The sequence below is a fragment of the Gossypium hirsutum genome, chromosome A13 (assembly GCF_007990345.1).
Source record: "Gossypium hirsutum isolate 1008001.06 chromosome A13, Gossypium_hirsutum_v2.1, whole genome shotgun sequence".
NCBI lineage: Eukaryota > Viridiplantae > Streptophyta > Magnoliopsida > Malvales > Malvaceae > Gossypium > Gossypium hirsutum.
In genome coordinates, this window is record NC_053436.1 from 104,939,389 (window position 1) to 105,004,029 (window position 64,641).

General features: G+C 32.0%; 5 protein-coding genes and 1 long non-coding RNA gene across 15 annotated transcripts; 3 read left to right on the top strand and 3 right to left on the bottom strand.

Moving 5' to 3' along the window:
• The first annotated feature begins 5,208 nt into the window (after positions 1–5,208).
• LOC107893298 (uncharacterized) lies at positions 5,209–8,603 on the top strand. 3 transcript variants are annotated; one of them, XR_001682788.2, is made up of 6 exons: positions 5,209–5,876; positions 5,951–6,087; positions 6,187–6,306; positions 6,489–6,516; positions 7,178–7,435; positions 8,414–8,603. It is a non-coding gene; the product is annotated as an uncharacterized lncRNA (long non-coding RNA). The 3 variants fall into 3 exon arrangements; XR_001682789.2 differs by lacking the exon at positions 6,489–6,516; XR_001682786.2 differs by having other exon boundaries at positions 6,187–7,435.
• Positions 8,604–10,566: 1,963 nt separating this feature from the next.
• Positions 10,567–12,087, top strand: LOC107893297 (psbP domain-containing protein 1, chloroplastic). Its single transcript, XM_016818248.2, has 3 exons — positions 10,567–10,909; positions 11,244–11,681; positions 11,770–12,087. Exons 1-3 carry the CDS (start codon positions 10,796–10,798, stop codon positions 11,989–11,991), a joined length of 774 nt encoding a protein of 257 aa, XP_016673737.1. The 5' UTR covers positions 10,567–10,795; the 3' UTR covers positions 11,992–12,087.
• A 68-nt stretch (positions 12,088–12,155) lies between these two features.
• Positions 12,156–15,016, bottom strand: LOC107893296 (AP-3 complex subunit mu). Its single transcript, XM_016818247.2, has 8 exons — positions 14,743–15,016; positions 14,514–14,613; positions 14,098–14,208; positions 13,920–14,009; positions 13,431–13,678; positions 13,101–13,310; positions 12,812–13,019; positions 12,156–12,675 (listed from the first exon to the last, which is right to left on the bottom strand). Exons 1-8 carry the CDS (start codon positions 14,775–14,777, stop codon positions 12,430–12,432), a joined length of 1,248 nt encoding a protein of 415 aa, XP_016673736.1. The 5' UTR covers positions 14,778–15,016; the 3' UTR covers positions 12,156–12,429.
• A 3,856-nt stretch (positions 15,017–18,872) lies between these two features.
• On the top strand, positions 18,873–20,392 carry LOC107893295 (galactinol synthase 2). Its single transcript, XM_016818244.2, has 3 exons — positions 18,873–19,414; positions 19,503–19,823; positions 19,913–20,392. The coding sequence occupies exons 1-3, from the start codon at positions 19,070–19,072 to the stop codon at positions 20,276–20,278; spliced, it is 1,032 nt and encodes a 343-aa protein (XP_016673733.1). The 5' UTR covers positions 18,873–19,069; the 3' UTR covers positions 20,279–20,392.
• A 726-nt stretch (positions 20,393–21,118) lies between these two features.
• LOC107893294 (ADP-ribosylation factor 2-B) lies at positions 21,119–25,058 on the bottom strand. Of its 8 annotated transcripts, none has more exons than XM_016818243.2 (7): positions 24,906–25,058; positions 24,226–24,383; positions 24,065–24,135; positions 21,899–22,018; positions 21,602–21,720; positions 21,408–21,489; positions 21,119–21,320 (listed from the first exon to the last, which is right to left on the bottom strand). In XM_016818243.2, the coding sequence occupies exons 2-7, from the start codon at positions 24,371–24,373 to the stop codon at positions 21,315–21,317; spliced, it is 546 nt and encodes a 181-aa protein (XP_016673732.1). In that variant the 5' UTR covers positions 24,374–24,383; positions 24,906–25,058; the 3' UTR covers positions 21,119–21,314. The 8 variants fall into 8 exon arrangements, with proteins under 8 accessions (XP_016673732.1, XP_040941500.1, XP_016673730.1 ...); XM_041085566.1 differs by having other exon boundaries at positions 24,226–24,388; positions 24,906–25,031; XM_016818241.2 differs by having other exon boundaries at positions 24,226–24,388; positions 24,824–25,020.
• Positions 25,059–25,335: 277 nt separating this feature from the next.
• LOC107893293 (WAT1-related protein At1g09380-like) lies at positions 25,336–27,808 on the bottom strand. Its single transcript, NM_001326807.2, has 6 exons — positions 27,561–27,808; positions 26,831–26,893; positions 26,569–26,685; positions 26,065–26,476; positions 25,827–25,978; positions 25,336–25,709 (listed from the first exon to the last, which is right to left on the bottom strand). The coding sequence occupies exons 1-6, from the start codon at positions 27,734–27,736 to the stop codon at positions 25,505–25,507; spliced, it is 1,125 nt and encodes a 374-aa protein (NP_001313736.2). The 5' UTR covers positions 27,737–27,808; the 3' UTR covers positions 25,336–25,504.
• Positions 27,809–64,641: the final 36,833 nt, after the last annotated feature.

Consider the following 64,641-nt stretch of genomic DNA (forward strand, 5'->3'; position numbering starts at 1 on the left):
GTCGTGCCGATAATCATGGCAATAGACGTGTCCACAACTCCAAATGACCTGTTGAAAAATAAATAAATTAGGGGAGTTTCAAAATGACTAGAAATTAAATAAATGAAATAGCATAAATAAACAATTAAATAAATCGAAATAAAATTAAATTGGGAAATAAATTCATATTTTGTAAATAGAGTTATAAAGTCTTAGCCCTAGACTTGGTGGATTCTGGTTTTTAAATCGATCCTCGAAAATTCGTTTTCTCCTCCAAACAATAAGTTGGTTATAGTGGCTAAGAACGTCTTAACGGCCAATTCTTCCACTCATAGTTGATCTTGATACCCTGCAAACCAACCCTTACCAATTGTGACAGCCCTAAATTGACCCTAGTCGGAAAGTGGTTTCGGGACCACGAAACCGAGTCATAAAAATAATTAACAGTCATATTTGATGCTTATTATATATGAATATGCATGTGTGAAAAAATTCATGCTTAAATTTTGTATATAGTATGTGAAATTTATTAAATAGGACTTGTATGAGAAAATTTAGAAATGTGCTAGGCAAATGCTAAAGTGGCCTATTAATATATGTTAGAAAGTGCTTGTACTTGCATGTCAAATTAGCCAAACTATAGATAGTGGCCGGCTATGCTACAAATTATATAATAAAATATGAATTTTCTATTAACTTTAATTAGCTAAATGGCATAATATCATGAATTAATGAAAAGAAAATATAGAAAGTGGGTGAAAACAACAAAGTGTTCACCTTGTTCATTCCAAAAGGCCGAAAGTGAAGGGGAGTTGGGAGGAAAGGAGCCATTCGGCCATTTCAAGTCTTCATTAAGGTATGAAATTCATGTTAATTCTTGAAATTTTAGATAAAATTGAACTAGTTACCAAGTTCTTTAGGTAACCCATGTTAGGAATTTTGATTTTGGGAAGACTAGAACTTTCGGCCATAGTAGCTATTGAGGATTTAGGTTTTTGTTTCATGTTAAATTGGATGAATCTTGGTGTATGGGTGTTTGAACTAAACTAATGATCAAATAGGTGCATAGATACAAAGTGGGAAGAATCGGCTACTAAGTTTGATACTATTGCCGAATATGAAAATGTTATGCTTGAGTAATGCATGTGGTTAGAGTTGGTAAAATGAAAAGAATGCTTAGAGGTGTTATAATTGATTAGGTGTTAAATTAAAAGCTGCTAAAATTTTCATTGTTTTAGCCGAATATGTGTTTGTTCAAAGAAGGAATTATTGAAGAATGTATATGAACTTGGCAAGTGAATTCGGCTTAGTACATAAATGATGTGAAAATTTTGGAATTTATTTTTGATTATGTGTATGTATGACCAAGTATAATCGGCCACATGAGTAAAATGAGTTTGATATGTGATTGCCGAATGTGACTAACAAGTAAACATTATTGGTAAAAATATTGAATACTTCTACTTGTATTCATTAAGCTCAAGAGCAAGGGGGATCAAAGTTAGATCGGGGAAAGGAGAAAGCAATAGAGTAATCAATCCACAACCGTTTCAATATACCGAGGTAAGTTTTTAAGTAGGCTCTTCTAGTATACATAATTAAAGATGCCTATAAGAATATGGTTAATGAATCGAAATTTTTGGTTGGCACTTGAATAAAATTGTTCATTAATTAATGTGGGTATGCGATTCATAGTGAGGACCATTTGGAGTTAAGCTGTAATGGTGTTATGAACATGTGAATTTGAGTATAACTTTGGAGTTGAAATGTGAATGATGATATGTATATTGATAGAATTTATCCGGACTAAAGGTCCGCAGGCTATGAGCTGGAAAAAAAAATATAACCGGGTTAAGTCCCGAAGGCATTCGTGCGGGTTACTATAACCGGGTTAAGTCCCGAAGGCATTCGTGCGGGTTACTATAACCGGGTTAAGTCCCGAAGGCATTCGTGCGGGTTATTATAACCGGGTTAAGTCCCGAAGGTATTCGTGTGGGTTATTATAATCGGGTTAAGTCCCGAAGGCATTTGTGCTGGTTGTTACATCCGAGCCAAATTCCGAAGGTATTTATGTTTGGAAAGGTGCGACTCTGCCGTAATAATTCCGATTAATGTGCTCATAATCCCTAATATGACCATGTATGGATCGTATATACATTGGAAAATTTTGGTACAATGTCAGTTGTGATTACATAATCGAATAATGCTCTTCCGACCATTTCTTAGGATTATATGAAGTCTATAGCTCACTCGAGCTACATGAAATTGAATCAAATGAAATTTAGTTAAGTTTGACTTCGAATGTATAAACCTATTGATAGAAGTGTAAATTAAAACGAATACGTGATCTTGTGCATAGGCATTTATTTATCCTTATGAATGCTATTTCTTTTGTGTTTTTGTTTCAAATGAGTTCCTTACTTATAAACTTACTAAGCATCGAAACGCTTACTCTGTTGCTTAAATTCTCTGTATTATAGATTTTGTTCGTTAGCTATCGGACTCGGAGGTGTCAAAGTCGAAGTCATCCACACTATCTAAGCCACTTTTTGGTACTCTTCAGTTGAACTTGATAAATGGCATGTATAGGGCTGACCCTTGTTGTTAATTAAGTATCTTTTGGTAATGTATATTCGTATAGCCATGCGAAAATGGCTTGTATATTTTGAGTATAACATTATGATCATTTTGTATATATGGTCTTATGATATGGTTATTAAGTGGTGTGGAAATGTTTGGTAATGATTGGCCATTGGAATGGCCAATCATGGTCCTATTGGTGCTACGTATGTCATGGCTAATCGTGATTATACTTGGAAATAATGTATGTCAAATTACTAGTTGATTCATGGAAAACTATGAAATAGATAAAATTTACCTTAAAATAGATGCTGACAGCAGCAGTGATGTGAATTTGACAAATCACTAAAAATAGTAGAAATGGAATTAAATAATGAATAAATTATGTAATCGAATCTTGATGAGTCTATTTTCATATGAAAGAAACGAAATGACAATATGAGCCGTATTTTATGAGATGTTTAAGTTTTCGTGAAATAGGGCCAGAGCGATTTCTGGGTCCCCTGTTCTGACTTTGGAAATTCACCATAAATTAACCAGAGATAATTAGAAGTTATGCTTTATATGTAAAAATTCCTTTTTGAGTCTAGTTTCATTAGAAACAAATGGCATAAGTATTGAAGCCCTGTACAGGGAGATATCTAAGTCGTAATGCATGAAGGTCAGAGTAGTCGAACCCTGAAACAGGGGAGACTTTAACTAATAAACTGTACTAATTGGCTCAACCAAAAATTATAGAAAAAAATTAGTAAATATATGTATGAGTCTAGTTTCAGGAAAAATTTACGGAATTGTATTTCAAGTTTTGGAACTCGAGATATGATTTTTAGAGTGACTGTGATGCAGTTAGCCAGCTCGTCTAGAAATTTTAAAAATGAATTGTATGAGCTGTTTGAGTAAGGAATTAAGTCCGTTAGCACCTCGTGCTCGACTCCGGCAACGGTCTCGGGTACATGGTGTTACACCAATTGTCTAACCGAGATACATGCGTTTGCAATTCAAAACCCTGATAGCCTTGAGTTCTAAAGAACCCAACTTGGATTAATTACCTCAATCGCGCGGGACATTTAAATTCAATCATAATCTCCCTTAAGTTGTTCGTAGAAATCCAAATACAGCACAACCGACTCGTCTTCACTATACGCCAAAACAACTCCAACCCAACACGCTTTTTGAATTGAAATTGAGTTAAATTTAAGGGATAAATTTGTCAATCCCGATATTCTGAAGAGATGGTGAATACCGATTTGAAGAATTTTTAATGCAGATACAATTTCTCACTATTCTTAACCAGAAAAAAATATCGGCCTAAAACTAATTTGAATTTAGTAAAGCATACAATTTATCATGCTTTGTTGGTTATGAAGGTGGATTTAATGGTTATAGAGAAAGAAAGGGGAAGGGACTTGGAAATAATTAAACAAATTTGCTAAGAAAAAAAATGAAATGAAAGTGGCAGTATGTCTACTGACGCAGTAAATGGAAAGAATAAAAAACAATTTCAATTCAATTCCGACAAATTAAGGTGTGTTTTTTCAAGTGTACCATACCACTTATATATACATAAACCATATACTAAAATTGGGCTTGTTCCACCTACCCACTAATTACATGAAATAATATTATATTTTATTTTCTAAATTTGGCTTTTACAATGTCAAAAATCTGGCCAACCCCTCAAATGTCCCAAATTTACGATTCAACCTTTCTTTTATTTCACATGCTTCAATTTAATCCTCTTTTTGTTTGTCTTTAACTTACATCCGAATTTCGTTCCTAACAATATTCAAACAAAAAATTCACCAATTAGCAAGAATTAATTCAAGAACAATTCGAGTTGAGCACGTAAAATATGTAAAATAGATAAGCTATCAATACATATTTCATAATTGTTAGATAAGTATAGTAACAGGAAATGCAAACTTGTAACACAATGGGGTAATTGTTCCAATCTTATCAAGATAGTGCTGAGGGGACAAAATATAGAAATAAAAGTAAAAATGCTTGATATAACATTTGGTGCTTGAACTTGACAGTTTTTTCTAATTTGGTACCTATACTTTTTTTTGGCCCAATTTAGTACATGAACTTGGCATTTTTTCCTAAGTTGACACCTAAATTTATTAAATGTTATACAAAGTACGCAAAATATTAACGGTGTTTTTTTTGTGCTACAAAAATATTGTCAATATTAAAGGAAATTCATGTTTCATGTTAAAAAAATAAGTACTGAGCTATGCTTAACTAATTAATATTAAATAAAAAAAATTTTAAAACCCCAAATTAAAATAAATTCATTATTTTCAATTAATAAAATAATTAAATAAATAAAACTAAAAGTAATTGAACATATAAAATATAAAAAAAATATTATATCATCTGTCACATGTCAATCATACATTGATAAATAACATTGTTAGTAAATTGGAGTAATTTGTAAAATTTTTGACAAGTACCAAATCGAACAAAAAAAGATTAGATACCAAAATAGTAAAAAGAGAAAGTTTAGGTACCAATTTGACCCAAAAAATTTTAAGTACTAACTTAAAAAAAGTGTCAAATTTAGGTATTAAATTAGAAGAAAAAAATGTCAAGTTCAGACAATAGTCATTAGAAAAGAAGGTTGTTAAGGACCAAATCAATCTCGTAAAAAGAAAGAGAAGCTAAATGTTGCAATCAAGCCCCTTTGCAAGTGAGGGCAACAGCGTCGGTGTCATCCCAATCATAGCTTGGCATCACCGACAACTACCAAAACCACAACATGAGGCCTTATTATTTTGAGAGAGCTTAGGTGAAGGCAGGAATGAGGAAGGAAGGGGAAGAAAGATGGAAAGGAAAAAAAAAGTGAGGTTACCAGCTAGTCCTTAGTAACCAAGCAATCGACCATAAAGCAAACTCTTAATAACTAAACGGTAGTGATAAACAGTCATTCATTAGTTTGGTTCACTGATCCTTCCTTCAACAAAATCCCATTCACCCCCCATTCCATCTTCTCCCGTAATAGCCATTTCCCACCAGAACCAAAGAATAGTAATGCAGAGCCTCCACCGAATAAAGAAAAAAACATAACCTCCCATTCTTGCCCTTCACCACTCTCCCTCAGCAAACACCTCAAGCCACCACACCCCCATCCCTGTCTCCTCGTTTCCGTTCGATTATTTTCATCCCACGATAGAGTTTTTGATTTTGAGCTTTGAATCAGTTACAGAGTTTTTGAGCAAGAAAAAGAAAAAGAAAACAGAGATAGGGGAGATGAGGAAATCGTTCAAGGATTCTCATAAAGTTCTTGAAGCTAACATTCATTTCACCAATTCCCTGTAATTTCTTCTTTCTTTTTCTCTTCCTTGATTTTTTGTAGATGAACATCATGATTTTTTTTTTCTTTTTGTAGATAGCAAGGGATTTCAATTTCAGGTTGGGATTGTATCTACAAAGACTACAATATCTTTCTATTCGCTAATTACTCTATCAGTGCATCAGTGATTTCTCTTTGGGATTTTCTCTTGATTTGGGGTTTCTTTTGTTTTGGTAAGTTTAAATTTTCATTTTATCTTTTTTTGGGGGGTTTGTGCGTTTATGGCAATTTGTTAGAGCTTTGTTGCTAATTAATTTCCTTTTTCCTTGCAGGTGTTCTTATTTCAAAAAGCTGCCCTCTACAAGTGTAATATTGTTGGAAAGCCTGCAGTGGTCACTGGTGGATTGTACCCTGTTGAAACCATTTCTACTGTTGGCAAAATTTGTGCAGAGGTAAATTTTGTTTCAATGTGCATAGTTGAATCTTTTGACATATGCAGCTCCAAATTAGATACCTATGGCATTGATGCCCTTTGAGTGACTATGATATCATCCTTTTGCTTTACCTGTGGAGTTCATTTTTGAATATCTGACAACACCCTCAACAACTGACCAGTCTTACATTGTTATTTTAGAGCATACAATTGCAGAGAGGGAACGCAGGTAATTTATTTGCATAGTGTACTTATATACCATAATGTATTTTAGAGAGAGATGGGTTTATGAGCTTGTTTGGGTGCTAAATAGATTGGAGTTATGGATTTTAAGTGATTGTGAGGTAATGCCTATTTCTGATGAATGATAGTGTGATGTTAAATTTGTTGCACCAGTTGTTGATGTTTTGAAAGCTTAGAATGCTTCATCCATACGAAACAGTGTATTGACACCATATTTATGCAATGGAATAGTCTTGTGTAACTTATTTTAGAAACACCCATAATTTGTGTTTTAATGTCTAGAAATTTCATAGAGACGATAGCAGAAGTATATTAAATTATTAAACACTTGAATGGAATATGATATTGCAAAGAAAAAAATAATGCATGGTTTTTATAAATAATAATTATTGTCAGGTGTATAATTATTTTACAGTTAATTATCGATTTGCCTATTGTTGCATGTCACCTTTTACTGAAAGGTAATTGATTTTGCAATTTGCATATGCTTATTAAGTGTTCAAATAGTTCATATTGGCTTTATTACTTCTTCCCTTATAGGTATTCTAAGTCTCTAGTATGTTCTGGCTATTAATACTGTTCTTCTATGTGTTCCATTACTTCTAAAACAAATTTAACATTTGAAATGTTCTATATTCAACAAACAGTGACCACTCTGCATATGTGCAAGACATGAGTGCACATAATTTCTTAGAGGTAGGAGCAGCTACTTTACTTGTTGGAGATATGGAAGCAAAAATGACCGGCCAGCCCTGGAAATATTTTGACACTGTTGATATGCCTTATCTTGATCAACTCTTATAGCCTTCACCAGTCACAACAATTTCCAATTCTGCTTCTACTCGCTCCCATTTGAGAGCAATTACAGCATTGAAACGCAGTAAATGAGGACCTCATCAAATTTGGTATGTTTTTCACTTACTCTCAGATTATTGCTTTGATGACTTTATGTTTAATATCACTTACCATTATATTATTTGCACGATTCCTAAGGATCTGTTGTGCTGTGATAGACTTGTATCGTTGTGCTGTCAGCCTGATCTTTGCGATTTGATGGGTGGGAAAGGTCATAGACTGTTAGCTTTTAAGGCAATAATTTCAAGCTTCTTTCCTGGTTAAATGTTTGGAGTCTTGTGGCTTAAGGTTCAATTTTCTACAAACCTTTTTCTGTATCAAATTGTATTATGACCCATTTTATGGAGTTTGCAAATTTGATTAAGTTGGAAGGCCTGGGACATTGAAACAGTAGATGAACTCTGCATGTTTTGGTTTGTTGGTGCCATATTACATACAGCCAATCTGATGTTTACTGTATTCTGGATTCAAAAGAATTTAACCAATTGTGTTAGAAAGATATGTGTGTGTAACTTTTGTTTCATTCTAAAATTCTTTGTTGCTTTCATTTGGTTATGACTTCTTAGTGGTATACCATGTATGACAAATCTGATGTTAGCCATAATCTGGATTTAAGTGAATTTAGCCAATCTTGTTAGAAAGATATATATTTCAGTTTAAGAGAAAATTAACATGATTTTCTGGATGCTCTGAAAATTAAGCTTCTTTAAATGGTAGTATAAGTAGCAAGGTAGAGCTGTTTGAGTTTAAGAGAAGATTAACTATGCATAGTTTTAAACCTAAATTTTGAATGAAGTTGTATGGTTACAGTTTGGGTTATTGGGTATATTTGTGTAGGGCTGATTCTTCTGCAAGCACATTCAGCATTGAAGGAATTGTTCCATTTTCATCTTTTGTTTTCTTAGTTTTCCTTTTTATCTTGAAATATCTACATAAATCTTGATGGTCTACTGGTACAATCGTTGCTAATAGTGCTTGGTAATTTTCCTCAAATAAAATAACTCCCTCTACAATTGTTGTAATTTCAGTGCGCTACATGGATGACTATAGTTGCTCCGACCAGTATGACAGCATATCTTTATCTCTACTCTAATGGAGAAGAATCATTGGCTGCTACCCAACTAGTGTAATAGATGTAATTTTACCATATATTAAATTTTAAGATCAAAATGTAATTTTATCGTATATTAATTTATAATTCTATCTTTTTTAAAGGTACTAAACATATTTTTTTAATATTTTGGGGGCTAAAGTGCAATTTTACCATAGATCAATTTATAATTTTATTCTTTCTAAAGGGACTGAATTGAAAATATTTTATTTCAAAGGCTATGAGTTTTGATTTTTTATTTCACATATGAAAAGAACTAATGTTACTAAAATTTAGTAATTTTTATGTAAAATTTAAAGGTTTTTATTTCACCAAAAGATTGCTATAAATTATTCATTTATTAAAGAGTATACCTTATAATTAATTGTTGTTATCATGTTATTATAATGGATAAAATAAAATATAAAAATATGTTTTCTATTAAAATAAAATGTTATTAGAGGATTAGTATATCGTCTGTTAAACTCATTTTAATATTGGCGATTATGACCTAAGAGAACATATGTGAGAGGCTAGGCAAATATATTAGGTATTGAAATATTCTTAATAATAATTTTATATTAAAAATGCTATTAAATTATAAATTATTTTATTAAATTGTATTTAATAATAATTATGTTAAAATATGATTAAATTATTCCTCACATTTCTCTAACATGTTTAACTTGCTACCATTTCTCTGCGCCAACTCTGTTTAAGAAGGGTGTTCATTGACTTCTCTTATTCCTCTTTTCTCCTTTTATCAGTTTGTATTTTCTTAAATTTGTCTTCTATCATTTAAATCTGGTCTTAAAAGGCTATAAAAGAATAAATGTTTGATGAATAGTTAGATTTATGTTCATTTATCAAATTAAATAAATAAATATGAACAAGATTTCAAGGCTCGTTTATTAAACGAATTGATACGAACAAAACTTATTCAATTTATTTATGCTAATTTAAAACTCATTTAATAAATTATTTAAAGTTTATTATTCGATTATTAAATTATTATTGTTTGTGTACTTATTTTTTTTATAATATACTTTTTTAATACTTATATTTGATTATTTTATATCTAAAAATAATATATATGTTTGTTTATTTATTTATTGTTAATTATCCATGAACATTATTTGTGAATATATTCAATTATGTGTTCATGAATATGTTCGTTCAACTTAAACGAATGAACATGATATATATATACATATAATTTTAAACAAACGAACATGAATAGAAATTTGAAATTCTTAACAAGCATGAATCAAATATAAATACATTTTAAAGAATAAACAAATGACTATAATTAGAAGTTATTCATTTAAACTCAATGAGTTATATGTTTTTGCCAATTAATTGCAATTTTCAATTAAAAAGTTCCTTGGTATGATGTAAAATTATTTTACGAAGGCTAAATTGATTGTTAATTTTTGATTAACTACTTAATTAATTGTAATTTTTAATTAAAAATTAATTATTTTTAGTTATTTTACAAAAGTTTCGTTTTATCATTTAAGCTTTCCTTTTGGGTTTAATATATAATTTGGTACTCTAATTTGACATTTTTTTCTAATGCAATACTTGTATTTTTCTTTGCCTAATATGGTACCTATATTTTACAAAAGTTATACATTTTGGTACTTGAAGGTAACAATGTTAATTTTTTTAGCGTCTCATTCGTATTTTAAAATTAATTTGATGAAAATTATTAACAAATAATATTATAAATTAACTTTTATCGAATCAATCTTAAAATCTAAAATAAATCATATTTATAAGCTTTTGTTTGATAAATTAAATGCAAAACTAAATAAATTCACAATCAAAACTAAATTTATTTTATTAACAAAATCATGAAAAATTCAAATTTAATAGTATTAATAATTAACTTTTATCAAATCAATACTAAAATCCGAATTAAACATTAAAAATTTAACACCATTATCATTAAATATCAAAATATATAATTTTTATCAAATGCATACATTAAATTAGATAATAATAAAAAAAAAGAAGAAGAAGAAGAACTCAAATTCCCCATTAAAAAAATAAAAAATGATATGTTAAGCGTCATTTTACTACGCATTATTTCTTTGGCAAATCAACAATATGTTAACATAGCTGAAAATCAAGATAAATTGAGCTGTTTTCGACCGTTGGATCAGCCACAACACAATTAAGATAACCAATCAGAAACTGCCACGCATGCATCGCATCACACAATTTGATCCAACCCAAAACTCTATCCTTTTGCTGCTGCCCTCTCTTGTCCTCGCCTGCTGCCACTGCCACTGGCACTAATGCGAGCTATCGGAAAATGGCTATCATACTTGACTCGCTCCTGCCCCTAAGTCGACCCACCCTTCCAGCTCGCCTTTCGACGCCATTCCCTCCTTCTGCTTCTTGTCTTTGCACTCGCAGAAACCAATCGGTAAACCATTTTCACACTCCTTACTTCCCCACCATTGTCATTTATGTTTCTTTCATTTCGTAGCGGTAATTATCATTCCATGCATTCCTTTATGTGAACTTTGCATTTCTAGTTAGCGATTTCATGTTGAAAATAAATGAAAAAGAGTGAAAAGAAAGCATCTTTGAGCTGTTTCTGTAAGTGGGTCTGTCATTGTAGAAAAACATGATCTCAGTCCCAGATAATTCAATGAAAAGAACTTTCAGTAGTCATATGATAGCAGATTTGTTTAATTGAATTGTTTTTTGCAAGTTGGTTTACATGACATATGTTTGCTTCCCTATTATATAATCAGTTTCAAGCTTCTTCAATCCCAAGGAGGAATGCAATGGCCTTGATCTTATCAACATACATCTTCTCAGAAGTTGGATTACATGATAATATTGCATTTGCTGAACCATCTGTTGGGTTCAGAGAGTACATAGATACATTTGATGGGTATTCATTGAAGTACCCTCAGAACTGGATTCAAGTTCGAGGTGCTGGAGCTGATATATTCTTCAGGGACCCTTATGTTCTTGATGAAAATCTCTCAGTGGAGTTATCCTCTCCATCATCTTCCAGGTATAAGACTGTTGAAGATTTAGGTCCTCCAGAAGAAGCTGGGAAGAAAGTACTTAAGCAGTACCTGACAGAGTTCATGTCGACAAGGCTTGGTGTGAGACGTGAATCAAATATCCTTTCAACATCCTCAAGAGTTGCAGATGATGGGAAGCTATATTATCAAGTTGAGGTGAGTCAGATTTTGTGTTATTACCATCTTTTATAACACATGGTTGATGTTTGATTATACATGTGATGATTGTGTTGTTTTGCTTTAGGTGAATATAAAATCATATGCAAACACCAATGAACTTGCTGTGATGCCACAAGACAGAGTACCTAGATTGGAATGGAACCGGCGGTACCTTTCTGTTCTTGGTGTTGAAAACAACCGGTTATATGAGCTGAGATTACAAACACCCGAAAGTGTATTTGTAGAAGAAGAAAATGATCTGAGGCAAGTCATGGATTCTTTTAGGGTGAACAAGGTGGCTGGCTGATCAGTTTTTATCTTGAGACCATTTTTCCATTGGATGAGATTTTTATTCTTTTTTTGTAAGTCATTTTAGTTGCAAAGAAGTGATGCTTATTTTCAACTTTTGGTTATCATGCAAGACTACCCATATTGAATATTATGAATATGACCGTCAAAAGATCCTCCAAATACATGGAAATATAACAAAATTAAATAAGCTTGTCTTAAATACAAGGGATGAAGTAGTCCAGCTAAAGATGGTAACAAGAAAGTTGGTGAACGGCATTGATTTAAACTTGTATGACTCAAGAAATATAGTTTTTGTCAAAAGGTACTCAAATTCCAGAAGCACCAAATACATCAGTTTCTGAATCAGCAAAGCAATGTAACTCAAAAAATGGAGCAGCATCAAAATACTGATAAGCATGTCCCTCACCAACTCAACTTGATGCAAACATTCAAATTATGACCTCACTTCAAATTCCCCTGCTCGTGTCAGAGCTCGAAAACCTTTGTACAGACGACTCGGTGCAGTCTTCAGATCGAGTTTATCTATTTGCAAGCCGGAGAGCGCAACACCCATAATCCTAAAACCCACTCGAAACGTGGGAAAAACATGAAGACGCTCTAGCTCTGTCTCAAGCAATAATGTGCCAGACAACGATGGGGTTTTATCCTTAGGAATCCGACCAATTGTCCAAGAGCATATCTGCAAAGGCATGTCATAAACATGTAATCAAATACAGCAGTAGATTATAAACTATTAGCATCTACCAACTATACTGATCACTATCATACTCTAAATCAAGGTATAAGTTCTGTATCAAGTTCAGAAAGCAGTTTACCTTGTTGCCGAGGATGTTTACAGTTCCATGATTTGAATTCAAATCAGCTGATAAAATACAAGGAGGTAGTTGAAACTCCAAAGTTATTGAGTCAATTGTTTTTCCAGGATCATTTCTTATACCAACCAACACATTAACACGGCATTTTCCAGCATCTGAAGTTAGCTGTGGCTTCACATATAAGGGAGTACTCTTCAACTTTTTAATTCTGCATGGAAATCAAGACACTTTAAATAAAATATATACAGCGGCATCAGCTTAAACTTAGCAGAAGGTAAAATGAGAGAACCTGTAACTCATAAGCTTAAACTCTCCATCAGGAGGTACAAATGACAAAACTTGATGGGATTCCCAGGGACGAAAGCGAACGCAGGGATGGAATCTGACATCATCTAGAATTGATGGGTTCGCAAAAGAAAGTGTCAAATCTGGAAGACCTGAAAGATGGGAATTTACTCGAACTTCACCATAAACTTCACATTTGACCAACGCCCCATCCCTAAACAGCACATACAAAAGAAAGAGGATCAGGACTTTGAATGTAAAACAATGCATACAAACAAGTTAGACATTCCACTATTGCACAATAGGAAACTTCTAGCCACATCAGAGAATTCACCTGTTTATAACTGCATCCATTTCTTCGACAAGATCAACATAAACTTCATTGTTTGCATATTTTGGTTCTGCTGCTCTCCATGGTATGCAAGACCTTGTAGCCCCAGGAAGGGTATCACTTACATTGGAACTATTACCAGTCACCACACTCAGAACTTTGCTGACAATATTTGGTGGAGCAATCATCTCTCTTAGAATGTTTGCTTCTGTTGTGAGAGGGAAACCATTGTCTATCATTTCGTCCAGAAGCTGCAACAAACATGCTAGTTCAGCTCGATTTGGGCAGCACATATTAGTTCATGGAACACACACATATCACCCAGTGATAAACAGGCACATCATGTAAAATGACACAATCTGCTTAGGCACATAAGCGAGTGATACAATTAACTTTTACACTCATTCATCTTAGCATACACAAAAGACCAAGCCACTTTGGTTGCCTTCCCCACGAAATTCTGATAAGCACATAACATATAGTAAGAAATACCTCATAAACAATTACAAAGTTATCCTTTATCACATCTTCATTCAGCCCACCAAGATAATCCGAGAGGACATCCGAAACTCTGCAGAGGAACTGGAATTCAAACAGTTAAAGCCCGAGAACTTCAATTGGTTCAATCATACATAAGCATAACAAAGGATTATAATGTTAACTTACTTACCTCGATGCCCATTAAAGGAGGCATTTCAACTTGGGTGCAAGCTAAAAATGTAATCCCCTCTCGAACTACTTGGAAAAGATAATGAGTAGGTGAAGCAATCACTGGCTGTGACTGTACAAACAAGCAACAATAAAATAATAAAATTTTTGAGAAGAAAATGATTAAAAAAAAAAGGGAAAACAACTAAACCAACTGGAATGATTTACAAAAACGATAAAGAGAAGAACAAAGTAATTAATCTAGGAAGAAACTGGGAAATGGAATAAATCTAGAAATCAGAATTGGATAAACAAGCAAAAGAACCTGAATTGGCTGTAAAATTGGGAATATAAAGATGAGTGAGAGATTGAACAAAAAAAATTGGGGGTATAAAGATAGTAGAGGGAAGATTAAAGGGAAATAGGGAAATGGGGTACCTTGAAGGAATCGCCTTGAGAAATAACATGATCCCAAAACCAATCACATATTGATCTGTCAACGCGATGCCCAGTTAGCTGTTTCTCTAGCATCACCTCTCTGTCAATTACAAAGATCCATATATTCAAATTCGCTTTTTTAGTTTTAATTTAATCGTAATCGAAATGAAATTAAAGTTGAAAAGACTGTAAAAAGGAAGAAGGATTGAATTGAAAAGAAACGACTTACCCAGAATCAGATAGAAGAAATATACACTGCAACATGTCTGATTTCTTCTCTGCCTCTTTCACCCTTTCTAGCCAACAACAATTCAGCAATTGCAATTCGTATTATCCCAAGCTGAATCTGGGATTAACCAAGCAGGTTTAATCAACAATACGATACTTTTTTTCTTTTAAAATTCTTAAGTTAATGAAAGAGAGCTTTTTATATATATTTTTTTTTGCAAAATTGAAAAAAACAACATAATCAATATGTGTATGCAGGTGATCATGGACAAGTTGGTTTAAGCGTAATATTAATATATTTTATATTTATTTAAATTTATTCAACTTTAAATATTATATTATATTATTTTAATATTTAATAATTTTATTTTTTTATTTATTAAAATTTTTATATAATTATCTTAATATTATTTTAATATTTATATTAGAGTGATATTATATATTTAGTATAAATTTATTTTTTAATATATTTTAAATTGCATAATAGATAAAAATATCATAATATAAAATATTATAAACTTAAAAATGGTCAAGCTAGACCAGGCTTAGACTTTGGATGTTTAACCCTAAGTCAAACTCATATTTTAAACGAGCCTAATTTTTTGTCTAAACTTATTTTTTGAGCTTAATATTTTTGTGCAAACTCTTCCAAATTTCAGACGAGCTATCGGGCTTGAGCAAGTCATCCAATCCATGAACAGGTCTACATGCATCGTATCCAACTGTTTCGCTGTAAAATATTAAGATTTTGTATCAATCGGTATATGTACATGTCAGTATAAGTTGATATTTGTCAAAACGAGTGGAAATATATAGGAACAATTGTAACGCATTGAATTCTTGATTAGAGTGGAACCAAATATTATTAGTACGGATTAAGGATCTAAATGTGATGTACTGATTTGAACGATTAGGGGAGAGCAATTAGTTTAATTGATCAATTTTTTCTTGAATTGATTTTAACATAAGAAAATCAACCCAACCGACTTTAATTAAGAAAACTGGCCAAACCGAACTGACATTGATTCAATCGATTTGATTGGTTTTTTCAATTAATTGATCCAAATTTTTTGGGTTGGGTTTAAGGTTATTGATGTGAGTTTATATGTAAATATATTTATTATATATCATAATAAATAAATAAATTTTAAATAATTAAAAGATGATATAAAATAAATTAGTTTTTCCTGCCAGTTATATTCTAAAATTTAAAATATATTGATCGAGAAAATCAATTAAACCGAGATCAAAATTGACCAACCTATTTCACCGGATTAAAACCGAGTATTACTGTCTCCTGAGTAGGAAGTGGTTTTTGTCATCTTTGGCCAAGTTATTTGTTTCAATTTTTTGACTTACATTCCCTTGAAGACAAGGCTCGTTTTGAGCAGTTAAATTGAGATAGAATTTAAAGGTAAGTTTAGATGGGCGGTGCGTTTAGCTACAGCTAGTATAAAAACAACAATAACAGTAAGATTAAATACTGTAACGTGAGTTAAGAAGTAAGGTAAATACACCACACTTAATTGTCTATCCAAATTCATTCTAAATCTAAGTCTGAATTTATAAATATTTAATCTGTTTATTATCTTCTTAATAAATGAATATTATAAGTCATTAGATTTTGAGAAAGCATAGAAAACCTTGGAGTAGTAACCAACCTAGTTCACAAAAATCAACAATTTTAGTTTATACTAATATATCTTAATTCGTTAGAAAATCTTTTTTATATTCATTTTATAGTTCATAATCAAAATTTATAATTGTTCCTTTTGATAATATTATTTTCAAAATTTAAATCTACATCTTTTCTTAAAAATATAATATATTTTATCTTTATACTCAATTATATCTAAAATTTAATTATCACAAAATTTTTCATAAATTGACTATATGTATGATTTGAATGAAAATAGAGTAAATTGGTATGACATGTGATGTTTGAGTGAAAGTCGACTATAATTGCTTCAACCTTAAAACGCTGAAGCTGTTGCTGAGTTTGAGGCAGTATGGAATGGTATGGGCCTAAGCGGCTAAATCCAGTTACGAAAATACTTAAAAATTAATAGAGCCAATAAGCAACAGCAGTCGACCTGACACAGTGACATCCCACACCAGCAAGCTAACTAGGAACCCAACCAACCAACATTTAGCCCACCCAATAGAGCAACCATTAACCCACTCTATAATCGATGCCAGTGTGGTGACTAATTAGTGGCTCAATTTAAAAAGCAAAATCAACCCCCAACCTTCTATGGGCTAATTTGATTTTTTAGAGAAAAGTTGAAGGTGAAAAAGGCCATTATGCCTTATTAAAAGAATCATACAGTACATTCCCAACTGTTGAAAACTCAAAATTTGGACGTAAAACAAAGGGGTGGGCGTTAAGTGTAAAGTGAAAAAGAATTTTCTTAAAATTAAGGGCTAATTTGATTTTTTAGAGAAAGATTGAGGATGAAAAATGTCATTATGCCTTATTAAAAGAATCTTGTAGTATATTCCATTCCCATTCCACCTGTTGAAAACTCAAATTTTGGACGTAGAACAAAGGGATGAGAGTTAAGTGTAAAGTGAAAAAGATTTTTCTTAAAACATTATCCAAAAAATCTGGTCGGTTAGTCCCCAACATCACTTTCATTATCTTGATGCAATTGTTGGTTTAATTGTGTTTCAGTCCTTATACTCTTTGAAATTTAGTTTCTCTACATGTTTGATTTAAAGATTAAAATTCAATTAATAAAACTATTAATTAACTTATTTTAAATATGAATATGTGGTTATCATTTGAAGTTTAACTTTTAAATTAGGTCTTTGGATATTGAAATGTCACATTCAAATTTAACCAAAAAAATTTATCATTTGGACTTTAATTTTTAAATTAGAAAAGCATAAAGACTAAATTCTTGGAAATAAAAGCAGTGGGACTAAATTTTAAAATTTTAAAGAATACAAGGACTGGGAGAAGAATTAAACGTGCAATTGTATGTTTTGGGTTAGGGTTAACTAACTTAACTAGAAACAAGAATTGCAAAATTTAACGAAAGGCAAGGCAACGGCTGTGATTGGACCGTTTGATTCAAACAGGCACACGCATTTTACCACGTGGCAACTCGCCGACCTTTCAATTTCATGGCGGCACGTGGCATCCGATTAATGCCCCTCCCCCAGCACCATGACACGAAAACAGGTGTAGTGGACCCTACGTCACCTTCTTGCCACTTGCCCCTAGAGTTACAAAATATACAGAACATATAAATGACCGACCCCTATGAGGGTGCCACCTTGATTCGGGTTGATTACGTGGCGATATACGGTGGACCCCATGCTACGTGGTCCACCAGAAATTTCCCACGTTGACACGTGTGTTTGGGAAATCCACGTGTGCTATTTGTATGGGGCTTTTAATTTCTTGTAGGGCTGTGGTCGGTGGATCTCTCCCCCTATTTCTCGGTGATGTTGCCTACTGGTGTGGGGTTTGGGTTGGGTTAGGGTAGTTTAATCTGCACTTTAGTATAAAATCTTAATGGGTTTAATTCTGATTTTAGTCCCTCTATAATGTTGAAATTTGAGAAAATTTTATTTTAATTTAATATAATTTAGTTTTTTTTTCCCTATAATATTATTAATAGATTCAGATTGATGATACTATTAATTATTGTGAGAGATGTTTGTGTACCAAATCAAACCATATGACCTAATTTAAAAAAAAAATTCAAGTTGAAGCTTGAGCTTAACCATGCTAGACCTACTCAAATAAATTTTTTTACTATTTAAAAATTAAAAATTAAAAATTAAAAATATATTTTTATATTAATATTTATATATTTATACTGAAATTTTAATATTTTAACAAATTATTTAATATGAATTCAAGCAGAGTAGCTGCTATTAATGTGATTGAGTTAAGAATGATGCCTTAATTGTATGATTGAATAACAACAAAAGAATAAAGTCAAAATAAAATAGAGGACTAAATCCTGAGTTTCAACACAATAGAGGGACTAAAAGCAGAATTATATAGAATTAATGCAACGTTGGATTGGATTCTTTAATTATTTTGTAATTCTCATTATTAAAAAAGAAAAGAAAAAGGATCAATCCAATTCCTATATAAACGTCCACTTGCTCCCCCCAAGAACCTCACTCAAGGCAATCAAAGTTTCTCTTGCAATATACATACCAAACACTTTTCTCTCAAAGTTTACAAGACAGTCATCATTTTCCTTCCAACCAAACACTCTTCAACACCTTAAACATTGTCATACGGCCCATTTGATCCTATCAAAACATAACATCTTTTTCTCTCACCTTTGTTCCAAATTTCAAACATGGCACCTAATATTACCAGCAACAGAGCTGCCACTGTCACCGCCAGGGTCCCGGCTCTGACCAAGGCTCCCATCCCTCCCGAAAGGGCTTACGTTACTTTCTTGGCAGGTAACGGTGACTACGTCAAGGGTGTAGTGGGGCTAGCCAAGGGCCTAAGGAAAGTCAAGAGCAAGTACCCACTCGTGGTGGCGGTCTTGCCGGACGTGCCAGAGGATCACAGAAAGATTCTGGTGGCTCAAGGGTGCATAGTCAAGCAGATCGAACCCGTCCTCCCACCTGAGAATCAGACCCAGTTTGCCATGGCCTACTACGTCATCAACTATTCCAAGCTACGTATATGGAAGGTATGTTGTTGTTGTTGTTTGTTTTTTTTTTTTTGCATGTGGCTAAAAACGTAACGTAACCTTACACATAATGCTTTAAAATTTGCAGTTTGTGGAGTATTCCAAGATGATATACTTGGATGGAGACATTCAAGTGTTTGACAACATAGATCACTTGTTTGACGTGGAAGATGGTTACTTTTATGCTGTGATGGATTGTTTCTGTGAGAAAACATGGAGCCACACCCCACAGTACAAGATAGGTTACTGTCAGCAGTGTCCTGACAAGGTGGAGTGGCCTGCTCACTTGGGTCCTAAACCCCCTCTTTACTTCAACGCTGGAATGTTTGTATATGAACCCAACCTTTCTACTTATTATCAACTCTTGGCCACTTTCAAAGTTACCCCTCCTACACCTTTTGCTGAACAGGTAACAATTATATTCGACCTTTCTTTTTTATTTAACTTCCTATATCAAGCGTCTTGAATTTTAATGTACTTTTGTTATGTTTGATGCAGGATTATCTGAACATGTTCTTTAGGGACATATACAGGCCCATCCCACCAATTTACAACCTGGTGATGGCCATGCTATGGCGTCACCCGGAAAACGTTGATGCAGAAAAAGCCAAGGTGGTTCACTACTGTGCAGCTGGGTCCAAGCCATGGAGATTTACTGGGAAAGAAGAGAACATGGATAGGGAAGATATTAAGAAGCTGGTGACCAAATGGTGGGACATTTACAATGATGCGTCGCTCGACTACAGTATTGGTGAAGCAGAAGAAGCAGAGGAGGAGGATGAACAAAGAGGGATTGAACAATTTTTGGCAGCGCTGTTGGAAGCTGGCGTTGTTCACTATATCAGCGCCCCATCCGCTGCATGAAGTTTGTGGCCAACGGTGGCGATATATATGATCATGTATAAAATATATCTTAAGTTTAAAACAAGAGTCTGCATTGTAAATGTGTTTTATGTAAGGGTTTTTTTTTTCGGCTTACTAGTTGCTTTCTTCTCTCCTCGGGGAGTTTTAATTTTTTTAAAATTTTAACCTGGTAACTCTTAAAATTATAAAAATTTAATTTAATATTTTAAAATTATGAAAATATAAATTATTAAAATAATGAAATAACATTTTGAGAATATTTTAGTTTCATAAAATTATAAAAATTTAATTTAATATTTTAAAATTATGAAAATATAAATTATTAAAATAATGAAATAACATTTTGAGAATATTTTAGTTTCATAAAATATAAATTATAAAATGAGAGAAATTATATTTTGACAATATTTTAGTGTCGTCCCTGTCTGTCCTTCCTTTTTTGTGATGTTCAGATAACTTATACTAACAAATATAGTGAGTTAATAATGAGAAGCTCCCACCAAGCAATAAAGTTTTGTGGGAATTGAATCTTAACAGTGATTGCTTGAGTTAAGGTTTGAAAAATTGTTTAAAACTTAGATTAATTAATAAAGAGAATGGATACAGGTGCTGGGGAAGATAAGTGATTTAACCAGGGTAGTAAATAATTTGCATTACATTGCTTTTAATATAGGTCTGGATTTCCGTCAACAATTTTCATCTCTGATAATATCAAAATTGTACAGTGTACATTAGTGTGCTTTCTGGAATTAGAGTTCAGGTGATCATATAGAAAAAAGTTTCATATTAAATCATTCACTCATTCCTTTGGGCAAAAAAACGTAAGATGAGATTTAGACGTCAACTAAGTATTTGATAAGAATATTATTTGAGAAATCAATCTACAAAGAAGGCCAAAGGCCTCTAATTTCAGTAGTACGGCGAATATATATTAATTATATAACACAATCTGATACATTTCCTGTAAAACTTAAAAAAGGAACCAGAAAATAATAAGGATAGCTGCCTGAAGATATGACTGGAATTCAACCAACCCTCAACCCTATGGAAACAAAACAAGCAACGCAATAAGTTACAACTGAACAATATCCACAAAATGGATGCACGTGAGTTGTGAGTCTCATCCTACCTTGTTAGCAATGTTGTTGGAAAGCCAGTCCAGTCCCTCATACAGCCCTTCGCCAGAGGTGGCACAAGTACTCTGGATATACCTGTGAGAGACGCACAAGAATATGAATACAAGCGATTACATTTTGCAAATGCAAACAAACAAATACCCTAATAAGTAGTAAGCAAACAGGGAAACAGTTAATAACATAATACCAGTGGCGCTGACGAAGGGAGTGAAGGCCAAGCTTATCAGTAATCTCAGCAGCATTCATAGCATTCGGCAGATCTTGCTTGTTTGCAAACACAAGAAGCACAGCATCCCTCAGCTCGTCCTACACATATCACAAGTAACATAATGATTGGAAAAGGTTATTACATGTGTATGATAATAATCAACTAATTTACACAGCCTCGTAATTTCTACACATATGACAAGTATATCACAGTTTCAAACAATGTACTTCCAAGTCCCAAAGACCACTCGGCAACATGCCTAAAGCAAATTAGTACCTCATTTAGCATACGATGAAGCTCATCCCTGGCCTCAACCACACGGTCACGGTCATTGCTATCAACAACAAAGATTAGACCCTGAGTGTTTTGGAAGTAGTGCCTCCACAAAGGTCGAATCTGAAAGTGTCCATAAAAGCTTTCAGAACATTACATGCTACCAAACTCCACATGTTTAAATCTTATTCAAATAAAAGTATTGGTAAATAAAACCAAAAATATCAACCAACAAAAAAAATTTACTAAAACTGTTGCAAGTTCTTACAAGTTAAGAATGACGAGAAACAATTATCATGCATGCAGACACAAACAAAAATGTATGCATGCCACAATGCTGATAGCATTCCTCCAACATAGCTGAAGGAAGCATTTGAAAGACAAGGCAGCCTTATTAAATATAGCTTATGATTATGTTATGTGCTAAAGGGGAACATCTAATTAGCACAAGACCGTCAATAAGCACTCAAACTTATGAATTGCAACTATAATGAACTTAACCCTAAAACCATTAATATTTATTAAGAGGTTAATCTTCAGCTAAAAGTTGTCCTATGACATTGATTTGAAGGAGGAAACCCTAAGAGGCCACTTACTTATAAATATGAGGGGGAAAAGAGAACCCAAAGCATTACTCTGTATGCTTAACAAATCGGGATTTAATAAGGGTCAGTTATGAGATGATATGGTAATATTCACTCAGAAAGGGCATTAGTAAAAGCTGAAAAATGGAAACTAAATAGAAGTGCTATGAATATATAGAAATACAAGGATAAATAGTTATGTGATGTTTGCCACAGAATGATTAGCATTCCTCATTAAGAGGAAAACAAAAAACATAAGGTGGCAGTACATGTAGCTTATGAATATGTTATGTGCTGACGGATAATAATCTAATCAGCACAGGACCGTCCATAAGCACAATTAATACCAAGAAAACTACAAGAAAGAAGAAGATAGTATTTATGTTTTCAGCCACAGCACGGATAACCTTTCCTTGTATAATTCAAAGGAAAAACTTGAAAATTCAAAGGAAACTTTGAAAGAGAAGGTGGCATAAGTAGATGTAACTTATGATTATGGTTGTACGTTTCTTATGGAATAAAAATCAGCGTAAGACAGTCCATAAACACATCCAACAGTTTTAATATCAACTTCAATTGAACAATGAAACAAAATAACAAATTATAATGTTTCAGCAGCAACTATAATGTAATTCGTAATCATAAAACCGTTAATATTTATAAAAGGTAAAGACTTCAGCTAACAGCTGCCCTGCACTATTGATTAAAAGGAAAAACCAGAGAAACATTGCCCTACACAACCAATAAATCAAAATAAAATATGGTTCAATTACATATTGATACAAGAAAATCCAATCAGAGAAAGAGCTTATGAATAGGCAAGTGATGTTTGCCACAAAATGAATAGTCTTCCTCATTTAGTGAAGAGGACAACAGAAAACATAAGGTGGCCGTACATGTAGCTTATGAATATGTTGTGTGCTGATGGAGAACAATCTAATCAGCACAGGACCGTCCATAAGCACATCAATAGCAACGAAAATACAAGATGAAGAGGACAGTTTTTATGTAACAACCACAAAGCAGATAGCCTTCCCTCATACAATCAAAGGAAAACCTCAAAAGACAAGGTGCCAGTAGGAGATGTAACTTATGAGTAGTCTATGCTAATGATGAAATGGAATCAGCTTAAGATAGTCCATAAGCACATCCAAGTGGCATTAGTAGATGTGACTTATGATTATGTCCTATGCTGACAATGAAATTGAACTGGCATAAGATAGTCCATAAGCCCATCCAACAGTTCCAATAGCAAGGAATATGCAAGATGAAGAGGGCAGTTTTTATGTGTCAGCCACAGCAAGGATAGCCTTTCCTCATACAATCAAAGGAAAACCTCGAAAGACAAGGTGGCATTAGTAGATGTAGCTTATGATTATGTCCTATGCTGACGATGAAATTGAATCAGCATAAGATAGTCCATAAGCACATCTATCAGTTCTACAGTAACTTCAATTGCAGAAGAAAATAACATGGCGAAAGATGACGTTAACATGAAACAGTAGGCCCAGAAAAACAGTATAACGCTAAAAGTCAGAATATTTAAGGTTTTGTTCCACAAATCTTAAAGCAAATGTTGTATTACCTTGTCCTGACCACCAACATCCCAAACAGTGAAGCTAATGTTCTTATATTCTACGGTCTCCACGTTAAAGCCTGCATTAGGTTGTCATAAGCATCACTATTAAGGATCAAATCATTAAGATATATAAAAAAAGGAAAAATCTAATAATGAATGGGGCATACCAATGGTGGGAATGGTAGTGACAATCTCACCGAGCTTGAGCTTATACAAAATGGTAGTCTTACCAGCAGCATCAAGACCCACCATAAGAATTCGCATCTCTTTCTTGGCAAACAGCCGACTAAACAGCTTAGCAAAAGACAGCCCCATCCTTTTTTATCTACGCTGACACCAAAAATACAAGATATGGTCAATCCTAACTTATTCTTCCAATTGATACCATATAAAAAAGGAACAAAAACCATAGGACCCTATTATATACACATAATAAATACAGTAAAGCCCCCATTTTTCATTTTAAAAACGCATTACATTGCCAAAATAAAGAGTTGAACAACATTAAAAACAATTTCATTTGAGAAAATCTTGCAAAGCAATACAAATCTAAACAAACAGATCTACATAAGCAACAATATCATATCATATAGAATGAAACGAGCAGATCAAAGCAGAACAAAGAAAACCCAGATCCAGATCTAGATCTGGAATCAATTAGAGAAAGGCCCATACACAAATCAAAGCAAGGAAGGACTTCTATTTAGACAGAGAAATCTAAACAAATGCAAACATGCAGAAGCAACACAGAGTTAAGATTAATACATTACTCAGAAACCGAGAGGCTGCCGAAGAAGCAACAAGGAATAGAGAAAGAAATGAAAGGCAAACAATGTTTAACACTTACAAATATCAAATTCGATGGGGGAAGGGGTTGGGCTTTGGGGCTATTTATTACGCAATTGGAGGAGCTGGAGGCGGGGGTGAGTGATTTCAGATTAGGTTTTCTTAAAACGTCGCGATGCCCTTTGATTAGATCCAAACGCTGCCGTTTTGCAAATCCCAATCACCTTGGTCTTTTTCACATATTTTTTTATTCATTAAATTAATCAATTTTGGTCAAAGTAAGTACGGATACTAATTTTTTTTAACATATGTTGGTGCAAACACTGTGGGGCTTAATTTAATTTCAGCTTAAATGGAGGGTATTTATATAAATTATTTTAAGATGGTTTAATATATAATCACATTGGATATGTCCAAATTGAAAGTACAATCATTTTAAAATATGGTTTAAGGAACATCAAATTTGGAGGTAGCTTTGCCTTGTGTAATGAGGAAAGAAAGATTATTATTAATAATAGCTAAACATACTAAAAACTCTTTAACAGCTGCATCCAAGAACAAAATAAAACCCACTAAAACACTCTGCTGGGGTGTCACAGCAGGGTTCTATTTTCATACATATATGTTAACATTCCTTTTTTTGGATTCCGTACGCCCTAGTTAACCACAGGCGGCGCCGCCTTGCTGCAACTGCATCTCCAAGTCATGATCTCTGTCACCAGCTTTGGTGACTTCCACTGCCCCTTCTTCTACTACTACTTGCTCTTCTCCTCCTTTTTCATTGCCTTTCATCTGTTTCATCTCTTTATCTTTTCCCCACAGGACAGCATACAGCCCACCAACTATCAGCAGTGACCCTACAACACTGACTCATCATTGCAATTTAATCAATACCCAATAAACAATTAATTAATAATAAGGAGTTTTAACTTTTGGTGATAGGGGTGGGGGGGGGGTTAGCATAATGTGTGTACGAACGTACGTTCCCACATATAGTTTCTCACGAAGCAGGGCCCAACTTAGAATAGCCACAATGACAAGCAGCAAAGGGCTGAACACTGACACATAGAGAGGACCTCTTTTCTGGATGCACCATGACATTACGCAAAATGCTACTGCATTACATATAATTCCCTGAAAGATACATCATACATAAACCATTACAAAACAGATAATATAATATATATATAGATATAGTTATAGATATATGTAATGCTTACCGCATAAAGAGCTGCAATAAGCCTCATGCTGGAGCTCAATGACCAAGCTGATGGCTTGGGGTCTGAAAATATGCCGATTATTGTACACTCAATGCTGGCCATGAAGCACATTAGAGTAGTGCTTGTGTAAGGAGCTGGGAAGCTCTTGCTTGTTTGTCCCTGGATTATGAACCATAGTGCCCAAGCAACAGCACTGGCCATTACAAGGAAAGGACCAAGGAAGAAGTTTGAACCACTAGGGCTGGGACTTGAATTTGCCATTTTATTGGCATAGTTCCAGTGAATGCTGGATTCACCTATGCCGATGATGTGTCCATGGTAAAATGACAGCAACATAGCTCCACCAACACATACCAAAGTACCTATTACCTTAGCCTGCCCTGATGCTTTCTTTATCCCCACAGCTTCTTGCCTATATATCGAACATCAAATTCGAGAATTTATCAGATGAAACCCGAGATTTTTTTTTTGTAGAATTTAAGTACCAAAATATGACATTGGGACCTGCAAATGGCTGCGAGGAGAAATGTGGCTGCTGGCAGTACATTGTTCAATGCACATGCAATCGTTGCAGTAGTATTTTGCAGCCCTACAAAATAAAAAACCTGGTTTGCTGTTGCCCTGCATTCATCAATGGTCATTTTGATGTTAGCCATAGGCGTTTGATGATAAGGAAGAAAAGGAACCGTAATCAAATTGAACATGCAAAAGGCCACCTAGGTAGCTTGGATAATGAGGATCAATTCAACACTAACAATAGGCTTACCCTGTCAGTGAACATAAGAAAATCTGGAAAAGAATTGGCATGGTGAGCTTAGGCCTTGTTTTCCTGCATAAAAAAAGAGTGAAAATTTAAGGTTTTCACAACAAACACACATACACACACAAATACTAAACTGCAAATCAACATGCATGGTTGTTGCTGCCAGTACGTTACATTAAAGAAAAAGGCAATAGACAAAATGACTTGGCAGCCATGCATGAAGTTAAATCTACTTTTTTTTAAGCAGTTGAAAAATCAAATAATCTAACTCCCTTTAATCTATCGATTAACAGAGCTCTCTGTCTTACTTAGGCAACACGGCTTCATACGTAGAGCCTTTTTGTTTTTGTTTTTTGTTTTTTTTTTTTTTACCCAGAACAGATACTGTATTATATTGTATATATGTTGTTCCCTTTGATACTAACATAATCCTTTAATTTATTCTTTTTTTTTCCTGTTGTTTCTCAGAAACCAACCAAACGAACAATACTACTGTCCTTCTTGATGTTCCAAGAAAGCTATTAACACAGAAAATTGAAATCGAACCCTTCTTCATCCATTGATAAAAACATCCGCATGAAAAAAGAAGGAAAAAAGATGGACCCCTAGCATGCAGTATGCAATGTGCAAGAAAGAACAGATCAAGTCAGAATTGAGAAACAAAGGGATGGAAATGGCTCCAAAAGGAAAAAAGAAAAAAAGGATTCTTGATGAATAAATCAGAAAGCATTACCGCTCTAAGAAAAAGGCAAAAGGAGCAATGGCGAGGGTGGCAAAGATTTGACGGTAAGCAACAAGAATAAGAGGTTTCATTCCAGATTCCAGGGCCAGCTTTGATGTAATGTTCATGCCTGCATAGCCTACTTGCAGCAGAACATTGGCCAAGAATGGCATGAAATCAGCCAACATTGTTTCTTTAATTCTTTAGAGCCGATATTTCCACCACTACGTATATAGTCAAGCCCCTTAGAGAAACAAAGCTAGCCTTGGAAAAGAAAGCAAAGCAAAGGAAAAGAAAAGACACTTATGAAATGAAGCAATGGTGAACCCCATGTATATATAAGGGGGAAAGAGTTAGAAGAAAGATCCATCTCCCCTTTGCATGAAAGAGGGTGAAATCGTTGAGGATTTCTTGCAACACCTGGTCTCTGCATGGGACAAATGCTTGTCAGTGTCACCACTTGAAAAAAGAGAGAGAAAAAAAAAGAAAAAATAAATAAAGTTGCTTTCAGTTTTGTAATTTTGTCTTGGGCTTGGCAAAATACGTTTTGAAAACAAAACTTGAAGCAACGAAATTTGCCTAATGCCCCATCAGCAAACAACCCACAGCTAGGGGACCCTACTATCCCCTTTACTAGGGGTCCCTACACCTGTTGTTTGTCACAACTCATCAATCTGCATGGCTTCCATTCAAGCACACCCACACCCCCTTTCAAAAGTCAATTCCTTGAACAAGGATCTGTCTGCAGTAATGCTCCATTAAATTCTCAAACAGGTTGAAGTAGGTAAACCAGTGGCCATTCATTAATTCAAAGATAATAATATCTAATACCCCAAATGTATAATTTAGAAAAAAGGGGTTGGTTTAAGTTAGGGATATCCATCCATAATGCAATAATCTCCCTAAATTAATGTTATCAGATCTTTAGCTCAAAGTTCAGACTCCTTCCCCATACAAAGCCAATTAAAATTTATTGTGTCTCTCCTTTTCATGGATCATATGAGCTGATTCCTCTGGATTCTTTTCACTTTTTCCATGCTCGTAAATAAATAATAAAATAAAGATGGGATAATCATGCTTTTTCCATTTTTTTTAACAAGTTGGTGTTATATTATGGGAATTTACATCAGCATGTATCAGTATATCACTATATAATATTTATATTCATAATCTGCATATATAAATGGAAAAAGGGTTGATTATGGGATCCTTGTTTGAACCCACTATGATCTTAGTTGTCAACTTTTTGTCCATGTTTCTCAGCTCAATCTTTGCCACGTTTATGTACTTTACGTATATGTGCATAACATTTCTATGGTTAGGGATTGGAGATGTTAATATTTGTTTATTCATATGGATCAACTTGATATTTGCATATTTCTACATATATATGGTAAGCTTAAAAGAAAGCCTTACATGACAAAATCCCAAAAGATTTAACTTAAGATAATGTAGATTAATTATATTTATTAAATGTTTGAATAAAGTGTTTTAAACTTATAATTAACATTAATTAATGAAAATGATGGAACATATGAAGAATGAATGTCAGCATTAACTATGGAAATGCAATGATTAATTCGTCTCTTATGAGATTGCAATAAAGCTTAGCTATGGGAGGATTCTGTTTTGGGCAAACATTTCAGAGTATCCCATGCATGAAGAAATGTACGACACGAAATATGGTGGCTATATAAGTTCATTAATATTTACAAGAAAAAGATACGTGCAGAAGATCATATATGTGTCACATGATGCATGTATGTATATGTTGCATAATAAATGAATAATCATCATGTATTGGGATGACATCCAATCATTGTTGATTAAAATATTTCAATAATTGAATCATGGTTGAGTCTTAAAAGTTAGCTTAACTCATCACTACAACAAGTTTGCAGCATTTAAAATAATATCACTCAAATTTGATGTTTACGCCACCATTTGTTTTTAGTAACGGAACACCACATCTGTCACTTTAGCTCTATAGATAATGGTACATTTTACCTTATATGGTAATGTGTATTCTCACCCTTTAATTAGTATTTAGTGACAACTATTTTTTTTATCACCAAGTTATATATAAGTTCATTGTTAACTGGTTAAATTGTTATCTATAATGAAATAACATTCAACATATAGATGACGAAAGAAACACCGTCACATTTTTAATAACGTAATATGTCATCACATTTATGAATTACAAATGAAAAAGTGACAGCATGGATAACGTCACAATATAATTGTAATTATGGTATAGCCAATGATGTTAAAATTGAATCAAATCGACTCGTTGAATAAAAAATAATGGTCTAATAAATTGAATTGATGATATATAATCAAATAAAAATTAAACTATTGTGGGCCGATAAAAAAGAAACCAAGACAAAAAAGCTAATAGTTCAATTGACTTATTTGATTTAGTAGTTTTTTTTTCTTTTTATAGTTTAAATTATTGTTGAACCAATGATTCAATTGATTAAAGTTAGAATCGATGGCTTGGGCGATTTTACCAATGGTCTAGTTTTTACAACATTGTCCATAACTTATCTTTATCACCTAATTACAAATAATTCTATCATTGGTTTTCCAAATTGTCACTAATAATAAAATTCACGATACTAGTGACGGATGTGTAATTTTCGACACTAGTATGGTAGACTAATATCATGAAATAATTTATTTTAAACTTTTTTTCCTGCAATAAATATCCTTTTTTCTTTAGAGTATAGAAATTTTTTTATTTAGTGACATTACCACTTGTGTCTTATATTTGTCTCAAATAAACATAGATTGTTCATGAATTATAGGCAAATTTAATGGTATTTTTGAACAAAAAATAACATTTTATAGTTATAAAAAAAAGATTATGATGCCATTTATAATGTCGCATCAAATCATACATTTTGGCAATAGTGTTTTATTGTTTAAAAAACTTTTAGGGACATATGTGTATGTCATTGATTTGCTTTATAAAATATATTACAATATATTACGAGTGATAAAAAAATCTTTCATAAAACAAAACATTTGAAAGTTTGTTCTAATTAATAAAATTTTTAATTAAGGACAAAAACAAAATGTCACATAAAAATCAGAACATCACAAAAATTTTCAACAATTTTAATCTCAACACTAAACATTTAGTGGCATAATTTTATGTCATTTCTTCAAATGCCACAGAAAATATAGCTATAATAACAAAGAGTGACGAGCCATCAAACTTGTCATTAATAATACATTCAAAATATTACTTACAAAAGTGGCATTACCTTGTCGTGAATGATATCGTTTAACACCTAATATAAAACACTAATGTTAGATAATCATTTCTATATTGATTATGACATGCAATCTTTCTTAAATTCTTTTCAAAATATTATAAAACCTATATTCTTGCAAAAATAGTTAAATACAATCCAAAATGTTGTCTTAAAATTTTTGATAATGTATCTACAGTTACACAATAATAATAAGTTTTAAATATAAAAAAAGTGGTTTGTATATAGTTAGTACAATAGCTCGTTTGAAGCTCTTAAACCAAATATTGTGTAGATGGTGAGTTTATAGCACCAACTGAAGTTGTAATAAATAAAATAATAATATTAATCGTTGATGCATCTCTCGTGAGATGACAAAAATGATATAAATTAGACAAGTAGATAACTGTTGCAATATTCATTAAACTATAAATTAAATTATAATCTATTATGTAATATAAGATAAAAGAAAACAAAAAATTACTCTTGTCCCTACTATCTAAATTTTTTTGTTTAAATAAAAAAGAATAAATGTTTTCTCTTTAGTACACATTTTTTAGTGACGTTACTTACTCACACCAATTTTGTATTATATTCGTCACAAATAAACATGATTGTTCATGGAGTTCATACAATTTTTTTCTCGTATAACCACATATGCCCTCATTTATTTGACAGTATGAGCCTAGTCTGGTTCAAGCTGGGGGTGGTATTCAAGTAAAACTCTCCCAACAATGTTGATTGCATATGTCCAAATACTGAGGGAAGAAGTTAACTTTCGTTACTTCCATCCACTTCTTAGTTTCATTCAAATTAGATAGACAATTGATGAATAAATAATGTTGTACATTATATAAAAAGATTATAATGTTACTAATAATGTCAAATAAAATCAAACATTTAGGTGACAAAATTTCGTTGTCACTAGTAATAAACTTTCAGTGACATAGGTTCATGCTACTAATTTCTTTATAGAAATGACAAACCAAATGTGTTACTTAAAAAATATATTTATGATAATGACTTGAGATACAAATTTATTCATAAAACAAAATATTTAAAAAACTTTAAATAATAAGTTTTTTAATTAAAACAAAATATCACATAAAAATTAGAACATTGCAAAAAAATTCACACCATTTTTTCAATGGAAAATCGTGGCACCAAACATTCAGTGACATAATTCTATGTTGTTTCTTAAAACTGTCACGTAAAATATAACTATAATAACAAAAGGTGACGAATATTATACCTAACACATTAAATTATATTTTTTGTGACGAAAGTTAATTTGTCACTTAAAAGTTTCAAAACTAATTGATACATTACTTGTAATGCATGAGTCATAAATCCAAATAATGAATAATCCTTCAAAAGTCAAGAGATAAGACAATGGAATTATAGTGAAGTAGGCCTTCGTTTAGTTAAATAATAGGATTTAATTAAATTTTAGTTCGCTAGTTTATGTTAACCTTATTTGAGTGCAAATTGAATTAGATCTGAATAAAAATTTTATCAAGTTAACTCGATTCAATCTAAATTATTATTCATTCAATAAAAAATTGTATTTAATTATAAATATAAATAAAATATTTAATATCGTAAAATAGATTTAAGAGTTAACTTGAGTCGAGTTTAGAAAGAAAAAAAAAAGAAAAAGAAAAAAGAAGCTTCTAATTGGTACTCAAGGACAAATTTAGTTGTGTGTAGAGCCTACAATGAAGATGATTAATGAATGAAAATGCAAATGCAAATGCTTTCTAATGTGGAAATTAGTTGGCATCCCATTGAAAAGAAATTATTACACCACAATTCTAAGATTAGAACACCACCTCATTTTGAAGTCGTCAATCAACAAAAACTTATGCTCATTTATTAAAAAAGTCCTTAGATGGGGGAATATTCTAAACTAGATATTGCATAAATGGACAATAAAAACAAAGGCATCATTGTTGACAAATTAAGAAATGTGTTGAACAATTGAATCCATGATGAAGATAATGATAAAGCAAAGCCACCCTTGTATCCAAGTCTAAGTTCGCAAGCTAATTAGATGAATAGTACACAATACTAAGGTGAGTAATTGGTAAAGTTAGGGGTTTAATGTTAATGAAATTTGGTTTGTTATAAATAATAGATTTAACCAATCAATTTCTAATTATAATCAAATCTATCGATTAATATAAGCTTAAGCAACGACTTAACATCGGTTAGTTGGATCGGCTAAGTCAATTAATCAACTTCTTTTCTTATAATATTTTTGGTTAAAATATATTATATGTCCTTGTATTGTTTATAAATTTGTAATTTAGTTGTTTTTCTTTTATTTCAAGGAATTTAGTTATTCTACTTCTTGAATATAAAAATGCAAGTTCAAATTGTTAATTTTTTTGAAATTCATTTATTAAATTAAGGTTCGTTGACACAATTTTCTTTGTTACATGACAATCTAGAGATTTCTTTTTTCTTTGTCATACCAATGAATTTAATAGTATAAGCATTTTGAAAATATTAATAATTAGATCTGAATTTTAAAAATTTAAATTAAAGAGATAAAATTCTAAATATAAAAAAAATACAAGAACTTGGAAAATATTTTAACTTTTTTGGGGTTTAGTATAAAATTTGGATTAGGTTGGGTAGTTGGAGTGGGTTTAATTTAAAATGTAAATTACAAAATCAAATCATCAATTACATTATTAATGTAATTTTAACCGACATTACATAAAACTAATAAATTAACGCATGTTAAATTAATTTCATGTTGAGGTGTTAAAACTTCGTTTAAAATTGAATTACTCGATCGAATTGATCTAACCGATTAATCGATCTAGTTCAGTTAGAAAGGTTTTTTGAAATTTTAGTTAACAATTAACTGGGTTCGAAATCGGGTAATTAACCGAATTAATCAAACTTAATAAATAATATTATATATTATATGTATTAGACTATCATTAGTTCGGTTTATTTAGTCAAATGAACATTATAAATTTATTTATTTTATAATTATTTTATATTTGTTTTAACAATATATATATAAATTTTAGTTAATATGGTTAACCGACCAAATTAACTGAAATATTTTAGTTTAATTAATTTTTGTTTTTTAAATTTCAAATTAATTAACAGTTAAAAAATTAAAAAATTCTATTAATATTAGTTTAATTTAGTTAACCATTTGAACAACCTTCGTGTATGTGTTACTGCATTATATTGAGGTTGAAGTAATGTGCTAGCCAGTAAAAAGGTACTTTTGCAAATTGGCATTGTGCTACCATGTGATTCATTGTTTAAAACACAAATACCACTGTTTGCCTAAAGTAGGTATCGTTTCAATCACAAACTCATTCTGAAAAACCTAGTCTATGTTACATAGCATACCTAAGCTAGTCATTGATTTAATTTATTTTCCTTTTAATTTTATGATATCTGTTATACATAATCACTTCATTTAGGTACTTAGTTAAGCCAACACTTTGATGTAAGAGGGACTCCTCCAAGTAAAGGCTCCCGCATGCTAATTAACCACATGTATCGCCACCTTTTATTACATTTTGCAATAAAGTCTTCCTTAATTCTATTATCAACTCTCCAAGGTACGATCAAATAACATCTTAGTACAATATTTTATGACCTTATAATTAACACTACTTGGTGAAACATCTTTTTAGAGGGACTTGCAGTAAGCTCATCTTCTATATAAACTCTTTTCAGCACTAAGAAGGTTCCAAGATATTATCCTATTACCTATACATTGCCAAAAACAAATCCCAACTCTTCAAATTAATGCTTCTAAAAAACCACGAGTAGCTCTTGGTACACCATGTGAACTGCCTTAACCTTTAACACCTCATTTTGTATCAATAATTAGCACCGTTTATGAGAACTAGACTAAAAAAATATCTTGTCTCACCTAATAATTACAACCCTACCATGCAAAACCAAGACATTTCAACTGATTCCTACTATCACTACAACCTAGCTATTTCTTTTTTTCTCCTTCAACACCAATAACCAACAACAACAAATAGGAAAAGGGTTACAACAACATTTATTATTTTGGTCACTATCAATATATTGGAAAAATTAGACTGTTATTTTAATTATAGAGGAAGTTTAAAAATTTTCTTTGAAATCGAGTCGTTGTGTTATTTATAACAATAAATTTAACTGAAATATGCATATGCTTTGTACAAAACAGTCTAAAGTCGATCTCGACTTTCTATCAAATGACCTTCTCCTCTATTCCTGAGCCACGAATTACCTCGAATATGGGTTCGAATAACACGAACCAAATCACAGAATGAAAACTTTAACTTAACTTTTAGTAGGAAAGATAATTCTCTCTATAATTGGAATTATGTATTTTTTTTCCAGAAAATAAAATTTCTTCTGTAAAATAAATATCCACTATTTCTGATAGAATAACGACATATGAGAAGTGTTGTAATAATTTCTATTTATAGAGAATCAATACAAGATTTTTATTCGAATATAACTTAATTAAATAATAATATTTAATAGAAAACACAATTTTTACTCCAATTAGGAGCATAGGGTACAACGACATGCCCTAGTAAATACTAAGGTTTGCCACCCCTTATACTAGTCGAGCCTATTTTGGGCCTCTCATGTATTGGGTCAATTATATATGTTATCTGGGATTTTTATTCAACATTTATAATTTATTTAACCCAATATTTATTTTCTATTTTTCAAAAAATTATTTAATCAAATAATTTAATTAATTAATTAACTAAATTAATTTCTCAATTAAATTATTTTCTCAACCCAATTCTAATTCTATTAAAGTTATAACAATTGTAACGTAATAGAATCTATAAGGAAATATATTTAATTTCCTTATTCAACAAATCTATAATGACGAATTAATTTATTTTTTCTTCAAATTTCAATTATTTAATTACAATCAATTAAAAAGTAATTCAAATAACTTAAACTAATTTTCAAGTCATCTTTTATGCTTAGTGAGAAAGCATATTCACTGTGGATGGTGATACATACAATTTATTTCTCTTACTTCACCGTTTTCATTCATTTCATATTATTGCTTCTACGTACAATTTGTTTTTGGTTATCTCGAGCTAGCGGAGGGACCGATTGTACATATATAATTTGGGCTCAAATAATTTGTAATTGAATTTCGACTTTACGTTTATTCATTACAACATTATTTAGTCACGAAGTCATTCCACTAAAGTATCGTAACTGAGCTCTCCCTTATTATATACCATTACAAAAGTTATTCAATAAGTGTTTGTCCAATGACCTTGTCATAAGTGTGCTACCCTCATAGGAAATCTTTAATCTCTTTAGGATAAATCCATTCTCCTAATATGATCCTATTTCATCTCATGATAACCATTATATCTTCATTCATGAATAGTTAATTATTTTCGAATAGTAATTAAATCATTTATCACAAAGACAAATGACCCATGATCATGTTTACTTTTCATCTATAATGTAATGTCAATGAGAGGATATCATTTACCCTTTATTGGGCTATGAATTCCACTATTGTGGAATGATGCTACATACTGTAGAAGTTGTATACCTAATGTACTAGCTTTCAATTCTTGATTTATCTGAACTCAAACTTTTATTTACATAAAAATATATGAGTCATAAATACATAGTCTATCATCCACTTTGGATTAAGGTATGACACAATATGAACGTTACAAGTCAATAAATCCATAAACGAATTTAGGATCTATAATCCATAAACTTGGGTCTTATCCGATTTACTGTCAGTCCAGCTAGTAACATTTATGTTTCTATAATCTGGGAGTTATCCGCTACAATACCCAAGACAAGGTATCTCTCCAATTAGACTTAATAGACGACATATTAGTCTATCAATTGATTTGTTCAATTTCGATTAGACTAAAGAGGTGTTTAAATTATCTACTAATATAAGTTGTCTATTCGTAATACAGCTTAGTATTAGTTAAACATTAGATAATCAATGAGTCGATATTTGCTTTCATTTTTCTTTGCATGTAAACATCGTTGAGGACAATATACGCGTATAGTAACGAAACTATGAATATTTTATTAAACCAATTTGTTCGAAAAACATAAGTACATAGATACAAAATTACCACACTAAAGGCACTAGACCCCCACAAAATATCATTAACAAAACCACATTTACCTTTGAAGCTGATGAATGACTATGGAATTCTTTTGATTTTTTCGATAAAGATGAGAATCACTTTCCCATAGTTCGTTTACCAATGTCACGAGCTTCAGAATCTGCCTTTCTTTTCGTTGCTAAGTTCCTCTTATTTATGTGCTCTATCAACCAAAACCATGAATTCTTTCAACTCAAGAATCCCGACTAACAACTTAGTATCTTTATTTAGACCATCCTCAAATCGGGTACACATAACATCCTCTGATGGTATACACTCTCGAGTATATTTTCTGAGTCGCACAAATTCTCCCTCGCACTCGGCTACAGTCAAACAACCCTATTTCAATTCTAGAAACTCTATGTTTCTTATCGAGAAATCGCTAGCTAACATATTTCTTTCTAAACTCTGTCTAAAAGAATTTCCAATTCATACGGTTTTTAGGTACTACTGCAATCAATGTGTTTCACCACTGATATGCTGAGTCTTTCAACATAGAAACAACATATTTTAAGCATTCAACCGGTGTACAAGATAATTAATCAAAAACTCTCATTGTGTTTCCCAACCAGAACTCGGCTCTTTCTAGATTGTCTTCGGCTATATAACGGAACTCTTCAACCTCATGTTTTCGAATTTTATCAACTGGAGGCTTGCTTGCTCGAACTTATTTCAAACCTTGAGGAATAATAGGGATAGGTTGGGGTACAGGAGAGGCTGAAGCTCGTTGAGCCATTGGGTTCATTCTCATAAACTTTATGATCCATTTAGACATCATCGGGAAGAAGGCTTCTTTAGCCTCACCTCCTCATCCCTCAGCTACGGACCTACTACCACCACTAGTTGCTCCGTGTACAGAGGCTTGCGCATTACTTTCTACTTCATTAGAATTGGTTCGACTAGATGGCATCTTATCTATATGAAAACATAGTCCAATTTGAGGACTCTGATACCATTAAACGTAACACCTTTAACCCATTTTTGTTGCCAGATTAGAGTTATAGAACATTATTGTATAATGAAAAATATTTAAACACTTTAACATTCAATAATTTAAATATATCATAAACCATTCAATCACATACATTTCGTCCCTAAATCAATCCCTCGAAGCCCGAAAAATAGCTTTGAAGTAGTTCGAGACTAAATTGAAGCAAAACGAAAAGTTTAGGAAAAAGTAGTAAAAATTGGAAACAAGGTCACACGAGTATGTGGCCAGGCTATGTGACATAACCCCAAGTCGTGTAACTTTCGAACAAGGGGCACACGGCCATGTTCCAACCCGTGTCCTCACCCAAGTAACTCTCTGAGTTACCTCATACGCCCGTATGTCAAGTTGTGTGCTAAGCTGTGTAACTCACTGGCTTGAACCCTAAGAAATTCTCAGATAACACACAATCGTGTGTCTCACACGGCCATGTGACAGCCCGTGTCCCAGGCCACGTGAACCCAAATTTTACCTAAAATCAAGCAATTTCAAAACCATTTCATGCATAACTATTTAAACCATTTGTGCACACATTCAAGGGGTTAAAAAACCATTCAAACTTGCATAAACATACCATTTCAAGCATCCTAAATTACCTAACCAATATGCAATTCAAGGACACCACAAATATACCAAAACATAACATGCTAACATAAGTCAACACTACCTTATTTCAAGCATTATAACTTAGCTCAATTACTTACCAAAACATACCACAAATTTTCCATTATCAAACCATTTTAAACATACCATAAAGAGCTTAGAAACATACACAATAAGGTAACCAAAATGACATAATTTGATAAGGTATCAAATTGTACCAAACCAACATAACTTTCAAAATTTATACATGCCAAAACACCATTAGCACATTCACCAAAATACCATTACAAAACACCCTATACATGCTATTATAAACCTTGACCAAAACATTCAAAAACTACCGAGTCAACTGTTGGATAGTATGAGAGGTCTCTGACGAGCTTCCAACCAAATTGAGCTTCCGACGATCTATAAAACAAAGGAAAACAATTACGTAAGCAACAACTGCTTAGTAAGCTTGTATAAACCTTAAACATAATTTACCATTTCTATAAAAAATTCCTAGAATAAGTATAAACCAAAACCAATGCCATAAGCTTAGTATGAGCGTATACAACATAATTAAACTCACAAATTAGTATACTTGTTCATGATATGTATGGACTTAACCATAAGATATGTGGTTTACCATGTATAACATAACATTTTACACAATCAATGTTACCATAATATACATTGCATTTTCATATATATACATTGCATTTGCATACTTACCATTTCCTTTTCCTTTTCTTACTCGTTAAGCCATCTAGAATTACATCAGATACTGGAAAAACTCACACGAAGTGTGCCTTTACATATAACCGTAACATTTTCTTTACATCAATGCTCACATAAGCTATGGAGAATTCGCAACAAATGCAGGATGTCAACCATCGGTGGAAAATTCATGACTAGCACTCGAAATATGAAATCCTTAATGACATGTCATTTGTATCCTAAGAATTTCTAAGGTTCAACCGGGACTCGATATCCGTCAATTCATTATAGCATTGATACATTGGTATATATATCCATTGATAAAAAAAAACTAGTAAACGTTCAGTTTAACTATCATTAAAATGATGACAGTTAATACGAACTTACCTCGATAATTAGAGGCATAGAAGTAAGACCGTACTAATCTAAAGCTTTAGCTTTACCTCGATCTAAGTCCAAACGTGATTTATCTTGTTCTAAATAGATAATTTCAATCAATTAAATACTTCTAGTATTCAATTTAATCCATATTTCTTATTTATGCAAAATTACAATTTGCCCCTAATATTTTAACTTATTACAATTTATTCCTTAAGCTTATAACTTAAAATCAACCATTTTAACCTAAATCCATGTTAACCATAGATGTAAGGGACTTTGAAACAACCAATATATATTGTCATTTCACAATAAAACCCTAGAATTTATACCCTTAATAAATTAATCCCCATTTCCAAAATTCATCAAAATCACTTAACAAAACTTGTTCATTTTTCAACAAGGATTCATAATCTATCAACTAACATCAAAACTCATTCAAAAAAATTCATGGTAATTCCCTCAACCTTTAGCAGTTTTACAAATTAACCCCCAGGCTAGCTAGATTGAGCTAAAACAAACATAAAAAAATTATTAAAATTGAGGCTCAAAATCATACCATGCAAGGAAAAATTCAAAACAAAGCTCTGTCCCCCCTTCAATGGTGTATTCGAGCAAGCAAGAAGAAGAATGGAAAGATGATATCCTTTTTCTTTGTTTATTTTAGTTTTATTTACTATTTTAATATTTTACCCTTATTGATAATCAAAATTTTCAATAAATCTTATCCATATTTATCTTATAACACTTAATTGGTTCCATTTAATTTAAAATTTGATAGCCATTTGACCCTTTTAACTAATAGAACTCAACTTTTCACCTTTTATGATTTAGTCCTTTTCACTTAATTAACTATGCGAACATCAAAATTTCTTAATGAAATTTTAATATGACCTTAATATTATCCCATAAACATTAAAATAAAAGTAAAATAATAACTCGCTTGTCAAAATTGTGGTCCCAAAATCACTGTTTTTGACATTACTGAAAACGGTTTATTACAAGTCCCATTATGTAAGAGGGACAAATCCTACCTTGATCATTCACATCCCACTACACATATTGTGGCACATCAATCTTTATAGTACAACCTTTTATGGAAGATGTTTGACTGTGTCAAAGCATACGACTCACGATATTGGAATAATAATGATCTTAAGTTTAAGGATTATACATACAATTATCACTATGAGAAATGTTGTGGCTATTACAGAATAATCCTAGAAACATTCTTATGGCGAGTTAGTCCAATACATTGTTCTCTAACATGTACTTATGCATTGAACTTTGACATCCATATGTCAATGACAGCACATTGTCATCAATTTATTACATAGTAACCTCAATGCATTATTGTTGTCCAAACTCACAATAATACTTGACTAAGGGCATTTAAGAATAATCATATTATTCTTAGGATTTTATCATTAAACAAATTATTTTATTAATAAAATAGGTCAACAAGTATACGGTTAAAATAATCTTATAATTGGTATTTGGACATACTCCAACAGTCAGGTCATAATTAAGGTTCATTATAACGCCATTTTCTTTATTACATGACAATTCAATGAGTATTTTTTAATTTCAAAATATCATACTAAAGAATTTAGTAGAAGCATTGCAACGATATCAACAATAAAATTTTAATTTTGGAATCTAAAGAGTAGGGAGACTAAATTCTTGAAAATAAAATTAAATGAGCTAAATTCTAAATGTATAAATAATATAAGGACTTAGAGTATATTTTAACTTTTATTTTTAGATTTAATATAAAATTTGGATTAGGTTAGCTAGTTGAAGTAGGTTTAATTTAAATTATAAATTATAAATTTAAAACAAATAAATAATATATATTAAATCTTTTAAATTGATGAATTTGATAGTGAAACCTAATAATTTATATTTGATTAACTTAATTATTTTAATCAAAACATAAATATAATTAACAAAATAATCCACTTAACTGAAACTAACAAAATTGAATGTCTCATTTAAATTGATTAATTTAATTTTAAACCATACATAAAACAAACAAATTAATGCATGCTAAAATCAATTTCCTACATGTGTTATTACATTTATCAAGGTCCAAGTAGTGTGTTAGCTAGTAAAAAAGTACTTTGCAAATTGACATTGTGCTACCATGTGATTCATTGTTTATAACACAAATACAACTGTTTGCCTAAAGTAGGCATCAATTCAATCACAAACTCTTAACTCTAAAAAGGAAACTGAAACCTTTATTATTTATGACTCATTAAGTCTACCTTACATAGCTTACCTAAGTTAGTCATTGATTTAACTTCTTTTCCATTTTAGTTTTATGATTTTTTTTACATAGTAACTCTTTTTAAATATTTAATTGATTGAGCCTTAGTTTAGTTGGTATCAACGTTGTTGCAACTGCAAAAGGATATGGGTTCGAGTGTGATGAAGCGCATTATCCTCTTATTTAAGAGTTGTGAAAGGGGTATGAGTAGTTATAGGCATTGTATTAAAAAATAAATACTAGGAATCATGATGCTACATTCATATAAAAAAGTAAATAAAAAGTGTATTTAGCTAAGTCAATCACTTTAATAAAAAAACATATTTATTCAAGTAAATGCTCATGTATGCTTACCACGCGAACCACTTCTAGATCGTCCTAAAATCTATTTGAAGATTTCTTTTACCACATTTAAATCCACTTGCAATAAAGTCCCCCTTAATATAAGCTCATCTTCTACATAAACTCCCTCTTTTACTAAGAAGAATCTAAGATATTATTGTTAGGATCTATTGTCTTAAGTGTAGTATATTTATCATTTTATACTTGTAATTTTTCAAACAAATTGGTTTAAATAAAACTCCATTATGCAAAGTAAAATGTAAGCAAATATTAGTTCATTGATTATCTAATATTTAACTAAAATTAAGTCGCATTATGTGTTTAGATCATTATGCAATGAGTTAACTTATATTAGTAGATAATCTATGTAACGCCCCAAAAAATTGAATACTTGAGGGTGTTGGATTTTGTCGTAATTAAATCTCTGTACCTGTAGTTCTGTGTTCTACTTATGTGATTGAGATCAGGAGTTCCAGTCGCATCTTTAGAATTTTGCTATTTTATTCTAAGCAACCACAATCCTGGAATTGCATACTTAAGTTTAATTCAGTGTAAACCTATGTCAAGAATGAGCCTGTTAGTTCACTGGTTAAGCTTTTGTATTCTGTTTGGTCCTATGTTTGAATCTCAGGGAATACGATAGGGAACATTTTTGCTAAGTGCTAGATATCTGATTGGAAGTTATTAGGATTTAAAATTAGTCATCTTCGTCTATTTCGTTTCTTTCTTTTTATCGTTATTCTTTTTTCCTTTTCTTTTCTCTTTTTCGATTCTTTTTTCTTCATTTTGATTACTGTCGTAAGTAAATACGGGACTAGTCAAAGTTATACGCTGTTAATTGTATCGATTAAAATGTTACTAAGTAAGTTTCACTATCAATTCGTTAAATTTTACAGTTTCCTTTTTATTTTTCGTAGAATGTTATGAATTGGGCATTTCGAGCATATAGTGTAATTTTTTATAATTAGTTGTTTGGTTTCCTCTTAGGCGGGGATATCAGGGGTAGCAAATCTCAAGTCGAGAATTCGAGTTATCGTTTTTGAACTTCTGGTAAGCTTGATTTCGTTGAAGGTTTCATGTCAAAAATTTCAGCATAAAGTATTCTGCGAATAAATATGCATTATTTTTGATAAGTTGGTTGATTGAGTTTTTGGATGGTTGTTCTTGGCTTTGAAGATCCTCTACGTTGTTACTGCTTCAAAATCTCTTCAGGTGTATACCGGGAACTCGAGTTTTATGAATTTTAGACGCTAAAAAACACGACTGTTGACGTCACACGACCGTATGCTAAGCCGTGTGGTTGGCCGTGTAACTCATTGTCTTCCAAAAATGAACCACACAGGCAAAGGACACTAGCGTGTGTCCAGGCCGTGTGAGGTCAGATTAGTGCAGGGTTCACATAGGTAAAGGACACAGTCGTGTGTCTAAGTCGTGTAACTCATTGAGTACAAGATAGTGATCACACGGGTTAGGGACACGGGTGTGTGTCCAGTCGTGTGACTCACTATAACTTTTAGAGTCCATATAGGCCAGAGACACGAGTGTGTGTGTCCAGGCCCTGTGACTCACTATTTGTAATTTAGGGCCACATGAACTGATGACATGGGTATTTGTTAGGCCATGTGGGGTTATTCGGGCATATGGGTCAAATCTAGAATTTATTTCTAAGGCTGTAAGAGTTGCCTAGTGCGAACGCCATTTTTGTAGTGCACTAATAACTTGTATTAGATTGTATGTATTGCTATCTGATAAATTTGAAACTGAACTGTGAGTATGTAAATGGATACTGAATATTATAACTGTTGATAACATTGATCTGTACCATCTGAATATGAATTGAATCTGAATGACTGTGTGTACATTTTGATATATGTGATTTACATTTGCATTGGGCGGGAAATGTGAAAAGTAGGAAGTGGTCTATTCTGATTCAGTGGCTAAAGCCACAATTATATGTAAATTTGGCATTTTATTGCATTTCATTGAACGTATTAGATCGGCACATCTAGTGTTTAGGGTCGGATGAGTATTAAATGCCCCTAATGGTATGCTGGGATGATCGGAGATGGTTTGTAGCAGTGGGGGTAGGAATAACTGCATCTATTTCTGATCTATACTGTATATGTACTGGAATCATTCTGACACATAATTGATACGTTAAATCTGCACTAGCTATTCTCTGGTTCTGATTGACATATGAGATTCAATAGTTTACTATTGCAGTTGTGTTTTTAGTTAAACCTATTACGATTAAACGCTGAATTTTTAACTCATTTTGTTTCTAACTAAATTCTAGGTGACCTACAGTCTTGATTTGGTTGGTGTGGCGGAAGCTTGGTTAACTCGTTTTTATCCATTATTATTATTATCAGTAATTTCATCATACCCTAGTAACATGACCTTAAGGTTGTTGGATTAATAGCTGACCCTTATAATTGTTATAAGTTGTCAAACTGTTTCCTTTATTTGTGTTTATAAAATGGGTTTCTCAAGTAATGTCAATGTAACTCCTCGAATTTGGTCTGGATGCCCAGGCCAAGTTTGGGGTGTTACAATCTAAACAGCTCGTAATCTAAGCGAATGAACAAATTGATTGAGAAACTATTATGTTGTCTATCAAAACCAATTAAGGAGATGTTTTGTCTTAGGCATCAGAGTGGATGATTTCAAGAAGATAGAGATATAAAAGTCATTATTTGGATTGATAATACATCGAACATGACCCAAGTGGATGAGTCACATGATGATGATCGAGCAACAGCGTGGAGTGGGTGCACATTGATACATATTATCTCATTCCGACCCGCAGGATGAGCGTAAGGAGTTTCTTGATGATGATTCTCTTTACTTGTAACAGCCTGGTTTGACCCTAGTCAGAATAGTGGTCTCGGGACTACAAATTCAAGTCAAAAAATATTTTAATATTATTTTCCTTGCTTATTATATGTGAATTGATATCTGTGAAAATTTCGTGATTTAATTTTATCGTTTGCGTGTCAAATTATAAGAAAGGACTAAAGCGCAGAAAATGCAAAATTATCCTTCTATTTGAATAATGGCCGAATTAATGTGTCTTTATAATTGAGAGGTCTTTATATGGTTAATATACCATTGAACTTATGAGTGGACATTAATGGCCTTAATTAACATGAATTACATGTTCAATTATAAATGACAAATTAGTAAATGATATATTAAATGAATTAAAATAAAACAAACATGAAAATAAAGGCCATTATCATCCATCCACCGCCAAATTTGAAAGAAAAACAAGGGTTCTTAAGCTTTGTTCATTCGGCCATTGTCAAGTACAATTAGGTATGTTTTTTTGATCGGTTTTTGATAATTTCTATGTTTTTGTAATCGTTGTCAAGTATTTTATCAAGCCCATGTCTCAATTTAAGAAATTGATGAAGATTTTGAGTTGAGCCATTGATGAAATTGTGAGCTTTGTGATGTTAATTGATGAAAAATAAAAGACATGTGTTAGGTTAATATGTTTTGTATTTGAATTTTTGATGAATTTGAGTAAGTTAGGCTAAATTGTGAAAATGAGATTTTGAGGGACTAAAATGTGAAATAAATGAAGTATATGGGCTACAGGAAAATTCGGCTAGCATGTGTAATATGAAATTATGTGTATTTTGTGATTTTATGAATTAGGGACTAAAATGTTAAAATGTGAAAATGTGAGGGCTAATTTTTAAAATTCCTTAAATATGTGTATATAATAAAAGAGTTAAATTTGAATTTACATAGATCAAGAACCAAAGAAAAAGAAATTAGATCGGGGAAAGTCGAAAGTCGTTGATTAGCAGGTTTCAACCGTTTGAATAAGTACGAGGTAAGCCGATATACAAATAAATATGCTTGAATTGAATTATTATTGCTTATATGTTAATGAATAGTGATGAATAGCTATTTGAGTTGCATGTGAGAAATCCGAGAAAGTTCCAATAATGTGACGATGTCCGAAAAGTCCCATACGAATCATAGGAATAGTTAGGATACATATATCATGACATAGGATTTTGATATTTGATTTTGTGTAAGACCACGTCTGGGACGTTGGCATCGATTTGAGATTTACGTGTAAGACCATGTCTGGGACATTGGCATCATATTTGATTTCATGTAAGACCCTGTTTGGGACAATGGCATCGATATTTGATTACATGTAAGACCACGTCTGGGACGTTGGCATTGTATGAGCTTTCCGAGCTATCCGCGTATCCTATTTGATTTTGTACGGTTCAAAGGGAACTCCGAGAAATGAATGAATATATGAAATGTGTATCCAATTCAGGTATGTTTAAAATGTGTATAAAGTTGAGAAAATGAAGTGAGTATGTGTTTAATTGTGATTAAAAGATAATATGTGATATTCATAAAATGTGTAAGTGAAATGAATTGGGATTATATGATTTGTATATGAACAAATGAGTATGATGTGCTTCATAAAATGCATATGTGAAATTGTTATGAATCCTAAATGAATGAATTGAATTATACTTGATTCATGAGTTGAATTTATTTGTATATGGCTTACTAAGCTTTCAAAAGCTTACTTTGTGTGTGTTTTCAATTGTTTTTAGATATCAAAGCTACCAGGAGCTCGGGGATCATCGAGGATCATCACCACACTATCAAACTTAACTTTGGTACCTTTTGAAAGTGTAAATAGCTAAGTATGGCATGTATAGTCTAGTTAAATTGAGATATGTTTTGAGTTGTGAATATTTAGCCATTGATATAGCTTGGTTTTGGTTGTGTTTATGAATGAATTTTTGGTTTAAACTATGTGATGCAAAATTGTCAATATGATGTGTTCATGGATGGCCTAGAGAATTGGTCCATTTAGTAAAATTTTGGTATGTGCCTATTTGGGAAATTGGTAAGATTTTGGCATGAGATTGAATGAAGTAAATTGAAGTGGTGAAACATATGTTTTGATTATGAATTGGTTGCAAATTTGGTATGAAATGATTTGGTTTTGAACTTGTAGGGAGGACCCAAAATTTGGGTGGCATATTGGCCTTGTAAATGGCCTATTATGTGCCCACACGGGCAGAGACACGGACGTGTGTCTCTGCCCGTGTCACTCGAGGGCCACTTCAAAGTGAGCCTGGGAAAACCACACGGTTGCACACACGGGCATGTGTTAGGCCATGCGGCCAAGTCAGTAGCCTCCCTAATTTTCACACGGCCAGGCACACGGGCGTGTTTTGTGGCCGTGTGAGCAAGTCAGTATGTATGCCCTGTTTTGCCACGGCCTAGACACACGGGAGTGTCTACTACAGTATGAGGCACACGGCCTGTTCGCACGAGCGTGTGACCTCTGTAACTTAGAAAAAAATTTAAGTTTCGAGAAATTTTATATGAGATCAGTTTAGTCCCGAATCTTCTCCAAAGCAAGTTTAAGGACTCATAGACCTATTTAAGGGACATTGTAAATGATTTATATATATACTTTGATTATGTTTGCTTATGTGTATGTAATTGATGTATTTTGATTGGTAATGCCTTGTAACCTTATTCTAGAGACCGATACGAGTTAGGGGTGTTACATTACCATGCAGACCCACCTCGTTCTCTGCCTCTGAGTCACCCTACCACTGCTTGCACTGTTACACTCAAGGATCTCTTTGAGCAGTTCAACCTATTTGAGTAGCAATGCTTTGCGGCGGTTCTATAGCATCGATGCGGTTTTGCATCAGATTCGTCAGCACGTCCATATCTCTCCACCTAATTATGCGTTTCATGATCTCAATGCCTCTCATGACGATGATCACTGATCTATTTCATTTTATTTTCTTTATTTATATTATCTGTGGTTGTACTTTTATTTTTGTTTTTAGTGGTTTTTTTTAGTTGTGAGACTTTTTTATTTTATTTTGAACTATGCTATTGTTTTTATTATTTTGATAGTTGTTATTACTCGAGTTTGTAATCTCTTTCTCTTCTTATTTATTTTTGTTTCTCTTATTAGCCGTTCAAAAACATGCATTACATTTAGACTTGCCCACATTTCCAATTTCTCTATTTTGGAGATTTCATCCAAATTCTGGGCGATTTTAGTTTTCTCCCTTTCTTTTGATATTGTGCTTATTCTGTGCCTATATATGTTTGAACATTGAGGACAATGTGTATCTTAACTGCGTGGAGGTTGTTTGTATATTTGTGATAAAATCCCTGAACTATTTGCTGTATTTAAGTAATTTTCTCATGCTCTGCCTTAGAGTGAATTTTTTTATTTCGAATTTTTATTGATGTTTTGGATCATTTGTGGATATTTATGTATTGATTGATTTATACTTAAATTCATGAGAGAGTCAAGCATTATAAGTTTTTTTTTCAGAAATAAATATTTTAGGTTGTCTCCCTGAACTGAATTATTATCTTGAAATTTTGAAATTGCAAGTTTAACATCAAAATCATAATTTTTTTGTGTGCTTTTGAGCCTATAGAACATATATTTTATTTCGTGCTCATTTTATTTTTGGTTATGAGTATGTCGACTTGATTTGTTATTCTACAACTTGCTTCGATTATGTATGTCAAGACCACATTATTGATTTGATATACTGAGATAATAGAGGCACTCAAGATTTAACCCCATTTAACATGTAAAAAGCTTACCTCTTGAATTAACCCCTAGTAAACCCTTTTGATCCTAACACATTTTGGTTTTCTAACCCGTTTTTATTAATCCGTAACCATATGTTTGTTGTAAAATTATTCTTATTATTGACTCCTTTTTTGTCAAGATTTGATTTGGTTAGTTGCCTAACTATGTTTCAATTTTTTTTAAAATTGCTAAAGTTTATTTTTGTTCTAAAAAAAATTTAAAAAAAAAAGAAGAAAAACTTTTATTAAGCTTGAATAGTTAGTTTCATTTGTGTTGAAAAGCTCATCTTTATTATTTATTTCTTGTTGATGTTTATTATTTTAATTTAGCATTTGATTTTTTTCTAGTTTGGCAATTTATCAACTCGATTCTCGATTGTAACAAACTTTTCTAGCCTTTGCCATACCCTTAACCTAACCTCCATTACAACATGTCAAAGACCTCTTGATCGGTATGTCTTTTCATTTTATAGTAGTGGAGATTTGATTTTCAAGCAAGCATTTGGTAATGACATTTCTTGTTTGACTGTTTAGTGCATATTTCATAAACCGTAAATACTTTGAGTGCTTCAGTGATTCCTAGTGAGGATGTAAATTCTTATTGATTTTGAACTTAAGGTAATTATTTAGATAAGGGGAGACACCTACGTTTTTGGTGCTTAAAAATTTCGGCTTGGACTACTTGAATTTTTAGTGTCTTTTTGGTTGAATTTCTGATGCATGATTTTTTGTGAATTATCTTGAAACATTATTGATGAAAATGACAAATTGAGAAAGTTAACTTGATGTGGGTTGAGGATTTTGCTTGTGGATAAGCAAACACTTAAGTGTGGGGATATTTGATAAATGCTAAAAGTAACATGCTTTAGCCTCATTCTTATTACATTTTTGGATGATTATTCGATTTAAAATGGTGAATTTTATGCTCCTAATCCTTTAAATTCATGTTCCTATGCTTAGAAGAGCATTTGGGAGCGAAAAACGAGCGAAAATAAAAAAATCAGAGCAAGTTTCAAGAGCCACATGGCCTGCCACGCAGCCATGTGCCAGATCGTGTGGATTACGTAAATCGCATTCCGGACATGCAGAAAAATGCAATTTTTATGTTTTTCGGGCATTCTAAGACTTATGTATACCAAATATATGAAAAGAAGAGTAAATCGTCATAGAATAATCAAGAAAACAACTCGGGAAACACTATTGAAGCCGATTTTGAAGTAGGTTTCCATAAAAACTGAATATCTTCTTTTTATTTCTTTAAAGTTTATTATGAGTTTTTTTATTCCTTGTGGTTATACTATCTTTGAGATGTTTTTATTTTTGATTATGAACTAATTTTCTAAATACCTAGGGGAGATGAACCCTATAATGAATTTTATCTTTTGATTTCTGTTTTACACAATAAATACTTAGATCTTGTTCTCAATTTTGTGTGCTTAGTTATTGGTTTTATATTTCTGGACTATTAATCCATGTTTAATGTGCTTGAATAGAGGAGGAAAAATCCCTATTTAAGAGTTGATCTACCATAATTGAGTGGAGTTGCATGCAATCCTAAAAATAGGACAACATAAATCTACAGGGATAGGGGGATCCATAGATCGAGTTAATGCGACAATAGGGATTTTAATAAGAAAGAAACTTTAATTAATCAACCTAAAGTCAATTGCTCTTAATCTTGAAAGAGGGATAGTTTACATAGATAATATAAAAAAATAATTTCTAAAATGAGTTGTCAGTGGGATTAATTACGAAAATGGTATGTTTTTTGTGTGAAGCCTTTCTCATAGGCGCCACCACCTTTTTTATAATATTTTTTTATGTTTTTATAAAGAAATAGTTTTTTAAATATATATATTTATAAGGGTTAAAATACGGGTTGAAAATACCCGTGACGTGTGGCGCCATTTGGACTGGCGGCACCAGTCGCGCTTGTCAGATAGGTGGCACTGGTGTTGACCAATCTCATCTGCCCCTGCACTGTTGCTGCGCCGAATAGCAGCCTTCCCCCTGCCTGCTGTGCACACAACTAAGCAGTGTATGTCCTTTCAAATGGGAAAATTTTTTTTGAATGGGGGACCTTATAAGCAGCATGGTCCCCCATAATATGAATGCACTGGGGAAGAAAAGAGGGAAAGAAAGGAGAAGAAAAGAAGAAGAAGAAAGAAAGAAAGAAAGAAAAAAAGATATGTATTATTTTAGTAAATAATTTGTTTTTAATTTAAAGAGTTTGATTAATATGTTGTAAAAAAATTTTGTTATTAATTATTATATATAAATTTTTTATGTTTAGTGTTTACGGTTTTGGTTTAATAATTTTTATGAAGGTAATTTTTTTATAATTGTTTTAAAATTGTTTTGTTAGTAATTTAGGATTATATTATAAATTGTTGTGTTTAGTTTAGTATGTTGTGATTTTTTATTAATGTAAAATTATTTTGTTAGTAATTTATGATTAGGTTATAAATTGTTAGTATTTTGTGTTTTGTGATTTTTATTAATGTCAAATTATTTTGTTAATTATTTTGTTAGTAATTTATGTTAGTGTTTTGTGTTTTGTGATTTTTTTAGTAATGTAAATTATTTTTAAAAAATATTTTTATAGTTTTTTTGTTAGTAATTTATGATTAGTTTATAAATTGTTAGTATTTAGTTTAGGGTTTTGTGATTTTTTTAGTAATGTAATTTAAAAATAATAATTTTATAGTTATTTTGTTAGTAATTTATAATTAGGTTATCTAAATTGTTAGTGTTTAGTTTAGTGTTTTGTGATTTTTTATTAATGTAAATTTTTTATAATCTACTTTTATTTTATTTTTATTTATTTGACAATTTTTATTGATTTATTGAAATATTGATTAAATTTGTTGTTATATAATTTTATAGGTTGTTTGAAAGAAACTAAACATGTATGTTTCTATTTTTATTTTATTTGATTCGTATGTTTTTTTATGTTTAGATAGTATATATTTATTTTAATTATATTATTATTGTAAACTAACATTTTTTTTATTGTAGGTAAATTATGGGAAATTATGAGATATTTACTGTATTTTTCTGTTTCTAAAATTTCAAATTATTTACTGTGATTTTTGCAACAAATTAAATGAATTCATTTTTTTAATTGCATATTTGCAACAAATAAGTTCTTTGATTAAGAATGATAATCACATATCAAGTACTATTAATGAGATGGTAATGAAATTGTTATTTGATACTCACGTCATTTGCAGAATTATATTAGATTGTATTAACTATTTTGCTAATTTAATAATAGCAGGGCCTCTACCACGCATCGGAGACCCATACATTTTATTTGCCATGCGGGGAGTGCACCATCACTCTACAGGATGTTGCACTGTAGCTCGAGCTCCCGATTGACGAGATTGCAGTCACGGGCATAAGTTCGATATCTAGGTCGGTCGCGTTTTGCTATGACTTGCTTGGACGCTTGCCTGGTGATGGAAAATTTACGGGTTTGAAGTTTTCACGACTAAAGGCCAATTTTGAGCATTTACAGAGTACTGCCAGTGAATGGGAGGTGATGCAGGCTATTTGAGCTTACATTATGCACAGTATAGAGGATGTACTCATGCCGGATGCAAACAACAACAGGGTCCACTTAATGTACTTACGCCTATTATCCAATTTGCATAACACCTGTTCGTAAGTTGGGGGTCCGCAGTGTTAGCCATGTTGTATCGCAAACTTTGTTGGAGGATAGATCTTTCTGCGATGGACATAGGCGGATGCCTCATATTGTTGCAGTCGTGGGCGCTTTACCGGATGCCATTCTTGGCATCCATTAGTCACCAATCATATGTATTTCCACTCGTTAATAGGTGATGAATGTTTACTCGTTATAATAAGTTGACTTTTTTTCTAATTATATTATTCTAACAATTTGTTTTCATAGATGGAGCACTAATTCGGCTATCAGGAGGTCATACATGATTCTGATATACCGTCTGATGACTGAGAATCATGCTGGAGAGGGGTAAGTTTTTCCAATATCAACTTAATTTTATTATTTTATCTCACTCAACCTGCGTTAATATAACCATGTTATTAACTGTGCATTTCATTTGGATGTCGTATTCTATTCCAGAATTTATGGCAGTTATTCCCTCATCTGCCCACGTCCACTCAAACTTATGGTGCATTAGCGCACTCGTTATCAATTTTCAGACAGTAGAGTGGTATCATGATGATCGAGTACTCCGGTAGTTTAGTTGCATACAGTATATCCTGACACTACCGGTACGATTGGGGGAGATCTATGGGATTAATAAGAGAGGGAAACATGGAAATGATTGGGCAGAAATGCATGAAGAATATATTAAAATGTGGAACAATCGGTAGGGAAGGGTACTTCAGATGGATCGTGCTTTGGATCTGCAACCCTCGTTAAAGTACATCAGAGATAGGGAAACCATTTTTGTTTAGTGGGCGGTCGATGGTAGTCCCCCTGCATATGACACGACTTGGGCAACCCCTTCTAGATCCGCACCATGCACCAAAGCCGGAGGCAGAGCCAGAACTATACTTTGGGGATAATTCTTATCATCCAGATTTTGGGGGAAATTACTATTTCCCAGGCACATCAGGCTACGGATATCATTCAAAGTTTGATATCTTTAGCCCACTACCACCTCAGTACTCCAGTCATCCCGACCCGTATCCATCGCCGTACTCCACTCCTCCCGGCCCGTATCCACAGCCGTACTCTACTACTTCTGACTCAAGTTTATCGATGGCGTTTGAGACATATGATTTTTTATCTATGTTTCACACACCCCCATATGCGAGTGAAGAGAACATTGTTCGCCGCAATCACCCACAATGTGAACGTTGAGCTCCACAAAAATATACCCCTAGAACCACACCATCGAACCATCAATTTTAGGGGGTTTTGTAATTTAAATAACTTTATATTTATATAATGACTTTTTTTTCATTTTAGTTATTAATTTTAGGGGTTTTTTGCAATTTAAATAGTCAACTTTGTATTTATGTAATGACTTTTTCGCCATTTCAATTATTAATTTTAAGGTTTTTTTTGCAATTTACATAGTCAACTTTGTATTTAGGTAATGACTTTTTTGCCATTTCAGTTATTAACTTTAGGGTCTTTTTTTTTGCAATTTAAATAGTCAATTTTGTATTTATGTAATGACTTTTTCATCATTTCAGTTATTAATTTTTGGGTTTTTTTTTTGTAATTTAAATAATAAACTTTGTATTATTTACGTAAAAACGTTATTTAATTCAAAAAATATATAAACACAACAAGCTTTAGACTAACTTTGTAATTCAAATTAGATTAATTGTAACAAATTTTAGACAAATTTTATATCTCTACATGTAGTGAATGTAATTAATAGGGCTTGAACAACATCTTAATTTCTACCCGATCGCGATGATTGTCTAATATGGTAGTTTTGGAGCGGGCATTTACTTCGATTAAGACCGGCTAATCTACATACGCCACACAGTTTCCTGTTAGATTTCTCCCTAATGTCCATTTTGTTATTGATTTTGGATGATTGCGGACGACCTTTCGGATTCCCACACAACCTTTTGTCTAAGACAAGCTTGAAAGTCGTCAGAGGCACATCCCATGTAAATAAGTCTGGAAGCATGGGGAACTCGTTCTCCTATACACGTAACATGCGCTCGAGGGTGTACACTTCATCGATAAATTGTTCAACATTGAGTGAGACTTTAGCACAAGTTATCACAACATGTGCACAGGGATAATGAAGTGTCTGGAACCTCCTGCAATCGCATTGTCTGCTTTAAAGATTAACTCCGTATGACTTAGGTGGTATACCGATTCAACGATCGATGGTCTTTGTAACTCGAAACATTTCATTACATCGTGAATATGCTTCTATATTCATCGACCTCGCCATTCGTCAGTTTGTAACCATTGTATTCTTGACATATTCAACAAACACGTGTCCCGACTCTTGAGCTCTATGTTCTTCACCTAATGGAGTGGGATCTTCAGTTGGCTCCACACCAGCTAACTCAGTAAATAATTGAATCAGTGCATTTTGGTTTCTCGACGTCTTCATCTTTTACAAGTTCCATTTCAGTGAATTTTATGGGATCCGTTGAAACTGGAAACTTGTAGAAAAGTTTTAAAATCTTTCTCCCACAATGTCTATCAATTTTTACACTAATACTTTCATTCATATCATCAAATGAGATATTTCTAGTAAATCTTATTGCTATTTGTTGACGACATTCAAATACACATCCGAAGGTTGTTGTCAAAATTTCTCCATCGAAATAAACGCATATAAAAAATTGATTCTCCATCTTCAATACTAGATCTATGATAAGTCATAATTTATACATATTTTATCCCATGCTTAAGCACATTTTTGGATGAATTGTCATTAGATTTGTGGAAATTGATGCTCCTAATCCTTTAATTTCATGTTTTATACTTAGGTGAGCATAGGAGAGTGAAAAGAGCGAGAAACAGGCCAAAAACGGAGAAAATTGGTCAACGGGGGAAATTAAAACGGCCTGAACTTCCTCACACGAGTAGACCACGTTCGTGTCTATTTAGCAGACTCTAACACAGCCTAAGCCACCCCACACGGGCGTATCCTTGTCGAGCCCAAGTCTAGTTCTAATCGGAAAAGACCACTTTTGAAGGTTTGGAAGCATTCTAAAGCCTATATAAACACCCTAGAAGGGTACCTAGGGAGGACACAGAGTAGAAGGCAAGGAATTACTCGAAGAAAGTTGATTGATCCATCTCAGAAGTCGGATTCTCCTTCAAGACTGAAGATCTCCCTTCAATTTCCTTCAGGGGTTTTTGGGTTTTCTTTATGTTTTGTTATTATTATTCTTCTGAGATGTTTCCTTTTATACTTATGAACTAAGTCCCCTAAATACCTAAGGGGAATGAAACCTAAGACGGATCTTGTTATTATTTTCTGAATTATATGATAAATACTTGATTTGTTCTTAATTATGTGTTCTTAATTCTTGTTTTAATATTCTAGAATATTGATTCAAGTTTTTATGTGCTTATTCAGATGAGCAAAAGTCTCTACAAAGAGTAGATCTAGCATAATTAAGCGGAGCTGATTGCACCACTAGACATAGGGCGACATAAATCTGCCAGATTAGGGTCAAACCTAAAAAGGGAATCCATAGATCGAGTTAATGCAACACTAGGGGTTTTAATTAGAAAGAGATTTCAATTAATCAACCTAGGGTTAGACGTTGTTAGTCTTGAGAGAGATAATAATATAACTTAGGGATTTTTACGGATCGAGTCAAGTGAATAAATCGTCTGGTTCAGAGTCAAGTAACAAGTAAAGTCTAGGTGGATTTTTCCTTGGGTATTGTCCAAATCAATCAGTTTTCCCAAAAGTATTTTCCCAATTTTCTTCCTGTGCATTCTTAGTTTAGTTAATTAGTTTAGATAAAGTAAATCCCTTTATTTTAGGCTAGATAATAAAAAGAAAGTTAATACTAGTACTTTTAGTTCCTGTGGGTTCGACATTCCAGTCTGGCTATAAACTATACTACTGTTCAATAGGTGCGCTTGCCTTCATCGTGATAATAGTTAGTTTTCAAGTACGATCAATCATAAATATAAAACTTATCACGCATACATCAAGTTTTTTGCGCCGTTTCCGGAGGAACTAAGATATTAGGAACACTTAATTTTTATTACTTTAGCCATTTATTTTTATTGCAATTTAAATTTATTTTTGCTTTAATTATTAAAATTTTCTTTTATTTGCTTCTGGCAAGTTTTTATAGTTTATGACTAGAAGAAACCCGTCAGGACCTCTACTTTTTGATAGTGAGATCGAAAGCACAGCTCGTAGAAATCGAAGAGAAATAAGGCGAAGCCTACGATACATAGAAGAAGGGCAAGAGGACGATAGTCAAACTAAAACCGAGGGGATGGCTTAAAATCAGAATAATTAGTTACCTCATATGGTTGCCGCAGATCCAATAAATCAGAATCTTGCTCCTCGTACTATGTATGATTATGCTAAACCTAATTTAATAGGAACTGAATCGAGTATAGTTAGGCCTGCTATTGCTGCAAGTAATTTTAAATTGATACCTAACACAATTCAAATGATACAACAGTTTGTTCAGTTTGATGGTTTGCAGGACGAGGATCTAAACACTCATTTGGCGAATTTTCTAGAGTTCTACGACACTTTTAAGATCAATTGTAACAGCCTAATTTTCAGTGGTGTCGGAATAGTGATTCGAGATCACTAAATTCGACAAATGAGTAGGAAATATTATTAATTTAGTGAGTATAAGTTAAATGTGAAGTTAGGAAAAATTTTAAAATATTGAAATGTACAAAAAATATATATATTAAAATAATTAGAATTGAAAACGAGGTATCGAGACCTCGGGAATTTTAAATCGAGCCATAAATATTTTTATAAATATTTATGGAGTGTTAATAAGTTAGTATTAAAGTTTCGTCAAGAAATTTTAAAGTACTGATAGCTAATTGAACAAAAAGGACTAAATTGTATCAAATGCAAAATTGTGGGAAATGATTAAATAGTTTAAATGATAAAAGAAAGAGGGTTTAAAAGGAAATATACCCAAGGTCTATTTGGGCTGGACGGCAAAAGCATGAAATCACCAAGAAAATAAGGGCAAAATTGCAAAATTGCAAAATTTACTTAATAAAGCTAGGACTAAAGTGGAATTATCTAGATTTCTCTTTATTTTTCTACATTATCATCAGCAAAAACACCATGGAAGAGTTCCATTAAGCTGGTTTTTCATATTTTTACTGCAAGTAAGTTCAATTCTTGACTAATTCTTGAAATTTTTGTGTTTTTGTGACTTTTACAACTAGGTCCATTTGTTGAATTCATTAGTTCTTGATTCTATGAAAGAAATTGAAAGTTTCTATGAATATGTGCTGGAAGTATATGATGATTTGACATAGAATTAGAGATTTAAATTGTTTATATGCTGATTTTATTGAAAGAATTGAATAGAAAGTGAATGTTTGGGACCTAAATTGTAAAAGAGTTTGAAGTTAGAGTTTTATGTGGAAATTCTGAATTTCAATAGTTATGAAATAACTTATAATGTCTAGAAAAAGTATTAATTGAGAAAATTATCTTAACTGAGGGGTTAATTGAGCAAGGACTGAATTGTATGAATTGTAAAATTTGGGGTAAAATGGAAATCAACATTCTGCACTAAAACTGTTTTGGGCAGCAGCAGTAGTTCAACTTTGAAAAATCACCAAAAATTGTATAAATCGAATTAGAGGATGAATAAAATATTAAATTAAAGCTTATTGAGTTAGTTTCTTATAAAATAAATTATGTAAGCAATGGAATTGTAAATTATGAGATACAATAAGTTTTGTGAGACAAGGTCAGGATGATTTCGGGTTCCCCTGTTCTGACTTTGGAAAATCATCAAAAATTGGAGAAAAATAATTAAGGGATTAAATTTATGTGTTTAAAATCCTCAAATAGTCTGTTTTTAATATAAATAAGCGGGAATATCATCCGAATCTTGTACGATGAGATAATTAATCCTTAGTGAAGAAGGGTTGGAACTGTCAGACAGCAGAATAGGGGCAACTTTAAAGAATAAACTGTATTTATTGGATAAACCAAAAATTCTGAAAATTTTATGGTAATAAGTTAAGTAAGTCTAGTTTCAGGTAAAATTAGCGGATCTTAATTTCGATTTCTGTAGCTTAAGATATAAATAATTTAGTGACTATGACGCAAATTGACAGTTTTGAATATACATAAGTAAATAGTGAAATTATTGATAATGTTACTTGTTGCATGTTATATAAATTAAGGATGTGGAATGGAGAGGAGGAGGAGGAAAATATGTATGAATATTCATCTAGCATGGCTAATTTGTATGTTTTAGGCTCATGGACTAAATTGAATAAAAGTAAAATTTTATGGAGAATTTTGTAAAACAAATATTAGAAATGACCAATTTGCATGAAATGGATTATTTTATTATTTAAATTACAAAATTTAATGAAATTATTAATTTAGCTCAAGATCAGGGAAAAACATGTTTTAAGGATTAAATTGAAAAGTGTTGAAATTATGGAAAATTCTAACATTTTATAGAATTCATAGGTTGTTATCAATTTGTGTGAGAATAACAGCTGGAAATAAGGATTAAGTTGCAATAATTTTATTTTATTTTAACCTAAGGATGAAATCGTCATTAATTAAAAGTTTAGGGGTAAAATGATAATTTTGTTTAGAGCATTTCTTGAATGTATTATAATATGAAATAAATGAAAACGACAATCAAATTTCTTTATAAAGATCCGGATGACTTGAATATGAGACTTGAACGTGGAAAAGAAAAGATATCGGATTAATGAAATATCTGATAAATGAATCGGTAACTCAGGTAATGCTCCGTAACTCTATTCCGGTGACGGATTCGGGTTAGGGGCGTAACATTTATTGGTATCAGAGCTAAGGTTTAGTCGGTTCTCGGACCGAACGTAACATATGTGAAGTCTAGAAATACATGCCATTATATAACTTGTGATAAGATAATTTAATATCTTCCAGCTCTAATGAGATTTATTTTACTTAAAGATAGAGATACTTTCCCAACCGAGCTAATTACGATAATGTTGAAAGCGATACTCAAATATGTGAGCAAAAGTAGATTATGATGAATCGGAACTCATAAAGGTATGAATAAATGTTATATTTAAATTTATATGTATAGTAAGTAAAATTTTAAGGTAAGTATCAATATTGAATTAAATTTGTATGGATATATGTGATTGATGTGGAAATAGAATTTTGGATATATGTTATATTTGAAAATTTTATTGATTGGGAATGTGATGAAATTGATATGAATATGTGATTAATTGAAATGTGTATTGATTGGAAACTGGAAAGTGAATTGAATACCCTATTAACTGTACCAGACTGAGTCGGATATAGTTGGATGCCATAGGATTTTGAGAAGGGATTTGGAGATGAGATTTGGATATGCTGATGTTTATATCGTTTGGATTTATCTGAAGAGGCACTTTGTGCTATTCTGGTGTGTTTTGGATGGATTATATTATTCTGGTGTGTTTGGGAGGATTATATGATACTGGTGTGTTTTGGAGGATTATACTGGTGTGTTTTGGTTGGACATTTTGGTGTGTTTGGATGGAATCCGTGTATCCGCCAAAGTCCGAGTCTTGTTAATAGGGGTAAATATGAATATTAAGTGAAATTGAAATGATAATTGAATTCCCTATTAACTTGTCGGACTAGTCGGATATAATTGGCATGCCATAGGAACTGGAAGTGTACGGGATTTGTCAGCTTTATTGATCAGGCACTTTATGTGTCGTATTTCAGGCACCTTGTGTGTCGCAGTAGGCACCTCGTGTGTCGTTTCAGGCACTTATGTGTCGTATTCTGATCAGGTACTATGTACCGTTTTAGGCACAATGTGCCTTACTGGTGTGTTTGGTTGGATCCGTGTATCCGTCTGAGTCCAAGTTATGTTAATAGGGTTGAGTAAATGAAATGAGAAAATCGAATGAATTTGATCGATTAAACTATTGAAAGTGTGAAAAAGTGGAATTTTGAAAAGAAATGTGAATTGTGAATTGAAATAGAGATATGAGATTGAAAGCTTGAACCAAAGGTTCATGAATTGATTAAAGATAATATAGATGATATATGATGCCATTTGATGAAAGACTATTGCCGAGATATGAAATTAAAGCATAATTAACACATATGACTTATATTGTTACATGTTTGATGTCTATTATTTATTATAGTATTTATAATTTGAATTATGGTAATACCACTGAGTACAAACATACTCAATGTACGATTGTATTACTATAATTCAAATTATTTATTATTAAATGTTAAATTTAAATTATGTATATGGTAAGAGAAGTATGAGTTAGTGATATTGAGATATTTGAAATGTGTTTATGATGAGAAGGAACTTAGAAATGTAAGAATAGAAGTCCATGATATGTATGTGACAATGTACGAAATGAGATAATCAAAAGTTGAGAAATGATGAAACATGAATGAAATGAAAGTTTATATTGTGATAAACTTATCTTTGTTTGTGTGGCATTCATATGATATTATGTGTCTAACATGTTTGGTTAAGTAAATGCTATGAGTAAATTTACTCAAAATTCATGGAATGTATGTTTAAGTACACTAGTTTGAAATGGATAATTGAAAAGTTCGTGTAACATAAGCATGTATGTTAATTTGTTTGAAGTGAATTATGTAATTGTGATGATATGATGTTGATGATAAACGCTAAGATTATATGTGTGTATTTATGAGAACTCAGTTAGAGGCTTTACGACCTTACCCTCTTACCAATGTAGTATTTTATAATGTAAAAAAAATGTTGAATAAGTTCACAAATGTGAAACTAATAAGTACAGTAATGGAATAATTAATAATGCAAACGAAGTTGAAAATAGTTTGACAAGTGAATACAGTTTAAAAAAAAGAAAAGAAAAAGAAAAAAAAGATATCAGATTATTCTAAAGATTATTCTAAAGATCATTCAGATTACGTAATGTCACGGTTAAAGAAAAAGTTAACCTCGGCTAGTCGACTTATTCAGATACAATGTCTGAAGTATGTGTTTGCTGAAATTTTTCCCGAATTGGTTTTCGTTAGTGAATGGAATGATGCGCGGTTCATGATGACAGAATTAGTAAAAAAAATGATAATTGAGTAGTAAAGATGTCTGTGTGTGATAGTTACAGTTGAAACGAATATGATCATCTTTTCTGGGTATTCTATATATTCTTTTATCCTCAGAGATATGTATGTGGTTGTTCAGTCTCTGGTGGAGTTCTGATGTTTTGAGAATGCTAGTTAATTATGATGTTTAGACGAAAGCCCTATTGGTCTGGTCGGTTTATGATCATCATTTCTTCATCTTCTTGGAATTCTATTTTAATATGTTGGAAATGAAGTTAATGGTAAAAATTTATGTGAGACTATTCTTATGTTTCTATTGATTATGAATTTGTTTTATACATGCGGGAAATATATTATCTCTGTTATGATGGAAGTCCAGAGTCGGTAAGCAGTGTTTTTCTTCTGCCTTTCTTTGAGAAATTATCAAGATCTTTATTATCTTCTTGTGAGTTAGATGTACTAGTGATTGCACGAGCGTTACATAATATCTTTGAGTTCATGTTCAGATGTCTATTTGTTAGCAAGTAAGCCGAACATTAAGAACATTTAGGATTATTGTAGTCAATGATAATACTAGTGTGTTATGAGATAGAATGACTATAGATTTCGAATTGGGATTGTCATTAACATCGGAAAGGAAAATGTTATTTAGTTTATGGTTGTTCATTTGACAAAGAAAGATCTGTATGATCATTTCAGTAGGTACAGAGTTTTCATTTGACAGATCAGCTGAGTATATGTATCCCTGAGAGGGTAATTTAGAATTTTGACAGTATGTTCCAACATTGTGTTCTAGAGTTCAAAGGTAAATGGAAAAAGATATTCGAGGTTAAATAAAATTGTGATTCTGAGAAGTTAGTAAATGTGTTTTATGAGTGTTGAAAGCAACTTCTTCTGGTAAAATTTTCGGGGACGAAAATCCCTAAAGGGGGGAGAGTTGTATCAGCCTAATTTTCAGTGGTGTCGGAACAGTGATTCGAGATCACTAAATCGGTCAAATGAGTAGGAAATATTATTAATTTAGTGAGTATAAGTTAAATGTGAAGTTAGGAAAAATTTTAAAATAGTGAAATGTACAAAAAATATATATATTAAAATAATTAGAATTGAAAATGAGGTATCGAGACCTCGGGAATTTTAAATCGAGCCATAAATATTTTTATAAATATTTATGGAGTGTTAATAAGTTAGTATTAAAGTTTCGTCAAGAAATTTTAAAGTACTGATAGCTAATTGAACAAAAAGGACTAAATTGTATCAAATGCAAAATTGTAGGAAATGATTAAATAGTTTAAATGATAAAATAAAGAGGGTTTAAAAGGCAAATAGACCCAAGGTCTATTTGGGCTGGACGGCAAGAGCATGAAATCACCAAGAAAATAAGGGCAAAATTGCAAAATTGCAAAATTTACTTAATAAAGCTAGGACTAAAGTGGAATTATCTAGATTTCTCTTTATTTTTCTGCATTATCATCAGCAAAAACACCATGGAAGAGTTCCATTAAGCTGGTTTTTCATATTTTTACTGCAAGTAAGTTCAATTCTTGACTAATTCTTGAATTTTTTGTGTTTTTGTGACTTTTACAACTAGGTCCATTTGTTGAATTCATTAGTTCTTGATTCTATGAAAGAAATTGAAAGTTTCTATGAATATGTGCTGGAAGTATATGATGATTTGACATAGAATTAGAGCTTTAAATTGTTTATATGCTGATTTTATTGAAAGAATTAAATAGAAAGTGAATGTTTGGGACCTAAATTGTAAAAGAGTTTGAAGTTAGAGTTTTATGTGGAAATTCTGAATTTCAATAGTTATGAAATAACTTATAATGTCTAGAAAAAGTATTAATTGAGAAAATTATCTTAATTGAGGGGTTAATTGAGCAAGGACTAAATTGTATGAATTGTGAAATTTAGGGTAAAATGGAAATCAACATTTTGCACTAAAACTGTTTTGGGCAGCAGCAGTAGTTTAACTTTGAAAAATCACCAAAAATTTCATAAATTGAATTAGAGGTTGAATAAAACATTAAATTAAATCGTATTGAGTGTAGTTTCTTATAAAATAAATTATGTAAGCAATGGAATTGTAAATTATGAGATACAATAAGTTTTGTGTGACAAGGTCAGAATGATTTCGGGTTCCCCCGTTCTGACTTTGGAAAATCATAAAAAATTGGAAAAAAATAATTAAGGGATTAAATTTATGTGTTTAAAATCCTTAAATAGTCTATTTTTAATATAAATAAGTGGGAACATCATCCGAATCTTGTACAATGAGATAATTAATCCTTAGTGAAGAAGGGTCGGAACTGTCAGACAGCAGAATAGGGGCAACTTTAAAGAATAAACTGTATTCATTGGATAAACCAAAAATTCTGAAAATTTTATGGTAATAAGATAAGTAAGTCTAGTTTCAGGGAAAATTAGCGGATCTTTCGAGTTCTGTAGCTTAAGATATAAATAATTTAGTGACCATGACGCAAATGGACAGTTTTGAATATACATAAGTAAATAGTGAAATTATTGATAATGTTACTTGTTGCATGTTATATAAATTAAGGATGTAGAATGGAGAGGAGGAGGAGGAAAATATGTATGAATATTCAGCTAGCATGGCTAATTTGTATGTTTTAGGCTCATGGACTAAATTGAATAAAATTAAAATTTTATGGGAAATTTTGTAAAACAAATGTTAGAAATGATCAATTTTCATGAAATGGATTATTTTATTATTTAAATTACAAAATTTAATGAAATTATTAATTTAGCTCAAGATCAGGGAAAAACATGTTTTAAGGATTAAATTGAAAAGTGTTGAAATTATGGAAAATTCTAACATTTTATAGAATTCATAAGTTGTTATCAATTTGTGTGAGAATAACAGCTGGAAATAAGGATTAAGTTGCAATAATTTTATTTTATTTTAACCTAAGGATGAAATCGTCATTAATTAAAAGTTTAGGGGTAAAATGATAATTTTGTTTAGAGCATTAGTTGAATGTATTATAACATGAAATAAATGAAAACGGCGA

Coding starts and splice junctions, on each gene's coding strand:
- LOC107893294 (XM_016818240.2), bottom strand. CDS start 24,373: ATGGGGCTGTCTTTTGCTAAGCTGTTTAGTCGGCTGTTTGCCAAGAAA. Junction 22,019..24,064: donor ATGTTGGTGGTCAGGACAAG/GTAATACAACAT, acceptor GGACACTTTCAG/ATTCGACCTTTGTGGAGGCA. Junction 21,490..21,601: donor TCCCTTCGTCAGCGCCACTG/GTATTATGTTAT, acceptor CGTCTCTCACAG/GTATATCCAGAGTACTTGTG.
- LOC107893296 (XM_016818247.2), bottom strand. CDS start 14,777: ATGTTGCAGTGTATATTTCTTCTATCTGATTCTGG. Junction 13,679..13,919: donor ACTTTGTAATTGTTTATGAG/GTATTTCTTACT, acceptor TGTTTGTTGCAG/CTTCTGGACGAAATGATAGA. Junction 13,311..13,430: donor ATGGATGCAGTTATAAACAG/GTGAATTCTCTG, acceptor TGTGCTGTTTAG/GGATGGGGCGTTGGTCAAAT.
- LOC107893295 (XM_016818244.2), top strand. CDS start 19,070: ATGGCACCTAATATTACCAGCAACAGAGCTGCCACTGTCACCGCCAGG. Junction 19,415..19,502: donor CCAAGCTACGTATATGGAAG/GTATGTTGTTGT, acceptor TAAAATTTGCAG/TTTGTGGAGTATTCCAAGAT. Junction 19,824..19,912: donor CTACACCTTTTGCTGAACAG/GTAACAATTATA, acceptor TGTTTGATGCAG/GATTATCTGAACATGTTCTT.
- LOC107893293 (NM_001326807.2), bottom strand. CDS start 27,736: ATGTTGGCTGATTTCATGCCATTCTTGGCCAATGTTCTGCTGCAAGTA. Junction 26,477..26,568: donor CTCCTCGCAGCCATTTGCAG/GTCCCAATGTCA, acceptor TTCGATATATAG/GCAAGAAGCTGTGGGGATAA. Junction 25,979..26,064: donor TTATTGCAGCTCTTTATGCG/GTAAGCATTACA, acceptor TGTATCTTTCAG/GGAATTATATGTAATGCAGT.
- LOC107893297 (XM_016818248.2), top strand. CDS start 10,796: ATGGCTATCATACTTGACTCGCTCCTGCCCCTAAGTCGACCCACCCTT. Junction 10,910..11,243: donor GCACTCGCAGAAACCAATCG/GTAAACCATTTT, acceptor TTATATAATCAG/TTTCAAGCTTCTTCAATCCC. Junction 11,682..11,769: donor AGCTATATTATCAAGTTGAG/GTGAGTCAGATT, acceptor GTTTTGCTTTAG/GTGAATATAAAATCATATGC.